Genomic DNA, 72,089 nt, shown 5'->3' on the forward strand with positions numbered 1-72,089 from the left:
TTACCTGAGCTAATGGGAGCCCATCAACTCTGGCCTGACAGGGAAGCAACCAACGTAGGACCAAACTAGGCACTCTGAATGTGGTGACAGTTGTATGACTGGGGCAGACTGCAGGACCACTGGCAGTGGGACCAAGATTTGTTCCTGCTGGTTGTACTGGATTTTTGGTTGTCTGGATGGATACCTTGCTCAGCCTGGACATAATTGGGAGGGATTTTGTTTTTCCTTGGAGCAATGTGCTTTGCCCTCTCTGGGGAGTCGATGCGAGGTGGGGGAGAGAATTGTGGAGAGGATGGGAGGTGTGGAGGGAGTAGGACCTGGGATTGATATGTTAAATAAAAAAGATTGTTTTTGTTTTTCAAAAAAACAAAAAATAAAAGTCCAAATAATTGCCCATTGAAAAAATTTGATGCCACTACCAGCCCTGACCAGGAACTGTCAGTCCACACATCTGGTTTCCTGCTTCATCTCTGATAAGTATCAGTATAGATTTCAAGGTACAAGACTTGCTATAAACTTAACTGCATGGAAAATGAAGCATGTGTGAACTAAACAACTTGGAAGGATCTTTAAAAAAATCAAAGACTCTGGGTAGGATTATAGTTACAATAGTGACTTTGGATTTTTGTTTTGTTTTGTTTTTTTCTAACTCTTGTTTATAGTTGTGTAATTAAATGGTAGGTTTTCTTTTCTTTTTTTCATTTTGATTTCAGTTTGTTTGCTTTGGGCATAGTCTCACTCCATAGCTCAAACTGGCCTCCAAATCATAATCTTTCTGCCTCAGCCTCCCTAGTGCTGGGACTACAAGCATGCTCCACCACCCGTGGCTAGCAGAGAAGTCTCAAAGGGGTGAAATAGAGAGCAGAGACAGTAGCTGTGTGTTTTGTTTTCTCAGGAGATGTGAATACACAGTAACCTGCTGCTGAGGCCACACTGTGTCTTTAACCCATAGTCTAAGGACAACATGGACTTGGGACAACTCTTCTTCCCTGGAACTATACTACTGAATGTTGGAGAGAGTGTTTGTCCCACCCTGCAGCCTGTCCCATGGTAACAGTGGGACAGATGGAAACTCCTGAGAGCTGGGCTGAGGTCACATTTGAGAACCTGAAGTGCTTTCAGAAAGGACACACCACTACAGAACAAATCACAACACATGGATCAGTTGCTGGTCAAGCAGCTCCAAAATCAAGAACCTGATCACAACCACATTCACAGTTATGGTGAATGGGGACTATAGTGTCTTGCTCAATGAACCATGGGAACTAGAGAACCACCACAGTCTCATAAGATCAGCAAGGGAAATATGCAGATAAGAAGGTTTTGCCTATTGTGGCTGCTGTAGGAGTGATGTGCAGAACAGTTTTATGACACCTCACCATGTACCCTTAGAATCAGACACTCAGTGAGGCAGTTAAAACAAACTCAACCAACAGTAGAGGAGGGCATCAGCTTCTCACCCTAGCCTTGCAAAAGTGGAAACAAATCCCAAGAGTCAGTATAAAAGGTGAATCTTCAGACCAAGGGAATTACAAGTTAGAAGGATTTCCAAATGACCCAAGATTTACCTTCAGGGAAAAAAGAAGCTAATGGTGAGAAGAACCCAGTCTCTCATTATGTGGGACAAAAAAGAAGCTAGACTGGATTAATGTCCTGCAGCTGGTGTCATCATCTGTCCCCATCTGTCCCCAAAGGCATGCTTTATTGATTATGTTGGAATTAAAACTTTTAGTAGTTCTAGAATCATTTTTAATTATTTTTTTCATTACTTTAATTAAGCTATATATTTTTGCGCCCCCCTCTGTTTCTTCCATCTCCCCTTTTTATCCTCTCCCATGATCTTCATGCTCCCAGTTTACTCAGGAGATCTTGTCTTTTTTCTACTTCCCATGTAGATTAGATCCATGTATGTCTCTCTTAAGGTCCTATTTGTTGTCTAGGTTCTCTGGGATTGTGAATTGTAGGCTGGTTTTTCTTTGCTTTATGTCTAAAAGCCTCTTATAAGTGATTACATATTATATCTGTCTGTGGATCTGTATTACCACACTCAATAGGATGTTTTCTAGATCCATCCATTTGCCCACAAATTTCAGGATGTCATTATTTTTTCACTGTGTAGTACTCCATTGTGTAAATGTACCACATCTTCATCATTCTTTGGTTGAGGGACATTTAGGCTTTTTTCCAAGTTCTGGCTGTGACAAATAATGCTGCTATGAACATAGTTGAGCACATGTCCTTGTGTTATGATTGAGCGTCCTTTGGGTATATACCCGGAAGTGGTATTGCTGGTACTTGGGGTAGGTTGTTTACTAATTTTCTGAGAAATTGCCACACTGATTACCAAAGAAACTATACCAGTTTGCACTCCCACCAACAATGTAGGAATGTTCTCTTTACCCCATATCCTGTCCAGCATAAGTTGTCATCAGTGTTTTTGATCTTGGCCATTCTTACAGTTGTAAGATGGAATCTCAGAGTTGTTTTGATTTGTATTTCTCTGATGGCTAAGGATGTTGAACATTTCTTTAAGTGTCCTTCAGCCATTTTATATTCATCTGCTGAGACTCCTCTGTTTAGGTCTGTACCCTAATTTTTATTGGATTATTTGTTCTTTTGATGTACAATTTCTTGAAATCTTTGTATATTTTGGAGATCAGCTGTCTTTCCAAAGTGGGGTTGGGGAAGAGCTTTGCCCATTCTGTAAGCTGCTGTTTTGACTTGTTGACCATGTCCTTTGCTTTACAGAAGCTTCTCATTTTCAACAGGTCCCATTTACTACTTAGTGCTCTCAGTGTCTGTGCTACTGGGGTTATATTTAGGAAGTGGGCTCCTGTGCCAATGAGTTCAAGTGTACTTTCCACTTTCTCTTCTCTGAAGTTCCATGTGGTTGGCTTTATTTGAGGTCTTTGACCCATTTAGACTTGAGCTTTGTGCATGGCGGTAGATATGGATCAGATTTGTGTCATTTTAAGCATAAATGATTTTTGGGTTTTACTTAATCAGGTTCTATTTTATATAAAGTTCAGGTTAGCCAGGGAAAAGTGCTATAATCTTGCCCCAGTCTTCCAAGTACTGAGACTGCAGTGTGTACCACTATGCCCAGCTTGTCATCCTATAATGTAAAGCCACTAAATGCTATCTTGGAGTCACCTTTGTGTATCTTGAAGATCTACATAACATTTTGTGTCACATTGCAAAATTATTTCCTAACAAACAAATCCTAAACTGGGCATAGTGGTGCACACACATAACCCTGGTACTGTCTGCTGTAAATTATTGTTTTCTTCTTTTTTTTTTTAATCTGAAAGGAAGCATATAGTGCTGGAAGCAAAGACATGTAGTTTGATTATAGCCATATTAGTCACAAATTAAGTAAGATATTCACCTCTGCAGGGTAAGTTCCAGGTCTAGGAAATTAACCCAGTGTCTTATATCCCCGTGAGACCTTCAGGCCCCAGGCTTCAGAAGTAATTAACTTTCCCTTTGTTAGTTGACAGTCACAGACCCTCCATATCTCCTCAGTCTCTCCCTCTCAGCTAGGGGATGCCTCAAGACCTGACATTCCAGCATCCTACCCTCCTCCCTGCCTGTTTGCTATATAAATGCTCCTGAGAAAAAATAAAGTTGGCAGCTTGATCAGAAATACAGACTTGCTGTCCATTTCTCGTATCTCTTGCCCCTCCATTCCTCTCTCTTCCAGGTTACCAGGAACCCTGGTTAATTTCCCACTGGTCGGGACAATATAGGATCTATGTGTTCATTTAAATTGAATATTTTTATTTTTATTGTTTTCACTGCTCTCCTCTCTTCCATCCCATCTCATTCTCCCTTCTTCCATGATTCTCATGCTCCCAATTTACTCAGGAGATCTTGTCTTTTTCTCCTTCCTATATAGATTAATCTGTGTCTCTCCAAGTGTCCTCTTTGTTGTCTAGGTTCTCTGGGATTGTGAATTGTAGCTGGTTTTCTTTGCTTTATGTCTAAAAGCCACTTTTGAGAGAGTACATATTATATTTGACTTTCTGGGTCTGAGTTACTTCACTCAATATGTTTTATTTCTAGATCCATCTATTTGCCTGCAAATTTCAAGTTACCATTACTTTTATCCTACTGTGTAGTATTCCATTGTGTAAATGTATCACATTTTCTTTATCCATTCTTTCATTGAGGGTATCTAGGCTGTTTCCAGGTTCTGGCTATGACAAATAATGGTGCTATGAACATGGTTGAGCACATGTCCTTGTGGTATGAATGAGTTTCCTTTGGGTATATACCCAAAAGTGGTATTGCTGGGTCTTGAGGTAGATTGTTTCCTAATTTTCAGAGAAATCACCATACTGAGTTTTAAAGTGGTTGTACACATTTTCACTCCCACCAGCAATGGAGGGGATTTTCCCCTTACCCCACATCCTCTTCAGCATAAGCTCTCATCAGGGTTTTTGATCTTGGCCATTCTTACAGGTGCAAGATGGGATCTCATAATTGTTTTGATTTGCATTTCTCTAGTGGCTAAGGATGTTTGTTGCAGAGGAATGAGCCACTTGTTCTTCCTAGCCACCCAGCTAGCTTACACCCAAAATAATCACACAGAAACTGTATTAATTAAATCACTGCTTGGCCCTTTAGCTCTAACTTCTTATTGGCTAACTCTTACATATTAATTTAACCCATCTCCATTAATCTGTGCATCATCATGAGGTTGTGGCCTATCAGCAAAGTTTCAGCATGTCTGTCTCTGGTGGCGGCTCCATGGTGTCCCTCTGACTCTGCCCTTCCTCCTCTCAGCATTCATTTCTGTCTTCTCTGCCTACCTAAGTTCTGCCCAACATGGCAAGGCAGTTTATTTATTCATTAATGATAATCACAGCACACAGAGTGAACTCCCACATCAGATATTGAGCATTTTCTTAGGTATCTTTCAGCCATTTGAAAAACTGAAGAAGACATCAGAAAGTGGAAAGATCTCCCATGCTCTTGGGTAGGTAGAATTAACATAGTAAAATGGCAATCTTACCAAAAGCAATCTACAGATTCAATGCAATCCCCATCAAAATCCCAGCAAAATTCTTCAGAGACCTCAAAAGATCAATATCCAAATTATATAGATAACAAAAAACCCAGCATAGCCAAAGCAATCCTGTATAATAAAGGAACTTCTAGAGGCATCACCATCTTTGGCTTCAAGCTCTACTATAGAGTTACAGTACTGAAAACAGCCTGGTTTTGCATAGAAACAGACAGGAAAAGCAATGGAATTGAATAGAAGACCGAAATATCAATCCACATACCTACAAACACCTGGTTTTTGACAAAGAAGCTAAAAATATAAAATGGAGAAAAGATAGCATATTCACCAAATGGTGCTGGCATAACTAGATAGCACAGGTAGAAGAATGAAAAGAGATCCATATCTATTGCCATGCTCAAAACTCAAGTCCAAATGGATCCAATTAGTATTTCCTAGATGTGAAAGAGAAGCTGTGTCTAGGACTTTCAACAAAATGTTGCCTAAATATGAACTGCATAGTAACACCAAGAGTGAACATGAAAACTTGGATGGGGGGATATTTTTGAGACCTCAGCCATAGATGAAGAGGGAGAAGTTAATTTCTCTGTGGACCACTACCCTGAGAAGGTCTCCAATCACAAGTGGTTAACACTAAACAAAAGTATATACCAACAACACTAAACAGACTCAGTAGTATATATACACATACAATACTATTACCACCAGCACCACCAGTACTACTACTACTACTACTACTACTACTATTTGAAGAAGAGGTCTTGCGTTAAAGAGGGAATGGGGGAACATGAAAGGAATTTGAGGGGGAAAAAGAAGGCACAATAATGCTATAAATACAATTTTCCTGTATAAAATTTCTAAAACGAACCATTCTAAATTTAAATCTTTGTATCAGGGCAAGATAAAAGTCAAGATGGCTCTAGTTATTAATATAACTGTACAAAAATCTACCACTGCCCTAAAGAAAAGAGGAGTTAATACAAATAAATTTGGTTTCTACTTGTTACTATGATTACAGATTAGGAGGTCTTCCCCTAGAAGTGTGGGAATTCTTTAATTTTAGGTTTGAACTTCTGTAAATCTTCCAGGACACCATCAAGTAAGACTGTATTATTCCAAGCATTCACACTCAACTGACACTAGTTTGTCACAGGGAGCCATCATCCATAATCCAGATGTGAACATTCTTTCTCTATCAACATTTCATCCAGATACCGAGTGAGGATTTTACCTCTTTTGGAGGGATGGAGGAGCCAGATACAGCAACTTCACTTAGGAAGAGACCACTTGACCTATTAATGATCACTGAAACCATGGATACTTTTCTGAAATCAATATTTTAGTGTATCTGGACTTTCTTTGGCCTCCAACCCCTGAATAATAAAATGGAGACTTTTTATTAATTATGAAAGCTTAGCCCTAACTCAGGCTTATTTCCAACAATTTATGAAAACTTAAATTAATCGTTTATATTAATCTATATTCTGTCACATGACTTGATGGAGGAGTGTCTATGTGTTACTTTTATTAATAAAAAAACTGCCTTGGCCCATTAAGAGAACAGAAAATTAGGTAGGCGGAGTAGACAGAACAGAATGCTGGGTAGCAGGCAGTAGGGAGACGCTTCAGGCAGTTGCCATATGCAGTACCCATGCTTCTCCTCTCTGAGATGGACGCAGGTTAAGACCTCTCCTCGTAAGCCACCCCTCGTGGTGCTATATAAATTACTAAATATGGGTTAAAGCAAGATATGAGAATCAACCAATAAGAAGCTACAGATAACGGGCCAGGAGCCAGGTAGTATTTAAATGAATACAGTTTCCGTGTAATTATTTCAGGTGTAAAGCTAGCTGGCGGCCGGGTGGTGGGACGCAGCCCTGCCGCTCCTTCAACAATGACTCATTACCTCTTCTCCATACTGTACATTTGCCTTCCCCTTGTCTCCTGGTGAATCCCCTGCCTCTCTTCTTCACAAAGTTCCTATCTCTTCCTGGAAGTCTACCTATCTCCTCTTGCTTAGCTACTGACGATTCAGTGCTCTATTAAACCAAACTGAAGGAGTGTTATTTACAAAATGGTTATCCTATAACTTTTAGATTTATTTCCTACTTTGAGGCAAGAATGCTTCTTCCCAAGTTGTCTACAGTAGTTTCTACCTCCTTCAGGCCAAGTCCAATGAACATGATACCATCAGTGTAACATGATTGGGCTCATTGCAGTAGATGTTACTGTTCCTAGTGATACATGTTGAGGTTTTCCACAAATTGATAGCTGCAGGGGATGCATCATTTGCAGCAACAATAAATCTTACACCAAGTGCAACTACAGTTGCACCTGGTTGTTGCCACCTGGTTAAGTTTACAATAACCCACTAAAGTTCTCCAAGATGCAAGTTGATGTGTTAGAAAGAGCTATAGCAGAAATCAGTTTTTTCATTGAACTGACCTCTGGACAACTTCATGTATAACATTGCCCTGGTTGGCTTTTTGGTTGGCAGAAGCAGTTGTGGCATTTTCCACTAGTTTCTATAAGGTGACTTCTTGAATCATGCATCCACTACATATTGAGGTTTACTTTGGGGATTGTGATGCCCAAATCTGCAAAGTCCCCCCAAAAGCCAACAAGGAGACTAAGCCCTGTATATAAAACCAAAAAAGCCTTGATTTTATGCAAGTTTGCAAACTCGGTCTCTCTGCATGTCCAGCATATTGGAATAAATGAAGAGCCCCAGCTCAGTTAGAATTGGGTTTTTATAGTAGTAAAGGTGGGGGTGAGGGGTTTCTGAGGTTTATGATCCCTGATTGGCTGATAAATGTCTAGGGTTGTCCTGGTGAGTGTGTGCTGGCAGGTGGTCCTATCTACAGTGGTTAGAATGTTAGACATTTCCTCTGGATGGTCTGTTCTTGGGTGTTGGTCAGGTAATCTCAGCTAGTGGTTCTTCCTGCAACCAGGTATTGTTTCAGGATAAACTACTGAGACTCAGCCCTCTATTAAACTTATCGATGTCTGAGACCTAAATGGCAGGTGATAATGGTTGGACGTAAAGAACTTCCTTTGGGTGATCTGTTCATATTTAGCTTATCATGGCTGGCTCCTACAGGAATAAACCCATTTAAACCTTCCAGGGTCCAGAAATATTCACTATAGCAGGTGAAAACTGGCTGAGTAAAGGGATCTTGGGGGTAGAACAAACTGACTCCAGCAGGTTTTCCCTGAATGTTTCTTTATTCCTTGAGGGAAGAAGAAAAGAAGGAGAAGGGTAGAGGAAAAGAAGGGCTGCTATCCAAAAAGCTGTCAGTTTATATAGGCATGCAGATAAGTTAGCAATTTCATAGATGGTTACAATAGTATCGAGCATGCATTTCACAGAATTACAAAAAGCCAATGGATTTGGCAAGGAGGCACCTTATGCTTCAAAGGGGGTGTGGTTGTAAAGCCCTTAGGCAGCTGAGAACCTGGCATTGGTAGCCATAGCAAGGGCCTAAGAGGAAGGCAAGGTGCCTGATTTGTGTTAGCATCCAGCTGGTTGAGTTAAAAGGAAAACTCTTTTTGGACTTTTCCTTTGATTCTCAAGTGAGAATTTTTCTTTCTGAATCTGGTTTTAGTGATTTAGGCCTTTTCTCTGTATAAACAGTTCACTTCCTAGCTTATGTTATTTGATACCAAAGTGATGGGTAAATACAGAATATTAGTAGTTCGTTAAGGTAGAGCTGAAGACCAGTAGATTATACCTTCCTGAGTCTGTTGTTAGAGCAGACAGCTGCCTGCCTCCTGTTTGGGGCTCCTTTATTATCAGGAAGTACTGTCAATAAAGTTGTGGGGTACTAGTTTTATGTAGATTTTTGCTATGATAACAAAGGCTTGACTGAGTGAATGTTTCCACAGCAGGGCTTCACTGCGTGGGGGGAGGTATTTGGTCGCTCTACAGGAAAAGGCAGGTTTACACACTGGATATTACAGAAGGGAGAAATGCCATGATTCCATAAGGTTTCTACAAAATTCACAGTAACTTATCCAAAAGACGTTGTTAGTTCAGCTCTGCAAAAACCGGGTGGAGTGTCCATACTCCCAGGTATTAGTCTAACAGGTCTGTCAGATGTATTGTATAGTATGGGTGAGTTCAACTACAGGAATTATGACATTTGGGAACTTTCCTATTTCTGCATTCAGGAACTGGAGAAAAAGTTTGTTTGGGAACCATGATGTGGGCCATCTCCAAAACCCATCCCCTAACTAGGGCTTCACAGAAAAATTTGGGGGTTTTTACAAAGTATTATAAGGACAGATCCTGTGTACAAGAAATTATCCTCTATTTTTTCTATAATCAAATCACTCTGCTTACACAGCCCCTTGTATCTCTGAGGAAACAGAGGAAAGAAATACAAAGTTGGGGCTATGACTTTCCTCAAGGGTACCCAGCCTCTATCATGCAAAGAGTTCTGATGGTTAGGTCCAAGCCTGGAATATAATCGAGACTTCATATGGTAATCAATTCCTCTTTTTACCAGATCTATAATTTTTCTTCGATGCTCCAAGACTCCAGAATATTGATGCCAACTGTATAGTTGATTGAGACACATAGTGTTTTGAGTCTGGACAAGTGCTTGATTGAGATGCTACATTAATCTAGTTACATGACTTTTTTCTTCAAAAATTTCTAGGATAAATTGCCTTTATCTTAAAAAATTCCTCATCCTTATTTAGACAAAAACACTGTTCAGAGCCCTTCATTTTCTTTGCCTCTGTTCTTGAGTACTTAGACACAATGAGCTAACCACTTTACACTCTTATGATCTCTGGTTATCATGCTTGGTCACGCAAAGCTTTGTCTTGCATTGTAGATAACCATGGCTGACAATGGTTAAGTGGCAACAATACTTGCATGCCATAATTAGTCACTTCAGATCTATAGTTACTACTTTTTATCACTTACAACAACATCTGTAAGAACTTTAACTTATATCTTGACTGGTGAACAGAAAAGGTCCCCTGTTCTTACTTTCCATGAGGATCTCTTTTCCCCAGGGTCTAATCCAGAGAGAAAGTCTATAAGTGGTGTACAATATGTGAGCAGTGTAACATACATGAGCAATATAATGCATATGAGTGATGTTTCACATGCGAGGGATGTTACACACATGAGCAGTGCAACAGACATAAGTGGTGCAACATATGTGAGTGGTATAACATATGTGTGCAGTGTAACACATGGGATCTGTTCTAAGGTCATCCCTGATGAGCTTGTAGACAGGTAAACTGACCCCCTTGGGGGTCCTTCTGGTTGCTTTCTCTTGCTTTGTTTCTGAAGTCAAGCAAAGCAGGCTGGTACAAAAAACAGTTATTAGAAGGGAGTCAAACAGCAACTGCGTTGAGACCAACTTCTGGTATTTAATGTCTGTGAAATTTTGTCGTCTCAATTTTCTTACTTGTAAAATGGAAACCATTAAACTCAGGGTGGGGGTGTGAAAACCTGATGGTCCTGTAGCGCCCATGCCAATACAAGATGGTATTCGAGTAGGGAACTAAGCCTGGAGACTTAAAAACACAGACAGACAGACAGACAGATATGGGGACATGGGTCATCCTTGATACAAGAGTGCCAACTTTATTGTGGTCAGAGGAGCTTATATAGGGATCCTTAGCCACACCCAGGTCTCAGGATCTTTCAGCTGCAGGCCTCATTAGAACCCACTCCCCGTCATCAGGGTCTCGTGCTCAGAGCAGCTGCAGGCACAAGTGTTTTGCTCAGTTCATTCTAGCAGGTAAAGGGTCTGAGGCAGGCAAAGAAAGTCAAGGGTCCATGGATCTGAAGATCCCAATGTGGGGATCTAAAGAAAGCTCAGACAGAAATAGAACAATATATCAATTATTCTAAGATGTACAGCATTTCAATTTGTGATCAAATAAGCAAGAATAGAATCTGTACTCAATGGCATGTTTCTGTTTATCTGAGAGCAATGTTTGATTTCCAGTGATACATGAAATGATGAAAGCACCAAGTACGGTCTCAAATACTGATCTGCACAGACACTATGTTGTTATTAAGCATGTATGGCTCTCAGTATGTAAATAGTAATCCTGAGATCCCTTGCAGAGTGTAGATGTGGTGCTTTATGCATTCCATTGTGTTTTCAGTTCATTCAACAGGAACTGAAAACATTAAGTTTCTGAAACTAACTAACTAAATGTATGATCTTCCTCTTATATGATCTCCTGAGAGTCCATTGAGTTATCACTGAATGTATATGGCCACATTCACTAAAAACTACTAGTAAGACTAAATCAGAACATGTATTTGCAGCAGTAGTTCTCAACTGGTTTCATGACCCTTTGGGGAATTACAAAGCACATATCCTGTATATCAAATATTCACATTACAATTTATAACAGTAGCAAACTTGCAGTTATGAATTGGCAAGGAAAATAACTTTATTATTGGGGGTGACCACAACACAGGAAGCTATATTAAATGGTCAGAGCATCAGGAAGGTTGAGAACCACCATCTGAAGATGTCTGTCCTGCCTGGTATGCTGTGTATTCAATGAGTTCTCCTCATTCTTCTTCTCTTTCAACCACATTTTATCATCTGCTACTTATTAGAATAAATATGAGATGCCATCCCCACTGTCTACACCAATGATGGCCATCAGGCTCAATTAGCTTGCCACCAGTTGTTGTAAATAAAATGTACACCTTCACACTCATATATGTTTCAGACACTACAGATGCCTGTGCTTGTGCAGCAATGACAGAGGAGAATCATTACACATACACTACAGGGACCTCAAAGCTGACAACAAACCTGGATGTTTATAAGGATGAGTTCATCATCCGTGAATAGATCCCCAACCCTTTGTGTTGCTGTCCTGCCTCTGAGGATCAACTTTGGAGGCATTTCGTCATAGGACCCAGGACTCTCAGGATCTGGTTACAGATTCAACAACAGTAGAAAGCAGAGTCGTGAGAATTTCTGATTAGGAAGATAAAGCTTGACCAGGCCAGCTTGGTGGTTTCCAGCCCTCCCTTTCTCTTGCTTTGGAAATATAAAAGCAGGGACCAGACAGAAACACACCAGAGGCTGAGCATAGACTGTACCAGTGGGAAATGCAGGCCCTACTCTTCCTGTTGGCCCTTCTCTTGCCTCCTAGAGCTGGAGCTGGTGAGTTTTTCTGTCTTTCTCTATCCTCTGATAGGCAGGATCCTTTACATGTCATACGAGGGAAATCTCTTCAGTTAAGTAAGAATGAGAAATTAATTTTCCTTCACATTATTTCACCAAAAATACTTATTCTGATAGGCAGCTCTTCTCTGTCCTTCCATCAGTGTTGAGGAAGACAGGATGAGGGATGAAGAACTATCTAAATGAACTGGCATCAGAAACATGAATGACCACTGTGTTCTGAAATGTAGGATGATGGTGGATAGGGAGGGCTGGAGAGGAAAGAACCACAGGAAAGAAAAACCAGAGGATGCTTGGAGAGGTCTGAACTCATGAGAGGTTGGATGGGATGGGGAGCAGTCACTCAGCTTTAGCCCCATTTCATCTGCTGCCACTGTTTTGGGGTGTCCTGCAAATATGTGACCAGAGACACAGGGTTCTTTGTTTCAGAGGAGATTATTGGTGGTGTGGAGTCAAGATCCCACTCCTGCCCTTAAATGGCCCATCTGAAGATCCTCACTGACAATAATTCACCTTTAATATGTGAAGGGTTTCTCATAAGTGAAGATGATAGCTATGCACTGTAAAGGAAGGGCTTCTCATAAGTGAAGAATTTGTGTTGACGGCTGCACACTGTAAAGAAAGGTGGGTGACTCCTCTTTGTGTGGAGAATTGCATGAACCAGAGTCACAAAGGGGCAGAGCCTGAGGAAAGTTCCCAGTTCCTGTTCATCTCCAGATAAGCTCCTACTTATAATGGGAAGACAAAGGAAACAGAAAGCCACACATTGAATCATTTTCTTTGTCATCTCCATTTTCAGAGAACAAAGCTTTAAGCAGGGCACCAGGTGGGACAAAGTGCTGCTTTTCTCTTGTCCTGGTATGACTGAGCTTTTAGTCATTTGCTGGGTGTAACTCAACGGTAGAGCACTTGTCTACCACAGACAAAGCCATGGATCCAATCTAAATACTGCAAGCGGGGGAGCCAGTCTTCAGTCCTGTCCTGTGTTTCCCTGAGCATGTTGCTTCTGGGAAGGCAGTGGTCCTGGGAACTCTGTCTCAAGTACAATCGGGACCTCAAGTGGCTCTTTTCTGGGACAGAGAAGACCTGGTGTCCCTCTGTTCGAAATGAGTCCTCCTCATGAGACCAGCACTTTACCCTTTTTCTCTTTCAACAGAGAAATTATTGTCACTCTTGGGGCTCATGATGTGAGCAAGACAGAATTCACACAGCAGAAGATCAAAGTTGAAAAACAAATTGTCTACCCATATTACAAATTCAATACCAGACTCCATGATATCATGTTGTTGAAGGTGCCATTATTTTTCTTGCCCCCTTTCACTCTTCTGTCCTTAACTCTTTTCCTGCTCAGTCCTTTGGACTGTCTCTTGTTCAGCCCGTTTTCTCTTAACTCACCCCTGAACTCCATGTCTTTACTACTGTGGTGGGAAAGGACCCATCTCCAAGGCAGCATCCTTCTCTGGGTAACCTTGTCTTCTCTCCTTTCCCCCAACAGCTTCAGAGGAAAGCTCAGCTGAGTCCTGTTGTGGTTACAATTCCCCTGCCTAGCCCATCTGACTTTGTTACATATGGAAACATGTGCTGGGCAGCTGGCTGGGGACAAACTGGAGTGATAGGGCCATTTTCAGTTAAACTGAGGGAGGTGAAACTGCAAATAATAGGAATGGAGGGTTGTAAGTACTACCCGAATTACAACAATGACTCCCAGGTCTGTGGTGGCATTCCAGGATTTATGAGAACAGCATACAAGGTGAGTGCACACTGACCTCTCCTCATCCCATCAGGAGACAGCATCAGAGGAGGGAGTGGGCCAACCATCTCTCCACTGCAGTGACTAACACCTGTGTTTTTAGGCTGCCAGCTCTCTGGGAATTTCAATTCTCCCTCTAGGTCTCATTCCCATTCCAAGCTCTGCCTGCAACCTTCCCACAGGCTTCCAGAAGAGAATAGAAGGGAGTGAGGGGAGGCAACCTAAGCATTGGGTCAAGACAGGAGAAAAATTTCAAGCCCTAACTTATGGCTCTCAAGGAGCCAGAAGTCCTCACTTCAGTCTGGTATGAGCTATGGCGAGGGGTCTGTAGCTGGGGGAAGGTGATCTTTGCTCAAGTTCTTTTAACCTATAGGGAGACTCTGGGGGACCTCTACTGTGTGCTGGGGTGGCCCATGGTATTGCATCTTATGGGCGTGCAGAAGCAAAGCTCCCTGGAGTCTTCACCCAAATCTCCAAATATGTGAGCTGGGTTAAGGAAGTCATAAGGGCATATAGCTGAAAAGCCCTGCCAACCTGAGTCAGGTTCTCCAAGCCAGAGCCCTTCTGTTACCCACTGGGTGCAAAATCTGTTCCCAGACTACCCCTAGCTTGACCATGCCTATTGCAGACTACCCACAGCCTGTCTCTAGCCTGTCCCCACATTGTGCCCATTCTATATCAGCTTACCTCCAGCCTGTCCCTAACCTTTATGAGCCTACTCCCAACCTGCCCCAAACCTTATCCTTAATGAGCCTGCCCCAAACTGTTTTCAGCCTGCTCCAATCTGTCCCCAGACTCTTTACAGCCTGTCCCCACCTACCCTCAACTGTACTTAACTGTTCCCAACCTTGCCCACCCTGTCCCAGCATGCCTCCAACATGTCCCCAGATTGCATTACCCTGTCCCAGCCTGCCCCTGAGAGGATCTCAAAGGGATTCAAGTCTCTGTTGATTGATTGTTCCCTGGTACGGCACCTCAATAAAGACTTGACCTGCAGCAGCTGTGAGACTCCATTGTGTGCTCTAAACTGCGGCGGCCCCCCATCCACACCTATATATTTTCTGGCCAACATAGCAACCCTGACCACTGATTTCCTGGTCCAGGGTGTGTGACTGTTGGTTACTGAATATTATCTCACATATATACGTGTGTACTGTAAGGTTTCACATCCAGAGAAATTCGCACTGCTCTCCTGTTTTCTCCACAGTCCTTCCTTCTTCTCTTCTCTCTCCTTGTCCTCATCTCGTCTTTCCACAAATCCCAATGCCTTAGCTGTTGTATGGGAGAGGGCCCACTTATCCTTCCCGGCTGCTTAGCTAGCTTAGCCCTGAAATAACCACACAGAAACTGTATTAATTAAATCACTGCTTGGCCTATTATATCTAGCCTCTTATTGGCTAACTTTCACAGCTGATTTAACCCATTTCTATCAATCTGTATACTGCCAGGTGGTAGTGGCTTACTGGGAAAGATTTGGCATGTCTGTCTCTGGCAGCTCCATGGCATCTTTTTCTTACTCTGCCTCTCTTCCTCCCAGCATTCACTTCTGTCTTCCCCACCTACGTAAGTTCTGCCCTATCAACTAGGCCAAGCAGTTTCTTTATTCATTTCATTTCTTTTAACTAATGAAAGCAACACACAAACAGAAGGACCTCTTACATAATTTCCCTTGTTCTGTTTAAACAAAAAGGAAGGCTTTAACTTTAACATAGTAAAATTACATATAACAAAACAGGTATCAAATAAGAATTACAGTTACAATATTTATATCTACTTTATTTTTTATAATAACTAAGGAGAACTATAACTGTAAATTCTTCAACTCCATCAAAGATCTCAGAATGATATAATATTACTTAAGTAAGCAGGAAGTACATTGTAACCAACTTCCAAAATTCTAGAATTGACAGAAACATCTCGTTGCCTGGACAGTCACCCAAAATTCTTCTGTACCATTGGGGCATCAATCTTCAGCCCACAGGCCTATACTATCCAGCAGACTTTTTCATGAAGCAGGAAATTTCAAAGACAATTCTGCCTATATTGGCAGTTAGCCAGTCAGTTTCTTCTGTATCCTGCAGAATGTCTCATAGACTCTTTTGTGAAGCAGGAATCCCAAAGGATCATCTCACCTTTAGGCAAGTTCAGCAGTCATTTCTTTGCAGGTCCTGCATATCCAGTGAAGCAGTCCAGGAAAGAGCAGTTTCTTGCCCAAATGGCTAAGCAAATCCATAAAGAGTCTCTTTAATGCCCGTCTTCCTTTTGAAGTAGCTTGGTGCTGCCAGGAGCAGATGTGTCTCACTGTCATGAAAAGTTCTAAGTTCTTAAAACATTTTAAATGTCATATTCTGAAGGTCTCTGAAAGATCTGAAGAATACCTATCTAACTGAAATATATCTCTATATATCTAGAAACTCTAACTAACATGACTATAAGCTTGACTATTAAAGAAGACTATATATTATCCTATATTTCTTAATTATACATTACATTTCTTAAATGAACTATACAATCATAATACATTTATCAAGAGCAGAAATATACATACAACAAGATTGACCTTACAATTGTATCAATAAACCAAGTTCTATACTAAAGCAAATTATTCATCTCTATAGCACATCCCCCTTTAAATGTAAACAAACAATTATAAACAGTATTTGGGAATATGGGAGTAGATTTGTCCATACTGCTTCCTGCTGTTTGGGAGCACTGTTAATCAGATCTTTCATGGTGTATCCTATATGCTAGGTTCATCTCAGTCAGCAGTTGGGCAAAGAAATTTTTTGAGGGTGTTTATGGCAACCTTTCAGAAGACCTTGGTCCATGAAACCATATTTGCCTGGAGGCAATCCACAGGTTCTCATCCTCTGTGAAAACAAAAATAGAACCTCTTTTGCCAAGAAACATGTTCTTAGACCCAAATTCTGAAGTCAAGATACCTTTATAATATACATGCTGGTTTAGCTTAGCAGCCCATACAATAAAATGTCTCTCTGTACTTAGCTCCTTCACAGTCAAAAAATTAAAAAAGAAACATAATAACATACAGAATCCAGATGCTGTGAATTTTCCATTTTTATGTGGCTTATTTTTCTTTACTCCTTTAAATCTATGGCTATCTGTACTCTATCTCTTTAAAGATTTTACTTTTTTAATAAAAGCATTAACTTTATTTAATGACTCTCTATACTCTTTTTCTTCTCTCTTCCAAGCCTATGTATGTTTATCCAACACTGTGACAGATTTAGAGGTCTTTTATGTCTGAACATGTCCTATTGTGAATCTTTAATTATTTACTGTCCAGGAGCACTTCTTAAAATGCTAAGCGCTTCTTAAAAACTTAAGTTGTGTCATTAGTAGGGGCAATATGGTAATTTCTGTTTTCCTGCCCAGTCTAAAAATTAAGTTGTGCTATTATTATGATAAATACAGTAGTTCCTGCCAGAGCTCTGCACCGTTCAGCATGGCAGAGCCACTTGTGCCTCTGAGCTGCTTGTGCCTCTGAGCCACATGCCTTGCCTCACTTCCAGGCACACAGTAAGTCATGTTTCCATCAAGCAAGCAGTAGCACTTTAATCACAAACTCCATTCAAATGCTCTGTCTCCTGCAAGAGACAGAGGTCGCACTAGCAGCATAGCCCAGAAAGCTGGCATTTTAAAACCGCCACATTTTTTAATGCTGTGGCTGCTGAGTAGTGTGAGTTGCGGCACACTACCAGCAAACAACAAAAAGCTGTGTTAAACTCTCTCTCTCTCTCTCTCTCTCTCTCTCTCTCTCTCTCTTTCTCTTCCTCTCTCTCTCTCTCTCTCTCTCTCTCTCTCTCTCTCTCTATATATATATATATATATATTACACACACACATATATGCATATATGCATATATGCATGCATGCATGTATGTATGTATTGACTAGAATTTCTTTTTTTTTTCTTTTTTTTTGTTTTCTTTTGTCTTTTTCTGGTTTTTCGAGACACGGTTTCTCTGCAGCTTTTTTTTTTTTTTAGAGCCTGTCCTGGAACTAGCTCTTGTAGACCAGGCTGGCCTCGAACTCACAGAGATCCGCCTGCCTCTGCCTCCCGAGTGCTGGGATTAAAGGCGTGCGCCACCACCGCCCGGCTTAGAATTTCTTTTTAAGCCCTCTCAGGTTTAACATGGAGTAAGTTGACTACATTGGAGTGCCAATTGCTGTTTGGGAGAGGACCTGCTTGTTCTTCCCGGCTGCCCAGCTAGCTTTGCACTGAAATAACCACACAGAAATTGTACTAATTAAATCACTGCTTGACCCATTATTTCTAGCCTCTTATTGGCTAACTCTCACAGCTTGATTTAACCCACTTCTATCAATCTGTATATTGCCACATGGTAATGGCTTACCGGGAAAGATTTGGCATGTCTGTCCCTGGCGGCTCCATGGCGGTTCCCTCTTACTATGCCTCTCTTCCTCCCAGCATTCAGTTCTGTCTTCCCCACCTACTTAAGTTCTGCCTTATCAACTAGGCGAAGGCAGTTTCTTTATTCATTAACCAATGAAAGCAACATACAAACAAAAAGACCTCCTACACCACTTAGCCACTGAATCTCTGCCACACATCATAGCAAATTTTCATGTTTAGCACAGAGATGGCTGTTGATAGTTTGTGTCCCCAATGCCTGGCCCAACATTACTATCCTTTCAGTATTACACCTGCATCTAGGGGAGAGGCTGACCTCAGAAGTCCCTGGAAAGTGTCTATTGATGCAGCAGTCTCAACAGGGGCATATAAATCTTTTATAGGGGCTATGTTCCAGGCTGAACTGGCTGGTGGGAAGAGGTCCTCAATAACTTAAGTGTGGAGCTGGCTCTATACCTACTTCTGAGCCACCTGAATTCATCTGTCATCTTCCTCAAAGATGGCATAGTGACTTTTAGCCTTTCACAAGTAGAATACCTGTATTAGGTCAACTTCTAAGTGCCCTGCCATCCTCTTAGAAGCCAAAACCCTCACTTTCCTTAGTCAAGGGAAACAGTGTTTTAGCTTCAGGGTGCTATGGAATCTGAAATTGAGGAGATTTCATAAGAGGTCTATTATGCTCCAATGGTACCGAATATGATGGGCTTGACCCTTGACTGCTGAACCATGAGAAATTGCAACCACTACCAACCCCAACCAGGAACTCAGCACCTCTGCCTTCCTCCCTGCTTGCCAGTCCACACATGTAGGTTCCTGCTTCATCACTGATCAGTATCAGCAAAAATTTTAAAGAACCAGACTTACTATAAACTTTAACTGTATGGAAAAAGAAGCATTGTGAATTAAACAGCCTGGAAGTATCTTAAAAAAAACCCAAAGAATCTTTGTTGGCTTATATTTATAAGGGTGACTTAGAAAGTTTTGTTTTTTTTCTAACTGTTTTTTATAGTTGTGTAATTAAATGGTAGTTTTTTTTCCTTTTGATTTCAATAGTTTTGGTTTGGGCATCATCCCACTCCATAGCTCAGACTGGTCTCCAACTCATTGTCCTTCTGCCTCAGCCTCCCTAAGTGCTAAACCACCCCCTGGATTCCACAAAAGTTTCAAAGGGTGAAATAGAAAGCAGAGGGACAATGGCTATGGGTTTTCTTAGGAGACGTGAACACTTGTTAACCTGAAGCTGAAGCCACAATGCTTCTTACACTCATAGTCTAAGGAAAACATGGACTTGGGACAACTCTTCCTCCCTGGAGCTGTACTACTGTATGTTAGAGAGAGTGTTTGCTCCATCTGCAGCCTGGCCCATGGTAATAATGGGACAGATGGAAACTCCTGAAACCTGGGCTGAGGTCACATTATGCAAGATAAATAGCTTCCAAAATGGTTACTCTACCAAACAAACCCCATCACATGGGCCCCTGGTGTTAAAAAAGCAGGTGATAGCCTAGCAGCTCCAAAATCAAGAACCTGATTACAATCACATTCGTAGTTATGGTGGATAAGGAAAATAGTGACTTCCACAATGAACCCTGGGAATGATAGAACTGCCACTGTGTCATGAGGTCACCAAGGTAAACATGTAGATAAGAATGTTTTGCCTGAGGTGGTTGTGTCAGATGCCAACAATGATATGCAGGCTAGTTTAATGAAACCTCTCTGTGCACCCTTAGCAGCAGACACTCAAAGAAGGAGGTCAAAGGAAGCTCAGCCAATAGCAGCTGAAGGATTCATCCAACATCCAAGAGGAGGTTAGCAACTTCTCACCCTAGCCTTACAAATCTGGAAACAAAACCCAAGAGTCAACAAGAAATCTGAATCTTCTGGCCAAGGCAATTGTAACTGAGAGGGATTTTCAGGTGACCAAAGAAGACTTATCTTCAGAGAAAAAAGAATCTAAAACTGAGTAGATTTCAGCCTCTCATCATGTGTTACAAGAAGAAAAAAGTCAGTCTTGATTTATGTCCTACAGCCAGTGTCACCTCCTGTCCCCATCTGTTCTAGAACCATCAAAAGGTATGCTTTAGCAATTATTTTGGAAAAACTTTTAGTAATTGTGGAAACAATTTTTAAGAAGGAAGGATGTTGTGATATATTTGTTTACCTTGTGTAGATGTGTTTTTGCCAAGGCACCTTCTGATTTGTTTAATAAAGGGATGAATGGCCAGTAGCTTGGCAGGAAGAGGTTAGGCAGGACTTCTGGGTCAGAGCAGATTCTGGGAAGAAGAAAGGTATAATTACTAACCAGATATAGAAAAGAAAGAGGAGGTTCAGCATCTAAAACAGGTGATGCCACGCGGCAGAACATACATTAATATGAATGAGTTAATTTCAGTTATAAGAGCCAATGGAACAAGCCTAAGCTAAGGTTGATCTTTCATTATTAATAGAAAGTATATGTGTCATTTTTTGGGAGCTAACTAAAGGGATAGATTAATATTTGCTATAGAAGTTAGATAATTTTGTTCCATTTTTGAGCATAAATGATTTTTGGATTTTGTTTTCTTTGGTTCTATCTTATATAATGTCTTGCTATGAAGTCCAGGCTAAGCAGAAGCAAGTGCCTTAGCCTTCCAAGTACTGCAGATTGAAGTATCTACCAGTATGCCTATGTTTTCAGTCTATAATATAAAACCACTAAATGTTATCTTGAGTAAGCATTGTGCACTGAATATATCCTGAACATCTGTGTTACATCTAGTATCACATTATAAAATGATTTCCTAACAAAAAATCTTAAACCTGGTAGTAGTGCACACACTACTAACCCTAGCATTTGAGAAGCAGAGGTAGGAGGATCAAGATTCAAGGCTCAGCTACATACTGAATTCAAGGTCAACCTGTATTACATGAAAGTCTGCCTCAAAATGAAAAATGAGAGAAAAGGGAGTAGAGGGGAAGCAAATGAGTGAGGGTCAAAGAGAGGGAGGAAGAGAGGAGGAAAGAATGAATGAAGGAAGGAATTGAGGAAAGAAGCAAGGAAAGAAATTAACTACTCCTGGGTGTTGGTTGTCCCTGCCAGAGCTGAGTGCACTCTACATCTTCTGTTATGATATTCCACATTCCCAGCAGATTTATAATGCTGCAGATGATTCAGATTTTGAGTATATCCCATATACAATATTATATTGTAACATGATCATACCCTTGAACAGTTTATTGTGGCTCATGTCTTTGAACACTGGGTCCCATTCTAATCATAACTTTTATAATATTTTTTTCTAAAGAAGAGGAAGAATAAAGAATGAGGGAGAAGGAGAAAGGAAAGAAAGAAAACAAAAAAATTAGAAGAAATCCCTTAAAGAAAGTCAAGAAAAACAAGAAAAAAAACCCAATCAAACAGGTAGAGAAAACACTTCAAACAGTTCAAGACTTGAAAACTGAAATGGGGCAAGAAAGAAAACACAAACCAGGGGAATTCTGGAAATGGAAAATCTAGGTAAATGAACATGAACTATGGATGAAAGCATAAACAACAGAATATGAAAGATGGAAGACAGAATCTCAGGAGTTGAAGATACAATATAGGAAATAGATTTATTGGTCAAAGAAATATTAAATCCAATAAAATCTTAATACAAAACATCCAGAAAATTGGGGACACCATAAAAAGATCAAACCTAAGAATAATAGGGATAGAAGAAGGAGAAGAACTCCAGCTCAAAGGCATAGAAATTATATTCAACAAAATCATGAAAGAAAACTCCCAGGCTAAAGAAGGACATGCCTATGAATGTACAAGAAGTTTACAGAACATCAATAGATGGTCGAAGAAAAAGTCCCCTCACTATATAATAATCAAAACACTAAATATACAGAATAAAGAAAGATTATTAAGACATGAAAAGGAAAAAGGAAAAGTAACACATAAAGGCATATATATCAGAATTATACCAGACTTCTCATGAAAACTCTGAAAATCAAAAGGTCCTGGACAGATGCAATGCAGATTCTAAGCATCCATGGATGCCAGTCCAGACTACTACTCTCAACAAAGTTTTCAATCACCATAGATGGAGAAAACAAAATATTTTAAGGCAAAATCAGACTTAAACAATACCTATCCAGAAATCCAGCCTTACAGAGAGGACTAGAAGAAAATCTCCAGCCTTAGGAAGTTAGATGCATACATGAAAATACGGGCAACAGATGACCTCACACCAGCAAACACCAAAGAAGGGAATCATACAAACACTACCATTGAAAAATTACAGGAATTATCAGCTACTGGTCATTAATATCTCTTAATATAAATGGACTCATTTTACCTATAAAAAGACACAGAATAACAGAATGACTACAAAAATGGGATTCATCTTTCTGCTGCTACAAGATGCATACTTCAAACTCAAAGACAAACATTACATTAGAGTAAAGGTCTGGGAAAAGGTTTTCTGATCAAATGGATTTAAGAATCAAGTGACTGTAGCTATCCTAATATTTAACAAACTTCAAACAAAATTAATCAAAAGGGATAAAGAAGGAAACTACATACTCATTACAGGAAAAAATCGATAAAAATTAAGTCACAATTCTGAACATATATGCCCCAAATACAAGAGCACCCACATTTGTAAAAGACACATTACTATAGCTTAAATCACACATGAAACCCAACACACTAAGTAGGAATCTTCATCACCCAGACTCTCACCAATGGACAAGTCTGTCAGACAGAAACTTAACAGAAAAATAAGAGCACTAAAAGATGTCATGACTTAAACACTTAACAAAATGTTAAATGGACTTAACAGATATCTACAGAAAATTTCACCCACAATCAAAAGAATATACCTTATTCTCAGCACCCCATGGAACATTCTCTAAAATCAACCACAAACTTGGTAACAAAGCAAACCACAACAGATACAAAATAATTTTAATAATTGCCTGTTGATCTTGTTGAGTCACCATGGCTTAAAGTTAGAATAAAACAACAACACTAATTGCAGAAAGCCCCAAAACTGGTGTAGGAGGTTCTTCTGTTTGTGTGTTGCTTTCATTGGTTGAATAAAGAGACTGCCTTGGCCTTTTGATAGGGCAGTCCTTAGTTAGGTGGAGTAGACAGAACAGAATGCTGGGAAGAAGGGAAGTGTGGCAGACACCATGATTCTCCTGTCTGAGATGGATGCTGGTTAGACTCATGCTAGTAAGCCACAGTCAAGTGGCAATACACATTAGTGTAAATGGGTTAATTAAGATGTGAGAGTTAGCCTATAAGAGGCTAGAGCTAATGGGCCAGGCAGTAATTTTATTAATACAATTTCTGTGTGGTTATTTTGAGGGTTTAAGCCAGCCAGGTGGTGGGACATGGATCGCTCTCCTTTACTACACAAAACTTATAAAAATTGAACAATGCTTAACTGAATCACCCCTGGGTCAAATAAGAAATAAGAAAAAATTAAAGACTTCCTCAAATTCAATGAAAATAAATGCACAATATACCCAGACCAATGGGATACTATGAAAGCAGTGGCAAGTACATAGCACTAAGTGCTATATAAAGAAAGTGGATAAATCTCACACTAGTGACTTAACATCATACATGAAAGCTCTTGAACAAAAAGAAGACTCACTCAGGAGTAGATATTAGGAAACAATCAAATTGAGGGCTGAAATCAATAAAATAGAAACCAAGAAAACAAAACAAGAATTGGTAAAACAAAGAGGTGGTTCTTTGATAAAATCAACAAGATATACAAATTCTTTTTCAAAATAACCAAAAGGCAGAAAGTGAATATCCCAATTAACAAAATCAGAAATGAAAAGTGGGACTTAATGGCAGACAATCTGGATCATCATTAGGTCATACTTCAAAAATCTGTTCCCTACAAAATTGGGAAATCTAAAAGAAATGTATAACTTTCTGGATAGATACCACTTACCAAAATTAAATCAAGACTAGATAAACATTTTTTAAAATTTATTAGATTTTTTTAAAAAAATATCAATCCAAAGTCCCACTCCTTCCCCTCCTTCCATTCCCTCCACGCACCCTCCCACCCCATCCCCATCCAATCCTAAGAGAGGGTAAGGCACATTTCTATGTGGAAGGTCCAAATCCCTCCTTACTACACCTGGGCTGAGGAAGGTGCACATCCAAAAAGAATGGATCCCCCAAAAGCCAGTACATGAAGTATAGATAAATCTCAGTGCCACTGCCAGTGGTCCCCCAGTCTGCCCCAGCCATGCAACTGTCAACCACATTCAGAGGGACTAGTTGGTCCTATGTTTGTTCTTTCTCAGTCCAGCTGGTGAGCTCCCATTAGCTCAGGTAAACTGTTTCAGTTGATGAATCCTTCATGATCTTGACCTCTTTGCTCCTATTCTCATTCCTTCTACTCTTCAACTGGACCTTGGGAGCTCAGTCCAGTGCTCCAATATGGGTCTCTGTTTCTGTTTTCATCTATTGTTGGATGAAGGTTCTATGGTGATATTTAAGATAATCATCAGTCTGACTACAGGGCAAGGCTAGTTCGGGCACCTTCTTCTCTATTGCTTTGTGTCTTTGCTGGGGTCATCCTCGTGGATTCCTGGGAATTTTTCTAGAGCCAGGTTTCTTACTAACCCCATAATGGCTCCCTCAATCAAGATATCTCTTTTCTTGCTCTCATATCTGTCCTTCTTCCATCTTGACCAACCCATTCCCTCAAGTTCTACTTAACCCTCCCCTTCTACTCTTCCTTGTCCCCCAACCCCCCTGATCACAATTTTGTCAGGGGATATTGTCTGTTTTCAATTTCCAGGTGGGTGTACATATGCTTTTCTTTGGGTTCACCTTATTACTTAGCTTCTCTAGGATCATTAACTAGAGGCTCAATGTCCTTTGTTTATAGCTAGTATCCACTTATGAGTGAGTACATATCATGTTCATCTAAAATTATACAATGGAAAAAGAAAGCATCTTAAACAAATGGTGTTGGCATAACTGGATGTCAACATGTAAAAGAATGAATATAGATCCATTTCTATCGCCATGCACAAAACTTAAGTCCAAATGGATTAAAGACTTTAATATAAATCTGACCACACCGAACCTGATAGAAGAGAAAGTGGGAAGTAGCCTTTAATACATGGGCACAGGAAACTACTTCCTAAATATAACCCCAGTAGCATAGACACAGAGAGAAACAATAAATAAATGGAACCTCCTGAAACTGAGAAGCTTCTGTAAAGCAAAGGACATAGTCAATAAGACAAAAGGCAGCCTACTGAATGGGAAAAAAGCTTCACCAACTTCACCAACCCACATTTGGAGGACTGATCTCCAAAATCTATAAAGAACTCAAGAAATTAGACATTCTAAATACCCAGTTAAAAAAATGGGGTACTGAACTAAACAGAGAATTCTCAACAGAAAAAATCTCAAATGACCAAAGGATATTTAAGGACAAGTTCAGCTTCCTTAGCTATCAGGGAAATGCAAATCAAAACAACTCTGAGATGCCATCTTATACCTGTCAGAATGGCTAAGATAAAAAAAAAACACTAATGATAGCCTATGCTGGAGAGGATGTGGAGTAAGGGGAACATTCATCCATTGCTGGTGGGAATGCAAACTTGTGCAACCTGATAGAGGAGTGTCTATGTGTTACTTTCATTATTAATAAAGATACTGCCTTGGCCCTTTAAGAGACAGAAAATTAGGTAGGCGGAGTATACAGAGCAGAATTGTGGGAAAAAGGAAGCAGAGTTGGGGAGACGCTTCAGGCAGTCGCCATAGTGAGTCGCCATACTTCTCCTCTCCGAGATGGATGCAGGTTAAGATCTCTCCTGGTAAGCCACACCTCGTGGTGCTACACAGATTACTAAATATGGGTTAAAGGAAGATATGAGAATCAACCAATAAGAAGCTACAGATAATGGGCCAGGCAGTATTTAAATGAATACAGTTTCCGTGTAATTATTTTGGGTAAAGCTAGCTGGGTGGCGGGACACAGCCCCACCGCTCCTTCTACATAACCACTTTGGAAATCAGTGTGGTGGTTTCTTAGAAAACTGGGAATCAACCTACTTCAGGATCCAGCAATACCACTCTTGGGCATATACACAAAAGATGCTCAATCATACTACAAAAGCATTTGTTTAACTATGTTTGTAGCAGCATTATTTGTAATGGCCAGAACCTAGAAACAATCTAGATGCCCCTCAAATGAAGAATGGATAAAGAAAATATGGCACATTTACACATTAGAGTACTACTCAGCAGTAAAAAACAATGACATCTTGAATTTTGCATGTAAATGGATGGAATAAGAAAACACTATTCTGAGTGATGTAACCCAGACCCAGATAAACAATTTAAATAGGCGTATAACCCCTAGGAAATAGAAGTCATCAAAAGTCTCCCAACCAACAAAACAAAGGTTTCATTGGTTTTAGTGCAGAATTCTACCAGAACTTCAAAGAAGAGCTAATACCAATACTCTTCAAATTGTTCCACATAATAGAAACAGAAGGAATATTGCCAAATTCTCTTTACGAGATGCCCAAACCACAGAAAGACTTAACTAAGGAAGAGAATTACAGACCCTCATGAACATTAACATACAAATAAGCAATAAGATACTGGCAACCTGAATCCAAAAACATGTAAAATATTATCTACTATGATCAAGTTGTCTTAATCTCAGAGATGTAGGGATAGGTCAACATATGAAAATCCAACCATATAAATAAACTGAAAGGAAAATAAATACATGATTATCTCATTAGATGCTGAAAAATTTTTTTGACAGAAATTCAATACCCCTTTATGATAGAAGTCTTGGAGAGATAAGGGATACAAGGAATGTATCTAAACATAATAAAAGCAATATTCAGCAAGCCTAGAGACAACATAAAATTAAATGGAGAGAAATTCAAAGCGATTCCACTACAATCAGGTACAAGACAAAACTGTTCACTGTCTCCATATGTATGTAATATAGTACTCAAAGTTCTAGCTAGACAACCAAGACAGCAAAAGAAGACCAAGAGGATGCAAACCAGGAAGGGAGAAGTTGAGCTTTCACAATTTGCAGATGGTATGATAGTGACTCCAAAAATTCTCCTAGGGAACATCTACAGCTGATAAATACCAGCTGATAAATGTGGCAGGATACAAGATCAACTAAAAAAGAAAAGAAAAGAACAGTAGCCCTTTTATATACAAGTGATAAAAGAGCTGAGAAAAAAATCAGAGAAATATCACCATTTATAATACCCACAAATAACATAAAATATCTTTGGGTAACTCTAGGCAAAAAAGGAAAGACCTGTATGACAGGGACGTTAACTCTTAGAAGTAAGAAACTGAAGAAGAGATCAGAAAATGGAAAGATCTACCATGTTATTGGATAGGTAGGATCAACATAATAAAAATGGCAATCTTATCAAAAGCAATCTATAGATTCAATGCAATCTCTATTAAAAGTCCAGGACAAGTCTTCACAGACCTTGAAAGAATAATACTCCACAGCCTATGGAAAAAAGAAAAAAAAAACAGAATAGCCAAAAGAGTCCTGTACCATAAAGGAACTTACGGAGGTATAATCATCCCTGACTTCAGGTTCTATTATAGAGCTTTAGCAATGAAAACAGTTCAGTTTGGTGTTGGCATAAATACAGAAAGGAGGACCAATAGAATTGAATCAAAAGCCACACACCCATAAACACCTGATTTTTGACAAAGAAACTAAAGGTATACAATGGAAAAATAAAGCATCTTCAGCAAGTGGTGATGACATAACTGGATATCGGCATGTAGAAGAATGCAAATAGATCCATACTTATTCCTATACACAAAACTCAAGTCCAAATGACACAAAAACTTCAACATAAATCCAGCTACACTGAGCCTGACAGAAGAAAAAGTGGGAAGTAGCCTTTAACATATGTGCACATGTTAATAAAACACCAGAAGCACAGACACTGAGAGCAACAATTAATAAATGTGACCTTCTGAAAATGAAAAGCTTCTGTAAGGCAAAGGACACAGTCAATAGGACAAAACAGCAGGCTATAGAATGGGAAAAGATCTTTACCAACCCTACATCATGCAGTGAAATGATCTCTCCAATATGTAAAGAACTCAAGAAACTAGACATCAAATAATCCAATTAAAAATGGGATACAGATCGAAACAGAATCTTTAACAGAACAATTTCAAATGGCTGAAAGACACTTAAGGAATTGCTCAACATCCTTAGTCATTGGGGAAATGCAGATCATAAAGATTCTGAGATACAGCTGGGCGGTGGTGGTGCACGCCTTTAATCCCAGCACTCGGGAGGCAGAGGCAGGCGGATCTCTGAGTTCGAGGCCAGCCTGGTCTACAAGAGCTAGTTCCAGGACAGGCTCTAGAACTACAGGGAAACCCTGTCTCGAAAAACCAAAAAAAAAAAAAACCAAAAAAAAAAAAAAAAGATTCTGAGATACCATCTCACACCTGCCATAATGACTAAGGTCAAAACCACCAAAGACAGTTTATGCTAGAGAACATGTGTATAAGGGGAACACTCTTCCATTGTTGGTGGTGGTTCACACTTGTACAGCCACTTTGAAAATCAGTATGGCAGTTTCTTAGAAAATTGGGAATCTATCTACCTCAAGTCCCAGCAATACCACTCTTGGGATTATACTCAAAGGACACACACTCACACCACAAGGATATTTGCTCAGATATGTTCATAGCAGCCTTTTTTGTAATAGTCAGAACATGGAAACTTCCTAGATGCCTCTCAACTAAAGAATGGATAAAGATGGCTTATTTTTCTTTACTCCTTTTAGTCTATGACTATCTGTACTCCATCTATTTAAAGACTATAGCTTTTTTTCAACCATTTACTTCTTTTCCAACTCTCTATACTCTTTCTCTTCTCTCTTCCAAGCCTATGTACATTTATCCAACACTACTACTCTTTTGGATTTGTCTTTATTACATATATGTAATTCTTTACTGTCCAGAAGTGCTTTTTAAAATGCTAAGCACTTCTTAAAACTTTAGCTGTGCCTGATAGCTCAAAACAGTCCAGCATGGCAGAGCTGCTAACCACCTCTGAGAGACATGCACAGTGCCCCATCTCTAGGCACACAGTCAGGCCATGCTGCAATTAAGCAAGCTGCAGCAGTCTGCCACAAACCCCACTCAAATGCTTCATTTCCTGAAAGAGCTAGAGGTCATGCTGGCAGACTGGCCCAGAAAGCCAGCATTTTAAAATGCCCGTGGCTTTTCTCCTGCTAAGGCTGAATCAGGAAAATCTCTCTTAAAGGAGCTGCAGCATGGTGCCAGCAAACCGCAAGAAGCTGTGTTAAACTCTGTATTTTTTCTTTTTTTTGATTTTTTTTATTAAAAATTTCCATCTCCTCCCCTCCTCCTCCCTCTTCCCTCCCCTCCCTTCCACCCATACCCCCACTCCACCCCTCTCCAAGACAAAGAGCCATCAGGGTTCCCTTCACTATGTTAAGTCCAAGGTCCTCCCAGCTCCCCCTAAGTCCAGGAAGGTGAGCAACCAAACTGACAAGGCTCACAGCGAGCCCGTCTAGAAAAATAAGCCATGTAAAAATGGAAAATTCACAGAGAGTTTGAATTATGTATATTATTGTGTTTTCTTTGAAATTTTTTTATTGTGAAGGAGCTAAGTGAAGAGAGACATTTCATTTTATGGGTTGCTAAACTAAACCAGCATGTATATTATAAAGGCATCTTGACTCCAAAATTTGAGTCTAAGGCTATGTTGCTTTGGAAAAGAGGTTCTTTTTTAGTTTTCACAGAAGATGAGAACATGAGAAATGCTTTCAGACCCATAGGGTTTGATGGAACAAGACCCTCTGAAAGGTTGCTGTAAACACCCCCACAAAGAAAATACTTCACCCAATAAATAGTTGGAAGAAGTTTGCACAAAACTATGCCCATATCCTCAAATACTGTCTTTAAATGCTATTTTACATTTAAAGGGGGATATGCTATAGAAATAGATATTTTTCATTGGTATGGATCTTGGTTTATTGATACAAATTTAATGTCAATTTTGTTATATGTATCTATATTTCTTTTCTTGATTAAGGTATTATATTTGTGTAGCTTATTTAAAAATGTAATGTATAATTAAGAAATATACATTAATGGATAATCATCTATAATGGTCAAGCTTGTAGTCATGTTACTTGGATTTTTCTGGATGTATGGAGATATATTTCAGTTAGATAAGTATTCTTCAAATCTTTTGGAGACCTTAGGATATGGCATTTAAAATGTTTAGTAACTTAGGACTTTCCATGACAGTGAGACACATCTGCTCCTGATAGAACCACTACTTCAAGAGGAAGATGGGCTTCTACCAAACTTCAAGAGGATAATGGGAATTGAAGAGGCTCCTTATGGAGTTTGATAGCCATTTGGGCAAGAAACTGCTCTTGCCTGGACTGTTTAACTGGACATGCAGGACCCACAGAAAAGTGACTGCTGAACTTGCCTAAAGGTGAGATGGTCCTTTGGGGTTCCTGCTTCATGAAGGAGTCTGCCAGATATTCTGCAGTACACAGAAGAAAGTGACTAAAAAACTGCCAATATAGGCAAAACTATCTTTGAAATTTCCTGCTTCTTGGAAAAATCTGCTGAATACTATGGGGCCTGTAGGCTGAAGATGGATGACCCAACGATACAGAACTTTGGGTGACTGTCCAGGAGTAAGATGTCCCTGTCAATTCTAGAGTTTTGGAAGTTTCTTGCAATGCACTTCCTGTTTACATGGGTAATATGATATCCTTCTGGAGACTTTGATGGAGCTGAAGAATTTTTGGTTATAGTTATACTTTTCCTTAGTTATGATAAAAGATAAAGTAGATATAAATATTATATCTGTAATTCTAGCTTGATACCAGTTTTGTTATATGTAATTTTACCATGTTAAAGCCTTCCTTTTCATTTAAACATAAGAGGTGAGGTGATGTGAGAGTCCCTCTGTGTGCTGTGATTACCATTAATGAATAAACTTCCTTGGCCTGTTGATAGGGCAGAACTTAGGTTGGTGAGGAAAACTGGAATGTGTGCTGGGAAGAGGAAGACAGAGATGGAGAGATGCCATGGATCCGCAGCCAGAGGTATATGTGCTTTGCTGGTAGGCGATGACCTCATGATGATATATAGATCAATAGAAATGGGTTAAATTAAGATGTAAGAGTTAGCCAATAAGAAGCTAGAGCTAATGGGCCAAGCAGTGTTTTAATTAATACAGTTTTCTGTGTGATTATTTCAGTTCTGGGCAGCCAGGACAAACAAGCACCCTACTCTTACAAGATTGTCTCTTACTGTCCTGTGGTTTTAAAAAGTATTATCAAATTAAGAAATTAAAAAAGAAATTAAGAAAAATCATTCAAGATTTATAGTACACGTAACACCCACTATTCCTCTGAGATAGTTAATAATAGTAAAATTTCTATTACTATGCACTCTCATAATGCACAGAAAAGTGATCTCAATATTTAATATCTATTCATTATATAAAAATACTTGTATTAATACATAAATGTACATGTTATTTTGGAATCTAAAATGTAAAGAAATACAATAAAACTTTCATTGCCTTCAAAAAAAAGAATGGATAAAGATCATGTAGTACATTTACACAATGGAGTACTACTCAACAGTTAAAAGCAATGACAGCATGAAATTTGCTGGCAAATGAATGGAAATAGAAAAAACATCCTGAGTGTGCTAACCCAGACCCAGAATGACAAACATGGTATGTACATACTCATAAGTGGAAATTAGATGAAAAATGTTAAATAGTCCACGATCCCAGAGAGTCTAGGTAATAAGGAGCACTCTAAGAGAGACATACTTGAGTCTCCTTTGGAAGGGGAAGTAGAAAAGATCTCCTGACTAAATTTGAAGCATGGGGAGGCGGAAGGAGGGAGGGTGGAAGGAGAGGAAGAGGGAAAGTTGGAGGGAGGAGAAGAACATGAGGGAATGGGATGGTCAAAATGTAGGAAGGACAGAGGGGGAGTGAAGCAAGAAAAGATACATCTCGATAGGGGGAGCCATTATAGAGTTACTGTGAAACTTGGCACTAGGGAAATTCCCAGGAATCTGCAACGATGATCCCAGCTAAGACCCTAAGCACTAGTTTAGAGGTTGTCTGAACTGGCCTTCCCCTCTAATCAGATTGATGACTACCTTAATTGTCATCATAGAACCTTCATCCAGCAACTGATGGAAGCACATGCAGAGAGAGATTCACAGCTAAGGAGTGGATAGAGCTCCCAGGGTCCAGTCAAAGAGAGGGGAAAGTGGTAATATGAGCCAAGGGGATGAAGACCATGTTGGGGATACACACAAAAAGGCTGATCTTAGTTAGTGACTGACTCCAGATTGACAGCAGGTGATACTTCATAGGATCAGAGTAGGCACTCTGAATGTGGGTGACAATTGTGTTACTTGATCAGTCTGTAGGGCCCTTGGAAGTGGGACCAGGTTATATCCCCAGTGCATGAACTGGCTTTTTGGATCCCTTTAGCTATGGAGGGAGATATCTTGCTCAGCCTAGCTGTAGAGGGGAGGGCCTTGCTTTTGTCTCAAAGTGATGTGCCAGACTTTGCTTATTCCCATGGGAAGCAATATCCTCTCTGAGAAGTGAATGCTAAGAGGGTTGAGGGGAAGATGTGGGGAATCTAAAGAAGGGAGGGAACTGGGATTGGTGTGTAAAATGAGAAACGATTGTAAAAAAAATAAAATTAAAAAGTTAAAATAAATAAAGAAAACTTGTCAGTAGTCCCACTCATGTGGAAAACATAGAAAACATAGGTCCCATGGCAATGGAAGACTGACAAGATATTCACACTGGTGAAATAATGGCACTTTTATCTTAGGGGTATCAAGCAGCTGTTTAATTGGATTGAAGACCCACTCTATTGAAGGGAACACAGACCCAACCTCGTGCTGGAAAGCTAGAAGAGACCCTGTTACTATTTCCTTAAGCAGATGTAAGCTCTGCTGTATTCTGGACATTTACGGTTAGACACATAGGTAAGTGTGGCTTTCACCCCTCATCAAAGAAGCAACATGATGGAGACTGTTACAGAGACCTACAAGTGGGAAAATGCAGAGAATAAGTTACCACAGGGTACCCAGCCCTAAAGGATACATTTACAAGGTAGTCCCTACAACTGAGGCTCATGAAATATCACAGAAGGAGGAGCTGAGAGACTGTAAGAAGCAGAGGACCAGGATGCCTGCTGCAAATTAGTGTCTTCTAGACATGACAGCGAAGCTGTGCCTAGGGAGCTCAACAAAACGGCTGTCTAAACAAGAACTGCATAGTGACACCACCAGTGGACTTGCAAATGTAGATGGGGAAGACTCACGAGACCTCAGCCCTAGATGAAGAGGGAGAACTAGGTTTCTCTGTGGACCAGTGCCCTGATAAGTTCTCCAACCTCAAGTGGTCAACCCTAAAACTGAGTATATTCCAGCAACACTAAACCGATTCAGTAGTGTGTGTGTGTGTGTGTGTGTGTGTGTGTGTGAGTGTGCGCGCATGCACACACACACACACACATTCCCCCAACCCCTACTACTACTACTACTACTACTACTACTAATCACAATAACAATAATAATATTAAAAGAAGAAAAGCTTTTCTTTTAAAGAGGGAATGGGAGAGCGTGATAAGAGTTTGAGGGGGACAGGAGACATGATAATACTATAAATACAGTACTCCTATATGAAATTTCTAAAAAAATTGTCTCTAAACAAGATGAAGGTCAAGATGGCTCTCGCTATTATTTACCACTGCATGGGACTCTACAATTGTCCAAAAGAAAAGGGGAGTTAATATAAATGACTTTAGTTGCTACTATGATTACATATTAGGTGTTCTCCTAGAAGCATGAGGATGCTATTATTTCGAGTTTGATGATCTGTACATCATCATCTTCCAGGATACAGAAAATAGGATTGTATAATCACAAACATCCACCCTCAAGTGGTATCAGTCCATCACAGGGAGTCATCCGTAAGCCAGGTGTAAGCATTCTTTCTGTATCAAATTTCCATCCAGATACCCAGTGAGCATTTACCTCTTCCATGCAGATGGAGGAGCCAGATGCAGCAACTTCACTTAGGAAGTGACCACTTGTGATCACTGAAACCACGGATGCTTCTTTGAAGTCAAGTTTTTAGTTGTAGTTGTCCATCCTTTGGACTGCCAACTCCTGAATAATGACACAGAAACTATTTTATTAATTATTAAGTTTGGCCCTAACTCAGTATTGTTTCCAACTAGCTCTTAAAACTTAAATTAACCTGTTTATATTAATATACATTCTGCTCCATGGCTCATTACTTCTCCTCCACAGTACATCTGACTTCCCTTGTCTCCTGGTGAATGTCCTGTCTCTCTTCTTTCCAGGGTTCCTATCTCTTCCTGGAAGTCTGCCAATCTTCTCCTGTTTAGCTACTGACCACTCAGCTCTTTATTAAATCAATCAGAAGGTACCTTTGTGGAGACATATCTTCATAGTGTACAAAAAGGTTATCCAACAATTTAGATTTCTTTCCTACTTGGAGGCAAGAATGCTTCTTCCCAAGGTATCTACAGTAGTTGCTACCTCCTTCACTCCAAGTCCAATCAACATGATGTCATCAGTGTAACATGATTGGGCTCCCTGTAAAGGATGCTACTGCTCCTCACTATGTATGTTGATGTTTTCCTCAAAGTGATAGCTGCAAGAAATACACCATGTGCAGTAACAATAAAACTTATACCAAGAGCAACTACAGTTGGTGTTTCCACCTGGTTAAGTTTATAATAATTCAGTGTAGCTCTGCAAGGTACAAAGTGATTTGTTAGAAGGAGATATAGCAAGAATCACCCCTTCTGATGGGTTCAATTATTTGTCATTTGTACTGGATAACTCCATGTATAACGTCTTGGTTAACTTTTGGTAAGTAGAGGCAGTTGTGATGTTTACCACTAGTTTCTAACAAAAGGTCACTGGCTGAATCTGGCAACCACTATGGGGATGATGCCAGTTTGTGACTAATTTCTCCTACCTCTGTATTCAGGAGCTGGAGAAAGAGAGAGTTTATTTGGGACCCCTTTGTGGGCCATCTCCAAAGCTCACCCTCTAACTTGGGATTCACGAAGAATTTGGGGGTCTTTACAAAGTATTATCAGGTCAGATCCTGTGCACAATAATAAAACTGGATCTATTTTTCTATAATCCATACTACTCTGCTTGGACAGCCCCTTGTTATCTCTGAGGAAGCAGAGAAAAAAAATACAAAGTTGGGGCCAATACTTTCCTCAAGGGCATCTAGCTTCTATCAGGCACAGAGATTTGATGGTCAGGTCCAAGACTGGCAACTAGTTGAGGATATGTTTGGTAATCAATACCTATTTTTCCAAGATCTAGAAATTTTCTTTGAAGTTCTAAGACTCAAGAATGTTGACAATAACTGTATAACTGATTGAGAAACACAGTCTGGAGTCTGGACAAGTGCTTGTTTGAGATGCTACATTAATCTAGTTACATGGTATTGTTTTCTTTGAAAACCCCTCATAATAAATCACTTTTATATTAAAAAAGAGAAAATTCCTCATTCTTATTTAGACAAAAACATGGTACTAAGCCCTTCATTTTCTTACTTAGACACAATGACTAACCACTAACACACTTTTAACCTGTGGTTCTAAATACTTGGCCACACAAAGACTTACCTTGCATTGCAGATACACCTGGGTGACATTGTTTACATGGCAGGATTACTTTTCATGCCATTAATAATTGTTTAACATCTACAGCTACTACATTTTATCACGTACAAGAGGGTCTGTAAGATCTAATGTAGTCTAGTGAACAGAAACATAACCATGTTCTTGCTTCCAGTGAGGATCTCTATTCTACTGGGTCCAATCCAGAATGAAAGCCTGCATAAGTGGTGCAATATATGTAATATATGTCAGCAATGTAACACACATGAGCAGTATAAAACTCTTGAGCTGTATGTCAGAGGTGATCAGTGCATCATACCTGAGCAGTATAACACATGTGAGCAGGAGCAGTGCATCTCATGTGAGTGGTGTAACATACAAGAGAAGTGTGACATACATGAATGGTGTAACACATGTAAACAATGTAACATGTGTGGACAGTGCAACATATCAGAATGGTATAATATAGGTGTGCAATGTAACATGTGGGATCTGTTCCAACGTTATTCCTGCTGAGCGTGTAGACAAGTGAATTGAACCCTTCAAAGTCCTCTGTTTGCTTCCTCTTGCTATGTTCCTGGAATCAAGGAAAGCAGCTGGAACAAAGAACGGTTATTGGAAGAGAGTCATGAAGCAACGGAGCTGAGACCAACTTCCGGTATTCAATGTTTGTGACATTTTGTCAAGTCTTGATTTCATCATGTGTAAAATGGAGACAGTTATACTCAGGGTTGGTGGGGTCTAAAGAAAGCTCAGACCAGTAATGTAACAAAATGTCAATTACTCCAAGATGACAGCATTTCAACTCTGATCAAGTAAGCAAGATTAGAAATTGTACTCAGTGGCATGTTCTTGTTCACCTGAGAGCAGTGTTTGATTTTCAGTGATACATGAAATGATGAAAGCACCAAGTATGGCCTCAAATATGATCTTCAGAGACGCTATGTTGCAATCAAACACGTTTGGGTCCCAGTGGATAAATAGAAATCCTGAGATCCAATGCAGAGCATAGATGTGATACTTTATGTTTTCTGTTGTGAATTTTCTCCATCCCACAGGAACTGAAAACAGTAAGATTCTTAAGCTAACTAATTAAATGTATGAACTTCCTGTTATGTGATCTCCCGAGAGTCCATTAAGTTACCCCTCAATGTGTATGGCAATATCTACAAAATGGACTATTAGTATGAGAAAACAGAGCATGCACTTATAGAAGCAGTTCTACACCTGTGGTTTGGGATCCTTTAGGGGGCTGCATAGCAGATATTCTATATATCAGATTTTTTATATTACAATTTATTCCAGTAGCTAACTTGCAGTCATGAAATAGCACCAGAAATAATTTTATAGTTGTGAATGACTACGACATGAGGAGCTGTACTAAAGAGTCGCAGCCTTAGGAAGATTGAGAAACACTGGCTGAAGGTCTCCATCCTGCATGATATGCTGTGTATTCAATACATTCTCCCCATTCTTTCTTCTCTCTCAACCAAATTCTATCACCTGCTTCTTATTAGAATAAATCTGAGATGACCTCCCACTTGTCAACACAAATGATGGCCATCAGGCTCAATCAGTCCCAAACTAGTTGTAAATGATACGGACACCATCACACTCATATGTTTCAAGCACTACACATGCCTGTGTTTGTGTTACAGTGTCAGAGGTGAGTCTTTCACACATGCTGCATGGGCCTCAAAGCTGACAATAACACCTGGCTGTTTACAAAGACAGGTTCATCATCCTTGAACAGGCTCCCCAGCACATTGTTGCTGTCCTGTATCTGAGGATCAGCTTTATCGGGTGAAGTAGGCACCTCATCATGGGATCCAGGACTCTCAGGATCTGGTTACAGATTCAACACAAGCAGAGAGCACAGTCATGAGAACTTCTGATAATGAAGATAAAGCTTGGCCAGGGCAGCTTGGTGGTTTCCAGCCCTCCCTTTCTCCTACTTTGGATCTATAAAAGCAGAGACCAGGCAGAAACACACCAGAGGCAGAGCATAGGCTGCACCAGTGGGAAATGCAGGCCCTACTCTTTCTTTTGTCGGCCCTCCTCTTGTTTCCTGGAGCTGGAGCTGGTGAGTTTTGTCTCTGTATCCCTACCCTTGAATTTTTCAGCAGCTGACCCAAATCTGTTAACTATGGTAATAGAAACCCTAAAATGAGGCAGCGTTCTTTGCATGCAGTCCAGGAGAAATGTCTTAGGGAAAGTAAGAATGAAAAATTAATTACCCTTCATATAGTTTATCAAAATATTCTGTTTTGACAACTCTCCTGTGGCCTATCATTAGTACTGAGGAAGAAGAGGGGTAACAAAATGTCTAAATGAACTGGCATCAGTAACATGGATGTGCATTGTGTACTGAACGGTAGGGTGATGGTGGAAAGGGAGGGCTGGAGAGGAAGATCAACAGGGAGGAAAGATCAACGTATGTTTGGAGTGACATGAGCCCCTTGAGAATTGGGGTGCGATGGGGATCAGCCACTCAGCTTTAGCCCCATTTCCTCTGTCAGGTCTGTGTTAGGGTGTCCTGTAAGACTGTGACTAGGGACTCGGGGTTCTTTGTTCCAGAGGAGATTATTGGTGGTGTGGAGTCAAAACCACACTCCCGCCCTTACATGGCTCATCTGGAGGTCCTCACTGATGGAGGTTTCACTGCCAGCTGTGGAGGGTTTCTCATAAGTGAAGAATATGTGATGACTGCTGCGCACTGTAAAGGAAGGTGGGTGACTCCTCTTTGTGTGGAGAAATGAATGAACCAGAGTCACAAAGGGGCAGGGCCTGAGGAAAGTTCCCAGTCCTGCTCATCTCCAGACAGACTCCTACTTATAATGGGAAGACAAAGGAAACACAAAGCCACTCATTAGACAATTTACTTCATCATCTCCATTTTCAGAGGACAGAGCTTTGAGGAGGGCACCAGTCAGGACAAACTGCTACTTTCCTCCTGTCCTGGTGTAACCAGAACTCTCAGTCATGTGCTGGGGTATAACTCAATGGTAGATCCTTTGTACCACATGCAAAACCATGTGTTCAGTCCAAATACTGGAAGGGAGCACAGCTCTCAGAGCTGTGTTTCCCTGAGCTTGTTGCTTCTGGTGGTATGTTCCTGGGAGCTTCACCTCAATTCCAATCGGGGTCTTCCAATGGCTCTGCTCTGGGATAGAGAAGACCTGGTGTCCCTCTGTTTGAAATGAGTCCTCATGAGAACAGCACTTTTTACACCTCTTTTTCTCTTTCAACAGAGAAATTACCGTCACTCTTGGGGCTCATGATGTGAGCAAGACAGAACCCACACAGCAGAAGATAAAAGTCAAAAAACAAATCGCTCACCCACAGTACAGCTTCTACTCCAATCTGCACGACATCATGTTGCTGAAGGTTTGTTCCATTATCTTTCTTGCCCGTTTTAGCTCTCTTATCCTTTCCTCTCATTACCCAACCCATTTCCTCAGAACCCACCCCTAAAATCCATGTCCTTACCACCCCAGTGGGAAAGAACCCATGTCCAGGACAGCACGCTTCTCTGGGTTACCACGTCTTCTCTCCTTCCCCCTACAGCTTCAAAGAAAAGCTAAGCTCACTCCAGCTGTGGATACAATTCTTCTGCCTAGCCCACCTGACTTCATTATACCTGGAAAAATGTGCCGTGCAGCTGGCTGGGGACAAACTGAAGTGACAGAGCCGACATCAGAAAGACTGATGGAGGTGAAACTGAGAATCATGGCAAAAGAGGCCTGTAAACCCTACAGGAAATTCAACTATCACCTCCAAGTCTGTGTGGGCAGTCCCAGAAAGACAAGATCTGCATACAGGGTGAGAACCCACCTACTTTTCCTACTCACATCAAGAGACAGTGTCAGAGGAGGGAGTAGGCCAAACAGCTCTCCACTGTCCTGACTGATGCCTATGTTCTTAGGATCCTAGCACTCTTGGAATTGAAATTCTCCCTTTAGCTCTCATTTCCATGCACAAATCCTTGCTGAAACTTTCCCAGGGGTTTCCAGATGAGAATAGATGGGAGTGAAGGGAAACAACCTAAGCGTTGTGACAAGACAGGAGAAAAATTCAATCCCTAACTCATGATTTACAGGGAGCCTCACTCTGGGATTAGCTAAGGCAAGGAATCTGTAGTTGGGGGAAGGTGATCTCTGTTCACCCTCTGCTTTTTCTACCCTACAGGGAGACTCTGGGGGACCTCTACTGTGTGCTGGGGTGGCCCATGGTATTGTATCATATGGACGTCTAGATGCAAAACCCCCTGCAGTCTTCACCCGGATCTCTGCTTATGTGCCCTGGATTAATGCAGTCATAAGGGCAAGTAGCTGAAAAGCCTTGTTAGCCTGACTCAGGGTCTTCAAGTCAGAGGTCTTCTGGTACCTCTTGGGTGACTGCCCCTAGCCTAAACCAACCTGCCCCCATGCTATCCCCACACTGTCCCCAGTCTCTTTGAGCCTGGCCCTAGCCTGTTCGCCAGGCTGTCCAATCCTTCCCCTTTGTGTGAGAGGATCACAAGGAGACACATGGTTCTGGTGATTGATTGTTCCTTGTAATGCACCTCAATAAAGATGAGAACTCCAGCAACTGTGGGCCTCTACTATGTGCTCTAAACTGACTTCAGTTCCTCATCCACACCTAGAACTTCTCTAAGCTGAGTGAAGAGGTGTTTGGCGATACTCTCTGGCCAAGTTAGCAAACTTGAGTACTGATTTCCTGGCACAGGGTGTGGCACTGTGGATTATTGAATATTATCTCACATACATACGTGTGTACTGCAAGATTCCACATCCAGAGAAATTTGCACAGCTCTGCTGTTTCCTCCACTCTCTGCCCTTCTCCTCTTCTCTCTCCTTGTCCTCATCTCATCTTTCCACAAATATCAGTGCTTTAGTCACTGCATCTCTTCCACACATCATAGCCAATTCCCATGTCTTGTTCAGAGATGGCTGTTGATAGCTTGTGTCCCCAATGCCGATCCACCATCACTGTTCTCCAAGTACTGCACCTGCAGCTAGAGGACAGGCTACCCTCAGATGTCTCTGGAAAGTGTATGAGGCAGAAACTGTCACAACAGGGGAACATCAGCCCTTTCTCAGCCAATTAACCATCAGTGGGAAGAGGTCCTTAGACTTAAGAGTGGAGCTGGCTCTAGTCCTACTTCTCAGCCATTCATATTTAACTGTCATCTTCCTCAAAGATGACATAGTGACTTCTAGCCTTTCACAAGTATAATGCCTGCCTTAGGTCAACTTCTAAGTGCCCTGGCCTCCTCTTAGAAGTCAAAGTCCCACTTTTCTTAACAAAGGGAAATAGTGCATTAACTGCAAGGTGCTATGGAGTCTGAAATTGAGGAGACCTCATGAGGTCTACTATGCCTCAAGGGTACCTTATATAAATTGTCATAATATGATATAATAAATTATAATATGATAAATTATAGTATAATACATAATAAATCATAATATAATGTAATATAATAATAAAGAGTTTGACCATGACTATCATACCATGAGAAACTTCTAACACTACCAGTCCTGACTAGGAGCTGAGCACCTCCACCTTCCTTCCTGCCGGACAGTCCACACATCTGGGTTTCTGGCTTCACCACTGATCAGTATCAGTATAGATTTCAAAGTACCAGGCTTACTTTAAACTTTACTCTATGGGAAAATAAACCTGTGTGGATTGAACAAACTGGATGAGTCTTTAAAAAGCTGAAGAATCTATGTTGGATTATAGTTACATGGGTGACTTTTGATTTTTTTGTTTTGTTTTTTCTAACTCTTGTTTATAGTTGTGAAATTAAATGGTAGGGTTTTTTTTTTTCATTTTGATTTCAATTTGGGCACAGTCTCGTTACATAGCTCTGACTGGTCTCCAACTTATAATCCTTCTGAATCAGTCTTAGTATTGGGACTACAAGCAAGGTCTACCATCCTTGCCTTACACAAAAGTCTCAAATGGTGAAATAGAGAGCAGAGACAAGAGCTGTGTGTTTTTTAGGAGATGTGAATTCTTGGTAACCTGTAGCTAAGACCACACCGTGTCTTTACTTCCATAGTCAAGTAACAACTCAGACTTGGAATAACTCTTCTTTCCTGGAGCTAGGCAACTAGATGTGGGAGAAAGTGATTGTCTCACCCTGAAGCCTGGCTCTCAGTAATGATGTGGCAGATGGAAACTCTTGACATCTAGGCTGAGGTCACATTTGAGAACCTGAATTGCATCCAGAAAGGACACCACCACAGAACAAATCACATCACATGGGCCCCTTGTGTCAAAGGAGCAGTTGGTGGCTGAGCAACTCAAAAATCAAGAACCTGATCACAACCACATTTGTATTTATGGTGGATGAGGACAATAGTGGCCTGTCTGATGACCCTGAGGAACCAGAGAACCACTATGGTCTCATGAGGTCAGCAAGGGAATCATGCAGATAAGAAGGTTTTGCCTGTGGTGGCTGCTGTAGGAGAGATGTGCAGGCCAGTTTAATGAAACCTCTCTATGCACCGTTAGCAGCAGACACCCACTGAGGAGGTCACAGCAAGCTCAGCCAACAGAATCTGAAGGATTCGTTCAATAGGAGACCAGCAGCTTCTCACACATGCCTTGCAAAAATATAAACAAAAACCCTAGAGTCAGCTAAAATGGTGAATTTCCTGAACAAAGTAAATGAAGGTGAGAAGCATTTGTAGGTGACAAAAGAAGATTTATCTTCAGAGAAAAAAGAAGCTAACAATGAGAGAATCCAGTCTTTGGTGACAAGTGACAAGAAGAAAGATGCCAGGGTTGATTAATGACCTTCAGCTGGTGTCACCATTTGCCCCTATCTGTTTGCATACCATCCAAAGGCATGATTTATCAAATATTTTGTCATTAAAACTCTTAGTAGTTCTGGAAACATTTTAAAGAACCAAGGATCTTGCAACATATTTGTTTCCACTGTGAAGATATGTCTTTGCAAAGGCATCTTCTGATTGGTTAAATATAGAGCTGAGTGGCCAATAGCTAGGCAAGAAGTGTTTATATGGGATTTCTGGTACAAAGCAGATTCTTGGATGAAGAAAAGTGCTCTCACCAAACAGACATAGAGAGGAAAGAGGATGTGAAACATCAAAGAAAAGTAGTGGCATGTGGCAAAACATATATTAATATAAGATGTTTAATTTCAGTTATCAGAGCTACTGAGACAAGACTAACCTAAGCCTAAGCTTTCATACCTAATAAGAAGTCTCTTTTGATGGATTTTAGTTTGAAGTCTATTTTGTTAGATATTAGGATAGCCACACCAGCTTGTTTCATAGGTCCATTTGATTGGAAATTTTTTCCCAACACTTTACTCTGAGGAGATGTCTCTCTTTGAAGTTGAGGTGTATTTCTTGTATGCAGCAGAAGGATGGATTCTGTTTTCATATCTAATCACCTCTAAGAATGGCCAAGATCACAAACACTGATGACAACTTATACTGGAGAGGTTGTGTGGTAAAGGGAACACTCCTGCATTGCTGGTGGGAGGGCAAGCTGGTACAGCCCCTTTGAATATCAGTATGGTGATTTCTCAGTAAATTAGGAAAAGACTTTCCTCAAGACCTATCAATACCACTTTTGGATATATACCCAAAGGATGCTCAGTTGTACCACAAGGACATGTGCTCAACAATGTTCATAGCAGCACTGTTTGTCATAGCCAGAGCCTGGAAACAACCTAAATGCCCATCGACAGAAGAATGGATAAGAAAAATATGGCACATTTACACAATGGTGTACTACACAGCAGAAAAAATAATGGCATCATGAAATTCACAGGCCAATCAATGGATCTAGAAAACATCATATTGAGTGAAGTATCCCAGACCCAGAGAGATAAATATCATATTACTCACTCATAAGTGGTTTTAAAACATAAAGCAAAGAAAACCCATCTACAAATTACAACCCAAGAGAACCCAGAAAACAATAAGGACCCTAAGAGAGACATACATGGATCTAATCTACCAGGGAAGTATAAAATGACAAGATTTCCTGAGTCAATTGGTAGCATGGGACCATGGGAGAAGGCTGAAGGGGAGGGGAGTTGAAGGGAGGGGAGCAAAGAAAAATGTATAGCTCAATAAAATCAATGAAAATATTAAAACTGTCTTTGGAATTGAAAAAAAGAAGTCTATTTTATTATTTGGGAACTAGCTAGAGGGACAGAGAAAGACTTGTTACAGATGTAATATGACTTTGTGTCACTTTTAGGCATAAACAAATTTTCAGTTTTGATTTATTCAGTTCTATTTTATATATTGCTATTAAGCCCAGGCTAGCTAGGGACAAGTGCCGTAATCTTGCCTCAACCTTCCAAGTACTGTGGATTGAGGTGTCTACCAACATGCCCAAGTTCCTACCCTATAATTCAAAGCCACTAAATGTTATATTGGAGTCATTTATGTGCACTGAATATATCTTGAACATCTACATTACATCTTGTGTCTCATTACAAAATTATTTCCTAATAAAACATGTTCTAAACTGGGCATAGAAGTGCACACAAATTATCCTAGCACTTGAGAGGTAGTATGGGACAATTCTATATTCTGTCAATTATGTTTTAAATAAATGCTGATTGGCCAGTAGCCAGGCAGGAAGTATAGGTGGGGAAAGGAGAACAGGAGTATTCTAGGAAGAAGGAAACTCTCTCTGTAGTCCTGTACAGACACTGAAGAATGAAGATGTGACCTGTCCCACTGAAAAAGGCACAGAGCCATCTGGCTAGCATAGATAAGAATAATGGGCAAATACAAGTTGTAGGAGTTAATAAGAAGCCTGAACTAATGGGCCAATCAGTTTTATAACTTATGGAGACCTTGTGTGATTTTCTTTGGGATTTATGGGCTGTGGGAACTAAGCAGGACAGAAACCCCAACAAGCAGGCCCTCATGTTACAGAGAGGCAGAAGCAGGAGGTTCTGGATTCAAGGTCATGGTCTCAGCTACATGCAGAGCTCAAGTCCAACCTGGAATACATGAAAGTCTACTTGAAAATGAAACATGAGAGAAGAGGGGGTAGAGGGAAATTAAATGAGTATGGGACAAAAAAGAGGGAGGGAGAGAGGAGGAAAGAAGAAAGGAAGAATGAAATAAGAAAGAAATGGAAGGAGGGAAGGAGAGGATAAAGAAGCCAGGAAGAAAGGAAATTAGCTACTCCTGTAGTGGTGGTGGCTGTCCTGCTAGAGATTGGTGCACTCTATAACATATATTGTTGTAATAGTTCAGTTTTCCCAACAGCTTTATAATACTATAGATGATTCACATTTGAATAAATATTGTTTACAATATTATATTGTGATATGATCATACATACCTCTTGAACAGTTTACTGTGGCCCATGTCTGTGAACACTGGCTCCCCATCTAATCATAGCTTTTATAATGTTTTTTGCTTGAAGAAAAGAAGGAGGGAAAGGAGGGACAAATGAAGGAAGAAATCAGGAAACAAATAAAGAAAGAAAAAAGGAAGAAAGAAAGAAAGAAAGAAAGGAAAGGAAAGAAAAGAAAAGGAAGAAAGAAAGAAGGAGGGAAAGTGCTTGCTGTGTTCCATCCTCTTCTTTCTCATGTTAAGGTGAGAATATGGTCTGGCACCTCATAAAAAGAAAGTAAAGTGAATACTGCGTTGTGATTGCTGCTGCAGAGAGCTGAAGGGAGAGCTTGGGTGAGCAGGGAAACCACAACATGAGACACAGAGCCTAACCATAGCTGGAAACCTCCCAAGCCATGAACCAGAACAAGTATTAACTCCATACCAGAAAAGATTAGCCTGTAGTTTTTTTCTTTAAAAAATATGTTTCCACTGCATCTGGAGCTTTAAGTGAGTGAGTGAATTCCTTACCAGAGAACTTTGCTCTTTAGGCTCTATCCCCCACCCCTTTCCCATCCACAGTTCCCCTAGTGACCAGGAAGTAACACCTTTTTCCAACTAACCATACCCCACCTCCACACCAGCAACAACAGGTCCCACAGACTCCAAATGCACCTGTACTGTCAGTGACCACCAGTCCCAACAGTCTGAACTTCACCTGGAACAGTAGTGACCACAGAACCACTGACCCCCAACTACACCTAGAAGGACAGCACCAATGACCACTGGAGCAATAGGCACCACTACATCTAGACAAAGAATGACCACCTGATCTAGAGGCCCCCACATGTACTAATTGGAGGAAGAAGGATCCCCAGAGGCTCAGACTTCACAAGCAGCCTTTAGAGGAAGAGATGGGTAGAAGAAGCTTAAGAACACATTCAACAACACAAAGAGCAATGGCACCATCAGAAAATAGTGGTCTTACATCAATCAGCAAGACATGACTAGGCCAACACAGATGAAGCAGAAGAAAACAACCTTATAAATAACTTTATGAAGATGATAGAGGTCATTTAAGAAGAAATGAAGTATTCTCTTAAAGATATGGAGGAAAAGAAAAAAATAAAAATTAGAAGAAATCAAGAACTCCCTCAAAGGATGTCAAGAAAAGCAAGAAAAAAACCAATCAAACAGGTGAAGGAAACAGTTCAAACAGTTAAAGCCTTGAAAATTAAAATAAAGACAATAAAGAAACACAAACCAAGGGAACTCTGGAAATGGAAAATCTGGGTAAATGAGCAGGAACTATGGATGCAAGCATATCCAACAGAATACGAGAGAAGGAAGAGAGAATCTCAGGAGTTGAAGATATTATAGAGGAAATAGATTCATTGGTCAAAGAAAATATTAAATCTAACAAAATTTTAAAACATCCAGAAAATCTGGGACACCATGGAAAGACCAAACCTAAGAATAATAGGGATAAAAGAAAGAGAAGAACTCCAGCTCAAAGGCATAAAAATATATTCAACAAAATCATAGAAGAAAACTTTCCCAAGCTAAAGTAGTACATGCCTAGGAAGGTACAGAAGTTTACAGAACACCAAATAGTCTGGACCAAGACAAAGTTCCCTCACTATATAATAATCAAAACACTAAACATACAAAATAAAGAAAGAATGTTAGGATATGCAAAGGAAAAAGGACAAGTAACACATAAAGTCATACATTTCAGAATTACACCCAACTTCTAAATGGAAACCCTGAAAGTCAGAAGGAGATCATGGACAGATGCACAGCAGACAGTAAGTGTCCATGGATGCTGGTCCAGACTACTACACTCAACAAAACTTTTAATCACCATAGACGGAGAAAACAAGATATTTCAAGATAAAAACAGATTTAAACAATACCTGTCCACAAATCCAGTACTTGAAGAAAACCTCTAGCCCAAGGAAGTTAGCTGCACTCACAAAAATACAGGCAACAGCAAACCCAAAAGAAGGGAAACATGCAAACATTACCACTGAAAAAATAACAGGAATTATAAACTACTGGTCATTAATATCTCTTAATATCAATGGGTACAATTCACCTATAAAAAGATACATGCTAACAGAATGGCTACAAAAAAATCCATCAGTGTGCAGCATACAGGGTACACACTTCAACCTCAAAGACAGACATTACCTCAGAGTAAAGGGTTGGGAAAAGATTTTCCAAAGAAATGGACCTAAGAAACAAGTGGGTATAGCTATTCTAATATGTAACAAAATATACTTAAAACTAAAATTAATCGAAAGAGATGGAGAAGTACACTACAAACCCATCATAGTAAAAATCTATAAAGATGAAGTTTTAACTCTGAACATACATGCCTCAAATACAAAAGCACCACATTTGTAAAAGAAGCATTACTAAAGCTTAACTCACACACCAAAACCCACATGCTAATAGTATGATACTTCATCACCCCTCTCTCACAAATGGACAGGTCTGCCAGACAGAGTTAGCAGAAAAATAAGAGAACTAACAGATGCCATGACTCAAATGGACTTAATAGACATCTACAGAACATTTCACCAAAACACAAAAGAATATATCTTTTTCCCAGCACTTCATGGAACCTTCTCTAAAATCAACCACATACTTGGTCACAAAGCAAATCACAAGAGATTTAAAATAATTATATTAACCCTCTCTATCTTATGAGGTCACCATGGCTTAAAGTTAGAATTCAACAACAACACTAATTGCAGAAAGCCTACAAACTCCTGAAAATTGAACAATGCTCAGCTGAATCACCCATCAAAGAAGAAATAAAGAAAGAAATTAAAATTTTCCTAGAATTAAATGGAAATGAATGTACAGTATACTCAAATCAATGGAACACTATAAAAGCACTGCTAGAGGAAACGTCATAGCACTAAGTGTCAACATAAAGAAAGTGGATACATCTCACACTAGTGACTTAACAGCATACCTTAAAGCTCTAGAACAAAAAGAAGAAGACTCACTCAGGAGAAGTAAACAACAGGAAGCAATCAAATTGATGACTGAAATAAATAAAATAAAAACAAAGAATCAATGAAACAAAGATCTGGTTCTTTGAGAAAATCAACAAGATAGACAAATCTTTTCCCAAAATAACCAAAGGACAGAAAGAGAATATTCAAATTAACAAAATCAGAAATGAAAATGAGAACGTAATGGCAGACAATCCAGAGAATCATTAGGTCATACTTCAAATACCTGTTCCCCACAAAATTGGGAAATCTAAAATAAATGGATAACTTTCTGGATAGATACCACTTACCAAAGTTAAATCAATGCCAGATAAACAATTTAAATAGACCCATAATGTTTAGGAAATAGAAGCAGTAATCAAAAGTCTCCTAATCAACGAAAGCCCAAGGTCTGATAGTTTCAGTGTAGACTTCTACCAGAACTTCAAAGAAGAGCTAATACCAAGACTCCTCAAATTGTTCCACATAATAGAAACAGAAATTCAAAGCAAATCCACTAAAATCAGGTACAAGACTGTCCTCTCTTTCCATACCTATGCAGTATAGTACATGAAATTCTAGCTAGAGCACTAAGACAGCAAAAGAAGAGCAAGGGACACAAATCAGAAAGGGAGAACTCAAACTTTCACTATTTGCAGAGTGAGGAGAGCCAGCCTGACCTCAGAAGTCCCTGGAAGATGTCTGAGGCTGCAGAAGTCATAATAGGGAAGTACCAGCTTTTTCTGGACCAAATGCTGGGAAGAATTAGCAACTGGTGGAAAAAGTCCTCAGGAACTTAAGTATGGAGCTGGCTTTGAGCCACCCATATTCAATTGTCATCTTCTTCAAAGATGGCATAGTGACTTCTAGCCTTCCCGAAGAATCCCTGCATTAGGTCAACTTTTAAGTGGTCTGACTTCCTCTTAGAAGTGAATCCCCATTGTTCTTAGCCAACGGAAACATTGCACTAGCTATAATATGCTGTAGAGTCTGAAATCGAGGAGACCTCACATGAGAGCTACTATTCCCCAAGGGGATCCAATATGTTAGGCTTAACCCTTGGCTGATATTCAATGAGACAATTTTGCCATTACCAACTGCGGTCAGGAAGTCAACATCAACATCTCCACCTTTCTCACTGCCTACCAGCCTACACATCTGGGTTTCCAGCATCACCACTGATTAGTATAAATGTAAAGATAGCTATCAGTGTGGCTCTGCCATAGACAGGATCTGCACCAATTTCCTGGGCTCCTATTACCATGGAAGGCAGTGTGAATGCTTGGAATCTGGACCCACAACCAGAGTCATGTGTAGGTTCAAGAACAAAGCTGCTGTTCGGTCCATGCCAATCTAAGTAACTTGCAGTGCCACCCAAGGCAATGGTGCCATCCAGGCCCTGAATGCTGGCAAGGGCCATACCTGAGTTCATGGCTCTGCCACACCCATGCTTCCTTGATACAATGAAGCACAAGCAATATTTCCTAGTAACCCCCATTCCTTTCTAACTAATCACACTCCAATTTCATGAACTTCAAGTCATAATTAAACTATTAAGTAAAGCAACACATAAAGAAGACAAGGGAGGCAAAACAGAAAGCAGAATTTTGATAAACTATATTGATATACTTCATGTGCACAAAGATTTTAGGGAAGCATGTGCAAATGTTTTATTCTTCAGAGGGTGAAAAATGTGGACCGGCTCAGAAAGTTCTCATGAGAACAACACAGCTGGTAGATACTAAGAAATTGATCCCTGGGCTTATGTGCCCAGCGTGAAACAAGGGGATGGGGGAACAACGTGCAGGAAGCATTTACCCTTCTATAGGCTCCCACTTATGAACTAAACCTCTTGTTGGTCTCCAAGAGAAATAGCACTCCACTGTGTTTCCTGCTCCTTCCTGGACTGCTCTTCCATGTCCAGGGGAGCACCAACCAGGTGCTTGGTGTGTTTTAACAGTTAGAGGTCCATCTGGTCGTAGTAGCACAAGCCTGTAATCCTAGCACTTGGGGTCAGAGGTAAGTGGACCTCTGTGAGTTTGAGGCCATCCTGGTCTATGAGAATGAGTCTAAGACAGATAGGACTGTAACACATAGAAATCCTGTCTCAAAAAATCAAAAATAGAGGTAGTGTGGTCTTGGTCTCCATTTCAATTCTTCATTTGTAAACAGACAGTAATGGTATTTTCCAAGGTAGTTACAGCAAAAAAGAAAAAGTGTTACCTCTCAGACACTGACATTGGAGTCTTCAGTTTAGAACGAGCTCAGTCCTCCAGAGAAAATTACCTACTTCATACCCTGTTGCTCCCCTCACACTTAGCAAGATTCTTTCTCTTCTGTGGTGAGGAGAAGGGACCCTTGATTTGAAATCAGAAAGATCTAGTTCTAAACCATAAACCCTAAAGGTCAAGCCAACAAACTGTAAGAATAATAACTGATAGGGTTGCTATGAAAGTACCAAGATATCAAACAAAGGGACAGATTGGGGAAATGGTCATCCTATCTCTTCAGTCTCGTGTTGAGGCATGTGGAGTCCCATTCTAGTGTCTGCTTCCTCCTCTAGCTCTCTTTTTTTATTTCTCTCTGTCTCTTCCTCAGATGAAAACACTGATTCAGAGGAAGAAATGCAGGTTAATTTTTTTCAAATTTCAAGTAATCATTATTAAAGAGGGATGCTGTTCAAATTTTAATATATGGTGTTATGGATTGGAATAGCATAAAAACTAAGAGAATATTATATTTTTAATTTACTTTATCGGAATGGTATATTGTTCATGTTTATTTGCTCATGTACATGTCTGTACATGTATATGTCCACTGAGTCTTTCTACAAAACACATTGCCTACTGTGGGCTATAGTCATCACTGCCTGTGTGCTCCTGGAAGCTCAGTACCAAGATTACCTTCAACTTAAGTCTCTAGGGACCTTTAACAAGTTGTCCCTAGCTAGAAAAGGTAAGATTCCTTCCTATTCTGTCCTCACACCCCTAACCCACACAGATGCACAGTTGAGGACCTGTCTGTCCGCGACATAAGAGTTTACGCTTTAATTTCACTTCTAGTAAAATAGTGTCATTCTTGAAGAGCACCTAGGCATGAAGACAGTTGGCTTAAAGAAGAAACCACAGCCACACAGTTCCTGTGGTAACAGCTCTGCCACTCCCCTGCCTGCTGGGAGTAATAAGTCTAAGACTCAAAAATCCAGCTTGCACTGGCTGTGAGCAGCCCCTCTGAAAGGATGCATCTTCCTGTTCTCTATCTGCTGCTCTTCCTCCTGGACTCCAGCGCCAAAGCTGGTGAGTGTTGGAGTCCTTCCCTCTCAAGTATCCAGGGTCAGCTCCTAAAACAATGAGGTTTAGTCTGTCTTTGGGGACAATTAAATGGGTCTCAAGCTCTTTTCAGGAGCCCAAGGGTGAAGTCTCTCCTGGGAACACCCTTCCATTCTTTAAAGCCACAGTGGTCTCCAGGAACACGGAAACTTGTGGTGACTGAGTGGGGGTGATCTTAAATCAAGTGGGAGAAAGAGGGAGGCTCCAGAAAAACAGGTACATCTTCATCTTTGGGGCTTAAGGCAAAAGATTACCCTGTGATTTTGCTTATGACCACATGTGCTTATGGAAGGCTGATGGGCTAGGCCAGTGCAGTGTGGGAAATCAGAAGTGAAAACTGACTAAACCTAAGGCAGGATTGGCTGCTGTGCCTTGAGAAAGAAGGGACTGTTTGGAGGAGGGTGAGTTGTGGGTGAGGAACAATGATCAAGACACCTGAGAGGATGACAGGCAGCATTTAGGGCAAGAAGACCGAGGGAACCCTCTCCCAACCTTAACCCCACTGTGCACTCTCTGGAGAGAGCATCTACACCCCGGTTCTCTGTTCTAGGGGAGATCATCGGGGGCACAGAGTGCATACCACACTCCCGCCCCTACATGGCCTATCTGGAAATTGAAACTTCCGAGAACCACCGGTCGGCTTGCAGTGGCTTCCTGATAAGACGAAACTTTGTGATGACTGCTGCCCACTGTGCAGGAAGGTGAGACAGGATGCTATTTCATCCCTAAATATGAGGGAAATTATCAGGGTAGCAACCTGGGTCAAACCCAGGTGGGACCTGAAGAGGGATCCTGAACCTAGGCCAACTGACATGTGAGAGATGCATTTAAAGAGATGCCCTGAACCTCAATCACTATAAATGCAGCTCCCCTCAGAGGCAACGGAGGTTTCTCCAGTAGGATCCCCTCCAGACCCCTTTAACAGAGAAGACACTCGTGGCTCATTTGTCAGTAGCTTTCTGGGCCATCTCTCCTTGCCATTTTCAAGAACACTGACAGTCAGTCCCCAGGGTCCAGAGCTGGTCATTTCTAAGGAAGACAGACCAGCATCCACAGGGCACTACTACTCCCTGCTTTCCTGGTAACTCTTGCTAAAGAAGATTGGCCCCATAAAAAGTTCCCCAAACTGGGGAGTGCCAATCCTGCCCCCTAAGTCATGTATTTCTTGCTCATTCCCCAGCAATTCCAGGGCACCCAGACCTAGAAAATACATCTTGCAACAGAAACTGCAATGTAAAAACTCTTTCTCAAAGCCTTTTCTCTCCTGAAGCTGACTTGAGTCCAAGATCTACCTTTAGGCCCAAGTGCAGACATGTCCACAGTGCTCTCTTGGTTACAAGTTAGCCATCTGAAACCACAAGGAGCCCAGAATGAGGGGATTGTGAGAGCCCCACATCCCAGTGAGGAATTCCAACCTTTTCTCAAAATGAGTTTATCTCTGAAGCTACCACTGTATTCTGCTTGTCCCTTTCTTTTTGTTGTTGCTGTTGTTGGTTTTATTTGTGTTTTGCTCTTGAGATACAGTGCCAGGTAGCCCAGGCCAGCCTCAAACTGACTATATAACTAAGAATGACCTTGAACTTCTAATCCTCCACGCTCTTTCTCCCAAGAGCAGAGAGCACAGAACTGCACCACCATGTCAGTTTATCCAGCTCTGTGCATCAAACCCATATCTTCATAAATGCTAGGCAAGCACTCTTCATCCTCAGCCCCCATCCTTCCTCGTAACAGGTCTATAACAGTCCTCCTAGGAGCCCACAACAAAAAAGTTAAAGAAGACACATGGCAGAGGCTTGAGGTTGAAAATCAATTCCCTCATCCGGAATATGATGATCATCTGAATCTCAACGACATCATGTTACTGAAGGTAACAAGTTTCTCCTTCCATTCCACTCCCTTAGACTTTTCTTTCAGGTCCCCATTGCCCTGAGCTTCCTCTGCTCTGCCTCAGGATAGAACTCCCATCTTATTCCCCACCCCTTGTTCTTGGTATTTTGCCCTTTCCCTCCCTGATTGCCTGTAGCTACCTCCTAGCCCACAGCCCTCACTAAGAGAACTAAGAGACCCCCATTCCCTTCACAGTTGAAGGAGAAAGCCAACCTAACCCTAGGTGTGGGAACCCTCCCATTCTCAGCCGAGTTCAAGTCCATCACACCTGGGAGGGTGTGCCGGGCAGTTGGCTGGGGAAAAACAAACGTGAATGAACCAGCCTCCGACACACTGCAAGAGGCGAAGATGAGAATCTTGGATCCCCAAAACTGCAATCACTTCCCTGATTTTCATGACGAACCCCAGCTGTGTGTGGGCAAGAAGATGCGAAACGTGTACAAGGTGACCCTCTTACTAGTGTTTGGAAAACCACTGCTGGGAGCCAGAGTGCTAGACGGAGACAGGGCAGAAGACTGTCAGCTACTCTTAGCGTTTAGGGATTAGGGAGTGAGGAAACAAAGTATCCATCTTCTTTCTGCTGTTCAGAGAATATGGGGTGGTGTGAGGAAGGTATGGTGACTGTCTCAGGAAAGAAAGATGCCGCATCAGGCTCCTGGGCTGACTCTAGACCTAACTGCAAGTCTAAGGTTAAATGGGTGGGTAGAAGTAGAGGCATCCATTCATGCATTTCCTGTCTGTGCCTTCCCCAACAGGGAGACTCCGGAGGACCCCTCCTGTGTGCTGGGATAGCCCAAGGCATTGCATCCTATGTACATCGGAACGCAAAGCCACCTGCTGTCTTCACCAGAATCTCCCATTACAGGCCCTGGATCAATAAGATCTTGAGGGAGAATTAACTCTGGAGCTTGGACTACCCTGTGAGGAATTCTGGAACTGGAATCGAGCAGGTTTTCTGTATCATATACTCTGGCCTGCCTACTACCTGCGGAAGCCTTGCCAACTCCTCAATCTCCTTGAAGGTTCTTAGATATCTCAGAAGGTTCCTAAAGGGCAATAAACCTCAATAAAGACCCAGATTCTAGACTGCAATGTGTGTCTCCTCTCTCAGCTGCTCTCTTCTTCCTACACACAGAAACCTAACTCACAGTTTAAATAACTTAAGATTTGGCTTATGGGGATCGGTGAGTTTGAATGAACAGGCAAAGACAGAAGGATACACAATGAAACAGGCAGAGAGATGGGAAATAGCAAGGGAAAAAAGAGAGTTTTCCTGAAATATCTATTTGCCTATCTTTATCTTTCTCTCCTCGCTTCTCTTCTCTCTCTCTCTCATTTTGCATCTGTATGTATGTGTGTGGTGTATACACATGTGCATACATAGGTGTACATGCCCACACACATAGAAGCAGGCTTGAAGAGAATGTCCACTGTATTGTTCTACATCATTCTCTGACAGAATCTTTTGAGACAAGGTCCTCAGTGAGCCGGGAGCTACAGTGGTGGCCAGCAAGTCACAAAGATCCTCCAGTCTCAAGAGTGAACAATTGGCCGCACCCCATTTTTATATGGATGCTGGAGATTCAAACTCAAGTTCTCATACTTTCACAGCAAGCTCCCTTAGCCACTGAGCCATCTCCCATTCCCTAACTTAACTACTAACCCTATACCAGCACTAATTTATATTTAATAATTCAGAATCACTGAGAACATTTTGTATTGCAAACAAGCTATGGGATCTTTAATGTATTTCTGGCTTCTCTCCAGTAGAGGCCAGTAGCAACACCATCTACACACCCAATCAAAATGCCTTCAGTAATTGAGAGTAAAAGTGCGGAATCATTTTCAGTTGAGGATCACTACTCCCCCGTCCGCCCCCCGTGGTATAGAGAGGGCAGCTGAGGTCAAACAATCAGGAAAAGTGCCCTCCCATCTATAAAGCTCTAACAGGGTACAGGGGGCATTGCCTCTCACTTGTGGCCACAGAACAGATATCAGAAGCAAACAAGAAGAAAAACTATCACAAAATCAAATTTTGCAACATCCTTCCATCCACAAAGGTCTCTGCAAAGACCACCAGGAAGCCAAAGGACTACAGCAGTTTGGTACAAACATTTGCCCACAAAAAGAATAGTTGGAGGAAAACATATGGCAGGATAGGGATACCAACCAGAGCCTGTGGCTGGCAACACCCATTGCTTTTGGGAGCATGGTGAATTCCTTTGGCCAAGCAAATAATTTCCAAAAATGTCTTAAGAAGTAAAAGGAATGGGATGAAAAGATGGCTCTGCAGTTCTCTGGAAGAGTAGCCAAGGCTCTCAAGTTCAGATGGGTGGTGGAGAGACGTTCATATCCTTCCATCTAGAAATGTTAGTTAGAACAATGTAACAAAAGAGCAAGGCTCATGATCCCCAGATGAACACCATTCTTAGAGAGACAGACAGAGAGAGAGAGAGAGAGAGAGAGAGAGAGAGAGAGAGAGAGAGAGAGAGAGAGAGAGAGAGAGAGAGAGAGAGAATTAGGTCATGGGTATAAACGTGTCAGCAACCATAAAAACAGAGGGAATAATTTCAAATAATCCAGATCGGAACTCTAACTTATCAAGCCACCTCTCTCTCTTATTTTGTTTTTGTGTGTTCATCTACAAGCATGCATGTGTGTGTAATTTCACATGTGAGACTACATATGTGTGTACATATGTTCATGCATGTGTGTGTTTGTACAAGTGGAAGGCAGAGGTCAACCTCAGTATTGTTCCTAACATGACACTCATCTTGAATTTTTGAGGCAGGGTCTCTCAACTGGTCCACAGTCTACTCATCAAGTAGATGGGGCTGGCTGGCCAGTGAGCCCCAGAAATGTTCTGATCTCTCCCTCCCAGCACTGACTGGGCACAAATACTTGCCTCTACACTAGGCTTCTTTTCTTTTATATGAGTTCTGAAGACCAAATTCAAGTCCTCAGGCTTGCACAGAAAGCATTTTGCCAAATGAGCTACCTCCCCAGCACACACACACACACACACACACACACACACACACACACACACATCCCACACACAAAAGCCACCATCCCAAAGTGCTCTTATCAAGCCACCAAGGTCTGGTTTGCTGTTTCTGATAATCCTTCAGATAAGGAGATAATGACAATTCAACTCAAATCTCTCCTTCAAGTACAGGTATAAAGTACTAATGTTTAACTTTTTTTTCGTCTTGTCCTGGAGAGGTGGTTCAATGGCCAAAGGCACTTGCTCTTGCAGAGGATCCGAGTTTGATTGGAAGCATCAGCATAGTGGTCAGCAACCATTTGCAACTGCCATTCCATGGAATCCAATGCCCTCTTCTGACCTCCAGGCACACACATGGTTCACATACATATATGCAGGCAAAACATTCATAGGCATAAAATAAAATAATTTTAATTTTTTAATTTTAAAATCTTTACAAATAACTGTCAGTTGATCTGAAAGAAATTCACTGAGGATATATTTCTTGTGTAAAGCTTTTAATTAATGTGAATATATAACCAAACTATATTTTATTTTATTTTTTTTTTGGTTTTTCGAGACAGGGTTTCCCTGTAGTTTCTAGATCCTGTCCTGGATCTAGCTCTTGTAGACCAGGCTGGTCTCGAACTCAGAGATCCGCCTGCCTCTGCCTCCCGAGTGCTGGGATTAAAGGCATGCGCCACCACCGCCTGGCTTATATTTTATTTTTTATAAAAAATGTATTATTATAGTAATATCAGTGTTTAACTTATTTAACTAAATAAGTGTACTTGCTAGTGATTGTTCTCAAATATTTGCACTGATAGCTGAGAATACAACTCAGTTAGCAGAATGATTGTCTACCATGCATGAAGTCCTGAGTTTGACCCCCAGTTTGGTATAAGCAGCCTGAACTAGGCATGGTGACACATGCCTGTCATCACAGTACTTAATAGGTAGACAAAAACATCAGAAATTCAAGATCATCCTGAAGTACAAGAGAACTTCTCCAAAAATTGACTCATATCAAACCAGTCACATTTGGATTTGGATAATAGCAAAGAAATTAACCTTTTCTATTGGCTGTTAACAAGAATTAGTCATTTAAGATTCTTGGATCAGTAGATTTACTTGTAGTGAATGCAACATCTAACATATACAAGGACTAAAACAATTTGGAAGTTAAACACCCGAGGAGCATCCCAAGCAGTAATAAACTAGGACCTCAACATGCTTCAGAGAGAATATCTGAATATTCTTAATGAAATTTACAAATTTCAGCTGAATGAAGTTAAGTCTCTTTAGTCTCTTTGATGATGATTTTGCTAGGCTTCTATCCCAGATCACCCTGTAAGGCAGAATTAAGTGTAGGTCAATGGTCATGGGTTGGTGTACCAATTCCTCCACTTAAGGTCTTGCCTATTAACAGAAGTTTTCCAGTTCAGGCTCTGTGTCCCCCGTTTCCCCCATTACCAGGATTCTTTGCTAGGGCTACTCTCTTAGTTTTCATGGAGTTTCCATTGCACTAGGGTAAAACCACTTTTTAATCCTTTTTTTTTTTTTACTAATTTTTGATAACATAGTAAATGTTTAGATCATACCTGTGACATTGCATTCTGGTTTTTATAAAAAGATTTACATTATAAGAGACTGGGGCTTTTGCTGAACCCCATAGTCAAATTAATAATACACCTTGAAGTCACTAATACTTAAGACTACTAGTGTGGTCGAACTGCCTGTTTACCCTGCCTTTAAGAGAACAATTTAACAACCAACCTTACTTGCCTTGGTTTTTTCTCATGTAATCAACTTTTACAATCTACATGAATACACAGTTATAATCCCATGCTTTGTTCTCTTCCGTGCCCTGACCCAGGTAATGCATTTGTATCATATGCTGAAAGCAGCAAAGACAGAGGTTAAAAGGGATCTTCTAAAATTAATATCTACCATGAATACTTGAGTACATCTGGGATTAATACAATTCAACTTCTATGGTATGTCTGTAAAGATTTTTTCTTAATTAAATCATTTGAAACATGAAGATCCACCTTTAATCCACATCTTTCGAGGTGGAAGATCTATCTTTAATCTGGGCCACACTTTCTGGGGCAGCCTATACAAAGGATATAGAATAATCTCTCTCTCTCTCTCTCTCTCTCTCTCTCTCTCTCTCTCTCTCTCTCTCTCTCTCTTTCTCTCTCTCTCTCTGGCAAGTACATTCCTTCACTGACATTAGAGTCTACTTCTTTGGGGTGCCAGCATATACTGAAAACCAGCTGAGACATCCAGCCTCACATACTGAATGACTACTGGGCTCTTGGATTTTCTGTTAATAGACAGTTGTTGGACTAGCCAGACCACAGCCTGTAAGTCACTCTAATAAATCCCTTTCTATATCTATACATGGATTCATTCTCCTTGTTTCCCGTCTTCTCTGGGGTTGTGGACAGTTGGCTGATTATCCTTCATTTTATGTCTAATATCTACTTATGAGTGAGTACATACCATGAACATTGAATTATGAGGCAAGCCACTGGTCTTTATCTCTGCATGTGCTTCTGGTTACCAGCATGGATCCTTACCACCCCCCAGCCCTGCATCCAGGAAAGATGTAAACAAGTCTCTTTTGGAGACTCCCACTAGCCCCAGAGGAAAGAAACAAAGATACACACACACCCTGGGCTACCAACTACCAGCTGAACCCCGGACACAGAAGTTCATGTGTTGTGAGCACTATTTAACATCTTGCTCCCCAGTTCTTACCCAGGCCATCAAGTGTTTCCTCTGAGCAGATACTTCAAAACAATAGGAAAAAGTAAGAGAATGGAAAAAAAATACTAAAATTTTTTAAAAACCATATCTCCAGGGAGTAAAAGACAACAGTACACTCTTGAAAATGGAACAGAAGGGTCAAGGGGGGCAGCTCAGTGGGTGAAAGTTCTTGTAGAGCTTGATCTCAAAACTCTGTAAAGGTGAATGGACCCACAAAGATGTTCTCTGACTTCCACAGGCACCACCATAACAATAAATAGAGTCAGATCCATCACCACTCTGTTCTACCAACCGAATTTTGTGTCTTTTTTTAACCCAGCAAGACCAATTTGTGCTGCCAATATTCTTGGACAGCTTACCAAGGGCCACACTCTTAGAGAAAACTGATTCTCCCTCTCCCAATGGCTAACAATTTCTGATAACTATTTGATGGCACATGTTTGAAACCCAAGCTTTCAGAACACTAAGACAGGAAGATTGCCATGAATTGGAGAGCAGACAGGGATACATAACAGGGCCCTGATTTGAGTGTGTGTGTGTGTGTGTGTGTGTGTGTGTGTGTGTGTATAAAGTCTGTTACAGTATCTAACTACAAATGATCCCTCCCCTTTCTCACTGGAATCAAAGGCCGGCATCTTACACAAGGCTGGTTGAAGGCCAGCCAAAAATCCATCTCTTTTCCCACATGGATTTATTGCCAGGGCTTTAGTTCTCAAATAACAAAATGTTGAGGCAGATGAAAAGAAAGATCACTGGAAAATGGGGGTCTTTAGTTGTGAGATTATAACTGATTAGACATTTTTGACAGTGTCAAAGTTGCCACATTGATTTTTACAATCAGTAACATTTAGCAGGCAGCACAAAAGAACAAAAGGTTTTGTCTGAAAAGTCTCCCTAGAGGTCCAGCATATGAACTGGAACAAAGCATAAGTCACAAAGATCCTTCTAGAAGACTTCACAGCTAGTTCCACAGGGCAACAAGTATAGGAAACATGTTGTTCTCCAGACTCATGGCTGAAGAAGCCACCCAAGAACAGCAATAAGGAAGCTGGGAGATAAACTCTGATGCCAAGGGCTCAGGACCTGATTCACCTTATGTTGGTAACACCATCACATGCTCCCCATGGATCTGTAACCAGGTAAGTTGAGAACATCCCCAGTAAAACTTGATTCTGAGTTGCCTAGAATTGCTCTTGTTACTTGCTCCTGAAAAGCCAAAGAGGGTAGTTGTGTGAGCCTCATGACTCAGCACAAAAAGTTTCATGTAGCCAGGTGGTGGTGGCACATGCCTTTACTCCCAGCACTTGGGAGGAAGAGACAGCAGATCTCTGTGAGTTCAAGGCCAGCCTGGTCTACAGAGCAAGTGCTAGGTCAGGCTCCAAAGCTATAGAGAAAGCCCGTCTCAAAACAAACAAACAAACAAACGAACAAAAAATGTATCATGTAACTCATGGGAAAGGGTTATCCAGACCTGCCCAACTTAGGCTCTGGCCAAGATGAATACCTTCTCAAATCAAGACATCACTATGCATAAAGTTAAAAGTGGTGGTCAGGTGTGCTGTGTGAAGATTCTCAACTGTAACTATCTTGGGATTGTGAGCATTATTTATAAAACTCAACTGTGGCTGTCCTTTTGTGTACCAGATATCTCTGTGTGCCAAGCTAGAGGGGGTTGGAAAGAGAAGCCTGCAGATCTTCTTCCAAATCATGTGTTCTGTGACTCAGGCCGTTATTAGTGCACCCATGGTTTTGATTAAGTGATAAGGGGCTTCCGTCCTTACTCAAGCTTTCAGTGCTTCCGATCTTCAGATAGTTGAAGCATTTTATTATTGTTGTTATTTTTGCTGCATGGACTGAGGGCTATCAAATGCAACATACTGGTTATGTTACTTCAGATTCATTTCCTTATTAAAAAGTACACCCACACTCAGATGACCAGAAAAGTTGAGAACCTTGTAGTTTCCATGATGGTTTTCCTGATGGAAATCTGCTGTGGTTTTATCAAGCACATGACCTTATCTTCGCTGAGCCTGTTGGCCTTGAAAAATGCACCATGACCAATGGCATGTTTTCCATTATCAGCTCCATCTCTGTGCTCTGAAACTGTCATCTCTGCTTGTCATTCAGTCCTTTGTTCTTAAAGGACCTTTTAGCCAGGTGACAGTCATGACAGACAGCACAATGACATAGAGTAATTTGGAGAACGTTCACTTAAGGGACTGTTTGCAAAGGAGACAGTTCTGGAGACTGATGTGGGGTCATGCACCCTAGAACAGGAGAGTGATGTCAGCTCTGCCTCTTCAACATAGAGGTCTGGCCAGGGAGAGGCAATGGAGTCTCTGAGGAGAACATTGAAGTTCTGCCTCTCCATGGAGCTACAGGTTAGGAACTTGGCCTGTGGTACAGGGGACAGTGGACTCATAGTCTGTGAGACAGAGTGTGACAATCCAACCTCCTGCCCAGCTCCTGCCAGATCATCCAGTATCCAACTCCAATCCTCACAAAACAGTCTATCAACGTGGACTCCAGAGCTGGGTAGAGAGTGGACCTGGAGTGGTTTGTCTTAGTCTCTTTTATGTTACTACAACAGAATGCCTGGAACTGGGTAATGAATAAAAAAAAATCTGGCTTTCTGGTCTACTTGCAACTGAGAGGCCTGGGGACCCTAGGACTCAAGGATTGCACTTGATCTAAACTGCAAGAGATATACTTTCAGTTTTTTGCTGAAAATACCTACAAAGCACCCAGAACTTTGTGGGGGACCTTGTGCTAGGATCTGAGCTGATTCTAATACTAGAAAACCCAAAATGCAATTATGGCCTATGTGTCAGAGTTGATCTTAAAAAGAAGTCACAGAAATCCGGGTAGTGGTGGCACACATCTTTAATCCCAGCACTTGGGAGGCAGAGGCAGGCAGATCTCTATGAATTTAAAGTTAGCCTGTCTACAGAATAAGTTTCAACAGGTTCCAAACTTACACAGAGAAACCCTGTATCAAAAGAAGAAGAGGAAGAGAAAGAGGAAGAGGAAGAGGAAGAAGGAGGAGGAGGAGGAGGAGGAGGAGGAGGAGGAGAAGGAGAAGGAGAAGAAGAAGAAGAAGAAGAAGAAGAAGAAGAAGAAGAAGAAGAAGAAGAAGAAGAAGAAGAAGTAGTAGTCAAAGGTAAATGGAATGTTAGCCTAAATCCATACTGCATTCTGGTAAATGAGTCTTTGAACCCACCCTGTACGTCAAACCTTATACTTTGCATACATATTTTAGATGTACATACTTATGAGTTAACCTCATTTATAAACTAGGTGACACTAAGGTAAGAAATACTGAATGATATCTGTGTAAATGTACCCCTGTTGGGTAGGTAGCACCATCCTTTGAATTGAAACTTTCCATCCTGGAGGGAGACTCCTAGGACTCAGGAGGTGTCTAAGCAAGTTAATGCAGACTCAGGAAGTAGGATTGGAGAGAGCTCAGTCTCCAAGTGTACACCCTGCTCTTACATAGGACCCAAGTTCAGTTCCCAGCACAACAGGCCCATTGGGAAGTTCACAACTACCTGTAACACCAGCTACAGGAGATTCTCTCGACTCTGCAAGCACTGTCACTCATGCACACTTGTGTGCACACACACTATTAAAATGAAAAACAACATCTTTAAAAAGTAAAAGACTCAGGAAGTAAAGAATTCAGAGGTCTCAGAAAAACCCAGGCTCTCAGGCCCTATTCTCTTCAAGGTGGCACAGGCAGAGAACTGCTAAGAGACAGCCTCCTCAGCCTGCCAAACCTCCAGCAGCTTGTGCTTCCGGCTGCAAACTCAGTGCTTCACAAAGCTGTGCTTTGGCCTGGCTGTCGCCTCAGTTGTCATTTCCTAGTCTCAGCTGAGAAGACATTTCTTATTGTCTCCCCAGAAATAGGGTCATGCAGTAGTCCTCCACCCCCAGCCAAGATGATGACTCAGCAGTAGTGCATTCTAGGTAAAATCCCAATGTAGTAGCACACTCAGAAACTCAAAAGAATGCAGAGGATGGTCTCTTGGAAAGCAAACCCACAATGGTGGATGGCTGTGGACCACCATCAACTTCACCAACTGGTAGCCTTCTGTGCTGCTGATTTGCATTCTGTATCTTTACTAGATTAAAGTGACCTAAACTCTAGCCTTTGGTGTGTGACTTTTGATGATGAAGGATATAGTTTTTTTTTCAGTCTCCATCAACGAGAAAAATTAGAGTAGTTTATATTCACCAGGCACAGAGAATACTCTTCTCACTGTGTTTACCCTCTTATTCTCTCCCAGCAGAGTTCAGAAGGGTCTCTATGCACAATCAGTTTGACAGCATCGGAGGACTTCACTGTGTTGATGGCCTGGAGCCAGAGTGGCAGTGAGTGCTGTGCCTCTTTGGAGTTTGCAGCTAGCATGTAGCACACTTGGGAATACAAAACTGGACCATTCGTTGGGTATCTCGGATACTATCAAGTTTCAGAATACCTCCCAAAACAAGAGCAGATGCTGCATCAGGTTCAGGCAGCTTAGCATCCTCAGCTTTTGACCAAATGACCCAAGAGCTGCCATGACAAACCAAAGTGGGCTCTAGGAAAGAAGGAAGCCAATGGGTGAGTTATTGTAATTAGGCCATGCCTACCATAGGAAAACAAACTCCTACAATGCTAGCAGCCTCTAGTCGACACAGTCTAACCTCAGGACATGACTGATTACATTCTGAGTTGAATATTAGATCCACTGAATCACACAGAAGCACTCACAATAATCACCAGGAGAGACTGACTCCTGTTGCCACAACTTTTGGTTCCACTTGATTGCCACCAAGGCCAGGTGTACAGCCAGGAATAGACTAAACCTAAAGCTACTGCATCCAGCTGTTGTGCCAGTCACCTCTTGAAAAATGCATGGACAGTAGAGAAGTGACCATAGGACCCTGGTCACCATAAAGAGATAAAGCTGTTGCTGCATAACAATGCAGTCAAAGCCCAGCACATAACAGGACTCCTTGGTGATTGTGTGCCGAGTAAGAACTGTAACATGAAATTGCAGAAAGCCTCTTCTGAAAAAGGTACAGTGAACTCAGAGATAAAGGTCTTGGTACCCCAGTGGGCGGCAGCCTAAACCAACAGAACAGCCTTTCGAGGAGGAAATAGTACTAATAGAGGTAGATAACGACTGTTAATAATGATCAACTACAACAGTACGGATTGCAGCTTGCACCTATAAAGGTATTTTTGAGACAGAATTAACATTTTAAAACCTATTTTTGTTGATTATTTGGGAATTCATTTCCCACTCCTCCTATCTGTCCTCCTCCCTTGTGACCCCCCACCCCCACCAAGATAAAAGTAAAAAGAACTTTGCCAACCCCTCTGAGCAGCAACCTGCTCCCCCATCAGCTACAGCCCTTCTCATTCTTGTCCCAGCTATCGAGTCTCCAGGTCCTCCATGCATTTACCACTCCGTTCCTCCATCTTTCCCACCTCTCTGTCACATGTGGTACTGAAAGCTACAATGTGTGACACAGTGTATAATTTTGCCCAAATATCTTTACTTGCAAGTGCTGACTGCAATGAATCATTGGTCTGGTACAGGGCCTCTGGCTTCTACTACACCACCAATACTGGACCCTCACCAAAACTTCTCAGATATCCTGCTGTTACCCAGAGTCATGGAGATAGTGCAGAACCAGAACTGAGCCCTTTACATGTTCCACCAGCTCACAGATAGTAGTTGTCAGGGTCAACTCAAGGACCTGGCTCTGAGCCAGGGAAGTAGCTGAGTTGGTCAGCCCATCAGCTTTCCCCACCCATGCCACCAGGGCCAGTTCTCTGGCATCATCCAGGTGAGGGGTGGGACCAGTTCTCCGCTGCCCATGCCACCTCCAGTACCACTTTGCAATGGCCAGAGAAGGGCAAGGCCAGTTCAGCACAGCCCTCAGACATGGCTTCAGGAAGCAGCCTAGACCAAGGACATCTGCATGTTGTAACATATGCCACAGATATCATCCCAAACACGTACAAAAGCATGTATACTTACATATGACTTAAGGACACATATACCCAGAGACACAAAATAAGCCTTGCTTGAATTTCCATCTGCTGCTGTGTGGGATTCAGACTCACAACTACAGCACCCACTCTTACCTGAATACCCAGTCAGTTGCCATCACTGCAGATTTGGAACTTGGCTCCTACAGTGTTGTAAGACAGAACCTTAAAATAAATCTCTCTCATATGTCTATGTATCACATTTATCACAGCCTTCAAATCTTTGTTTCAGGGACTGTTTCTGGGGCTAACCAATTTAAGGCTTTCCCCAGAGTCATGTTATTTAAAATTATTGTGGCTACATGGTGAGTTGTTGTAAAGTCATCAACTACAGTGAAAACAAATTGGGATGAAGTCCAGAAAGGGACCCACATGTACATGAACACATGGTTTACAGCCAGGAAGGACATTCTGGGGAGTGGAGAGAGACAGTCATCCAGTGAATTAAATCTGACCTCCATTGCTTGACACCAAAGCCAATTCCTGCTTGAGAGCTGGCAAATAACAAGACAGACCTTCCTGATGATGTACTAAGAAAACATCTGTATTACTTTTCAGGAAGCAATTGTTTAGGGAGAGTTGCTCTATGTGCACAAATGGCACTGAACATAAAGCAAGTTCTCATCCTCACACTGTTGATGTTTTGAACTAATAAATTCCTGTCTGTGAGACTATCATGTGTGTGAATTGTGTATGTGTGTGTATGTGTGTGTGTGTGTGTGTGTGTGTGTGTGTGTGCGTGCACGCATGTACTCTTCTGCCCACTAGATACCAGCAGATGTCTCCTTTTATCACCCGTTGTGATAAAAAATGTTTCCAAGACATCATCAAATGAGGGCTATCATTAAAAGACATAACAGAAAAGGGGAGAAAACAGGTTGCCCAATTAAACTGGAACTTCAGTTAAAGAAGAAAAAGTGCATATATCTGCATGAACTCATGTAAGCATACAGGAAGAAAAAGAGCGGGGTCTGTTTTCTCACTGAACCCCATGGCACAGACCTGTTACCCCAGTTTCTCAGGAGGCTTGGGCAGAAGGATTATAAGTTCAAGGCGAATCTGAGCAAATGAGGAAGATCCTGCCTTAAAATAATAGAAGTTTATGGGGCCATCAAGATGGTTTGTTGAGTAAGCTACCTGCTGAGAAGTCTGACTGCCTGAATTCAATTCCTGGAACCTATAAAGGAGAGGACAGATACCACAATCTGTCTTTTGACCCACCACACATGCACTATAGCAAATGCGCACATAAATAAATAAAATGCACACACTAGATAAATAAAATGTAATTAAAATTTTAAGTTTACAAAAGAGGGCTGGTAATATAGCTCAAATATATGGCCCTAGGTTCAATAAGAAAGATGTATTTTTCATTGTATACCTGGTATCTCTATTTACTTGAATGTCCTATATTGTCTATGATTATCTACTGAAGGGTGTTATGTAAAAATTTTTTGTACACTGTGAAGGTGTGTTGCTCTCATTGACTTAATAAAGATCGAAATGGCCAATAGCTAGGCAGAAAGAGATTAGTCTCGACATATGTACAGTGGGCTGAAGAAAGGCAGGGTTGCCAGCCAGATGCAGAGGCAACAGGATGTGTACACGATATGGTAACAAGCCATGAGCTATGTGGCAGCAAGGAAAGTAATTGAAACGAGTCCATTTAGGTTATAAGTGCTAGTTATAAAGAAGCCTAAGCTATTGGCTGAGCATTTATAATTAATAAGCCTCTGTGTGGTTATTGCAGAGCTGACTGATGTCCCATCTGTCCAGAAACTTATGTCTAGAGAAGGGTGCAAAATTATTCCATAACCGAAATGGAATAAAAGTTATATGATAAATTGGACTACAAGAAAGATTTATATTCATCAAAATATAGCATTAAGTGTAAAGGAAATCTGCAGAATGGGAACTGTCTAAGTCATTTGTGGGGTAAAAGCTTTAATCCCAGCACTTAGGAGGTAGAGGCAAGTGTTCCAGGCCAACCAAGGCTAAACAGTGAGACCTTTTCTCAAAGGTGGAGGAGGGTTTGTATCACATGCATGTTGACACAGAACACAATTCTCACCCAAAAACTCATATATGGAGTCAAATATGAGTGGTCATGGCCCAGAGTCCCAGAATTCAGGTTGTCATGATGAAATGTTTCACCACGAAAGGGACTGCATAAGTGTTTATAGTTATAGAAGAGGAGGCAATTAAGACTCACAGTATTTATCAACCTATTGGTAGAGATAGCTAAAGGGCAGGTTACAGCAAAGTGGAGAAAATTCTGTCATAGATTTCATGTGCTTCTAGTGTCATCCTGAGTGTAGGGTTGGTAGAAACTAGTTGTCTACTACAAAACATCCCAAAGGTTTTCTGGCAGTCAAAAGATGTCAGGGAGACACAGACGATGGGCAACAAGTGAGACATATGATAATCCAAAATAGTTTGCTCTGGATCTGTAATATTCCAACTCTTTCTGAATGTCTGATCAGCCATATATTCGTTTTGATTCTTTAACCCGGGTGTGGTTTATTTCCTTTGGAACTTAGTCTACAAATATGAACACAGAGCTCATGTATACAGTTTGTAAATTATGCATATCAATCAATAAGAAAGATCAGTTAGCTAGGTGTGGTGGCACACACCATTAATAACAGCACTCAGGAAGCTGAATAATGGGATCTCTGTGAGTCCAGAAATGATTAGACAACTCAATGAAAGCACAAGCAAGAAACTTGAACAAGAACTTAACAAAATAACATAATCAAATTGCTAATAAACACTCCAATTATCAAACTGTATTAGCATTCAGGAAAACAAAACTTAAGCCTCAAAGCAAAAGCATTATATACTCAGAATGACTAAAATTATGAAGACTGACAATGTAAAAAAGAGAAACAAGAACTCTCATCAGCTACTTAGTGAGAATATCAATTAACTCAGCCACTTTGAAGATATCACTGAGAAACTGCTGATGCTCGTGCTCCATCCATCAATTCCATACCTAGGAACACACCCAAACATCTACATCCACAAGCATGAATAAGAGCAGTAGTGTGGGCCCGGCAGTGGTGGTGCACGCCTTTAATCCCAGCACTGGGAAGGGCAGGCGGATCCCTGAGTTTGAGGCCAGCCTGGTCTACAAGAGCTAGTTCCAGGACAGGCTCTAGAAAATACAGGGAAACGCTGTTTCAAAAAAACAAAAAAAAGAGCAGTAGTGTGGTTTGTGGAACAACTCAAAAGACTATCAGCAGTACAATGAATAATAAAACTGTGGTGAAGTCAAACAACAGGGTACCAACCAGGAATAAACATTAAGCAATCACAAAACAGGTGAATCTCACAATCAAAATGTCAAGGATAGAAAAAGTTAGATTTTATTTAATTTTTTTTTATTCCTTTCTTGTACAATACATCCCAACCATGGTTCCTGCTCCCTCTTGATTTTTTTTGTTGCATTAGCGGCTGCATATGAATCTACTGATATTTTAATTATCATCTGAGGCCCCCATAGCTCCTCAGTCAGTGCTGTACTGGATGCTCAGACTGCAGCCTGTTTGGGGTTTCAGAGCCCAAGGCCCCACCTCTGCTGCTGCTTCAATATATAGGTTTAAATTATGTCTCTATCATTCTGTCTATCAATAAGACTTGAGTCAAAGCCTGGAGTGAAAAAATGCCAGATCAGAGAAGCTGAGAAGCAACCAGCTGACCTTGCTTTGTGGTTGGAGATACTGCAAGAGATGAGTCCCTTACCCTTATCCCAGAAACAAGAGGAGGTTAACACCAGTCCCTGCCTTTTCCTTCCAGTGTGTCTCTATCCATATTTCTGGCTTCTCAATGGCCAGTCCACTGATTCCGCCCACTGATTTCAAGGTTTCACCTTAATGGCATCTCTCAAGAATGTCAGAGTACTATCAAAACATCCCACAACCCCTCAGTTCTTCCAAGTCCCACCCCCCTTTTCTCTCTTCCAGATTTACTATTTTGAAGCAGACATGTCAGATGGAGAAAACATGGAATCAAATAATCCCACACTATGTACAAATAGGGTATACTAAGGTTTCTCTTTATTTAAAGGAAATTCATGGATCATAGAGAGGAAATAGGAATGGGGTCTGACATTCAGGTGTGGTACACAGGAAGAAGTGGGGTGAGTGTTCAGGACTGGGGGTTTTGAACCCCAGAGACGTACCTCACCCTGGTCTAGGCTCTCTAAGGACATTGGCAGGAGGAGGCTCCCATCACCGTTTCTCCATTTCTTTTCAGAAAGAACAGTCCTCGCAGCAGTATGAACCAAACACTGAATAGCAAGATGCATTAAAACTAGGCACAAACCTTCATATCAAACTTTGTGAAGTAACCCAGTAGAAGGAAAAAGGTTTCAAGAGCAGGCAAAAGAGTCAGAGATATGTCCACTCCTGTTGTTATGGTTCCACCAAAAAATTCAAGCTAAACAACAGCAAAATACATACAATATCCTCATTCTCTATATATTTTCCATCTTTACATGGCTTTATTTTGAACTCTATTTTGTTTCTTTTTCTTTTTATTTTTTTAGACTAGGTTTCTCTGTGTATCTTTGGCTGTCCTGGCACTCACTCTGCAGACCAGGTTGTCTTTGAACTCAGAGTTGTGCCTGCATTTTCCTCCCAAGTTTGGGATTAAAGGTATGTGCCATCAACCCAACTACTCTCTTTCTTTCTTTTTTTTTTGGAAACAAATACTTAGTACTTTTTTAATGATATGTACATCTGTGTATAGAATTATGTACATGAGTGCAGTGCTTATGATTATGTGAATGAGACAGAGTCCCGTAGCTACACTTTTTTTTTCCTCATGATTTATTTTTTTTTTATATTTAAAAATCGATCACCTTCCTGGACCTGGGGGGAGTTGGGAGGACCTTGGACTTAGCATAGAGTGGGGAACCCTGATGGCTCCTTGGCCTTGAGAGGGAGGGAGGGGAGGTATGGGTGGAGGGAAGGGGAGGGAAGGGGGAGAAGGAGGGGAGGGAAGGGGGAGGAGGAGCGGAGGGAGGGGGGAGGAGAAGGGAAGGAGATGGAAATTTTTAAATACTCTCTTTCTTTTTAAAGGACTTTATCCTTTTACTATTCTCTTCCAAGCTTACACATATTTTTAAATGCACTGTAAACCATTTAGAGGTTTTCTTCATCTCAGTCTATCTTTACTGTAGATCTCTTTTTGTCTGACCACATGAGTCTAATTTGCTAAGCAATATGGGTAGGATTAAAGCTGTTGCTTTGACGGCTAGATCCACCCCATTCCTTAGCTTTCTGAGAGTCTAACCTCATGGCAGAGGTACTGGCAGGAGCCATGCCACAACTCTATGGTATTTCAAGGTCGCTGCCACTACAAAGAAGCATGCTGTTGGCTATTTAAGTGTTTGCTGGCGGGTCGTCTTAAAAGAGCTGTGTGGTTTTTACAGCTAAAGCTGAGTCAGGGAGCCTCTCTTAAATGAGATGTGCTTGCCTCTAGCAAACAGAGCCTACCTGCAAAAATGATGCTACCAAGAAACAGTGTAAAATGCAGCCAAGTTAGATAGCTGGAATTCTACTCAATAATGAATAATGATCACAGAAATAGAAGCCCTGAGATTCAAAGTTTGAGCATAGTACAATGAAACCCAGTGGTGTAACAATCTGAGTAAATATGAAGTTTAAGAATTTTGCCACATCAAACCTAGCGCTGTAATTCAGTGGTAGAGCACTTGTAAAAATGGATGGAGTCTTGTGTTTGATCAGCAGCACCACAAAAATAATGATAGCTACTTCACTAAATATATTACTGAAAATACTCAGCTTTCATCTTCTTCACATTAAATTTTGTGAAACCACCTTCAAACTCAGGAACTCAGTTACATTAAAAACATGTTCCCTCAAAGATTTAAACTGACCTAGAGCCAAATTAAACAAAAGCTCAGCCTTCCATGATTTACAAAAGGCACTTCAAGAAATGAGTTGCCGCTATGAATTTACAGTCACCGAAGATGTGTTCTAGATGCAAGCCCTGGGCTGAACGCAAACACTGCTAACCCTGAGTGCTTAGCTCACTTTGGAGACACACAGGGTCCTGGTGAGGAGTCTGTTGCTTTTGGCCAGCTCTCAGAGGCAGGTGCTGCCTGCATCACTTCTGGTTACAGACAGCTCCTTCAGGATCAGGGCCTGCGGGTTGGCAGAGGAGGGAAGAAGACACAGTCCTTGAGGAACCATATTCTGGCTGTGCAGATTACTACCTTTCTATCTGAAATTTATAGAAAATTAGAACAGTTCATGAGGATGTCAGATATCCAATCAATGAAGTTTCCTGAGCTGAGACAATTAAAAAGTGCTAGGTGCACAGAGCATTTCTTCTGTAAGGATCTGGAAGTGTGGGAATAGCAAATTATAAAACAATGGACAAAAAATTCACATTGTTCATGAAGCAGAGAGTCTATGGCTCTGTGTATGACTGCCTATGTGACAGCAGGTGGACATCCAGTCATGTGTGCATATGTACCTGTAATGCACATGCTCATGTGGAGAAGAACCGCTCATTCTGCATGTACAGTCTGTCTCCACCTGTCCTCACCAAGTATGCTCTCAATGTGCATGAG

General features: G+C 41.0%; 2 protein-coding genes and 1 pseudogene across 2 annotated transcripts; all 3 read left to right on the top strand.

The window, feature by feature from the left end:
• The first annotated feature begins 12,134 nt into the window (after nucleotides 1-12,134).
• Nucleotides 12,135-14,480, top strand: LOC119800289 (annotated as a pseudogene).
• Nucleotides 14,481-38,135: 23,655 nt separating this feature from the next.
• Nucleotides 38,136-40,445, top strand: LOC119800259 (mast cell protease 4-like). The gene is made up of 5 exons (XM_038310394.1): nucleotides 38,136-38,193; nucleotides 38,688-38,838; nucleotides 39,362-39,497; nucleotides 39,678-39,932; nucleotides 40,299-40,445. Exons 1-5 carry the CDS (start codon nucleotides 38,136-38,138, stop codon nucleotides 40,443-40,445), a joined length of 747 nt encoding a protein of 248 aa, XP_038166322.1.
• Nucleotides 40,446-51,688: 11,243 nt separating this feature from the next.
• On the top strand, nucleotides 51,689-54,577 carry LOC119800347 (chymase-like). The gene is made up of 5 exons (XM_038310482.1): nucleotides 51,689-51,758; nucleotides 52,342-52,492; nucleotides 53,523-53,658; nucleotides 53,874-54,122; nucleotides 54,434-54,577. The coding sequence occupies exons 1-5, from the start codon at nucleotides 51,701-51,703 to the stop codon at nucleotides 54,575-54,577; spliced, it is 738 nt and encodes a 245-aa protein (XP_038166410.1). The 5' UTR covers nucleotides 51,689-51,700.
• Nucleotides 54,578-72,089: the final 17,512 nt, after the last annotated feature.

This window comes from Arvicola amphibius, chromosome 13, assembly GCF_903992535.2.
Source record: "Arvicola amphibius chromosome 13, mArvAmp1.2, whole genome shotgun sequence".
Lineage (NCBI taxonomy): Eukaryota > Metazoa > Chordata > Mammalia > Rodentia > Cricetidae > Arvicola > Arvicola amphibius.

Excerpts from the sequence above, each read along its gene's own strand:
- LOC119800259 (XM_038310394.1), top strand. The coding sequence starts at position 38,136 with ATGCAGGCCCTACTCTTTCTTTTGTCGGCCCTCCTCTTGTTTCCTGGA. Across the intron at positions 38,194-38,687 it reads GTTTCCTGGAGCTGGAGCTG|AGGAGATTATTGGTGGTGTG; the intron begins GTGAGTTTTGTC and ends TCTTTGTTCCAG. Across the intron at positions 39,933-40,298 it reads AGACAAGATCTGCATACAGG|GGAGACTCTGGGGGACCTCT; the intron begins GTGAGAACCCAC and ends TCTACCCTACAG.
- LOC119800347 (XM_038310482.1), top strand. The coding sequence starts at position 51,701 with ATGCATCTTCCTGTTCTCTATCTGCTGCTCTTCCTCCTGGACTCCAGC. Across the intron at positions 53,659-53,873 it reads ACGACATCATGTTACTGAAG|TTGAAGGAGAAAGCCAACCT; the intron begins GTAACAAGTTTC and ends TTCCCTTCACAG. Across the intron at positions 54,123-54,433 it reads AGATGCGAAACGTGTACAAG|GGAGACTCCGGAGGACCCCT; the intron begins GTGACCCTCTTA and ends CTTCCCCAACAG.